This window comes from Rhododendron vialii, chromosome 5a, assembly GCF_030253575.1.
Source record: "Rhododendron vialii isolate Sample 1 chromosome 5a, ASM3025357v1".
Classification (NCBI taxonomy): domain Eukaryota; kingdom Viridiplantae; phylum Streptophyta; class Magnoliopsida; order Ericales; family Ericaceae; genus Rhododendron; species Rhododendron vialii.
In genome coordinates, this window is record NC_080561.1 from 23741288 (window position 1) to 23796176 (window position 54889).

Sequence of the window (54889 nt, forward strand, 5' to 3'; positions counted from 1 at the left end):
CTCCCAGACTCGCCAATAGCCGCCGAGGCTCTTCCCTGCTCCTCGGGAAAGAGACCCCATGAAGGCGTAGCATGCTCCCAAAGGCGTGCCACCCCAGTCAAAACAGGCAATCTCCCCGATATTCCTCAAGGCCGGCAGGAACGACAGGTGCACTCAGTTGCGTCTGTTGGGAAACAGAGACGCACCGACCACGTACAACAAGAAGCACCTCGCCATATGCTCCTCTTGAACTCTACCCTCCGGGGGCTCTGTCCAAAACTCCAACAGTTGAGCATACGACGCATCCCCCTTCTCTGCCCTCAGCCGGTACCCTAGGAGACGCCTCTGAAGCTCGGGGTCTCTTCCCGCCGCAGCGTCGTAAAGGATAGGGTCACCTCCGACCCTCAGACCAGTGATTGTTGCAAAGTCCAATGGCGTCACCGTCATCTCACCGAAAGAGAAGTGAAACGAGTTTGTCGTGTCCCACCACCTTTCGGCGAGTGCCCTCACTACCTGGCGATCATTACTCGCCCTCGTCAGCACACTGACGAACTCTCCAAAACCAGCCACCCTCACCATCTCCCTTGAGGCCTCCGGGAGTCTCTCCCAAACCTTCGGCACATCGGCCGCACCCCCGTAGCACGAGATCGTGATCGCCTGTTACAACAAATGGATAATATTCAATAAACGGGCATGATACTCAGGATAAGCATGATATTCTAAAGCATGGAATTATAGAGTATAGTACATTGTATTGAAATACGAGTATTAAAGCATACCTCGTCTCATCGCAAGGATAGGTGCTGTCGGGGGTCCCTCAGAACCAAAGTCTCGTCATAGGCGGTCCTTTCCGGCCCGTAGGCGTCCAGCAGCGTAGGCACCACCATGTGCCGAAGTGGCACGTAAGACTCCTTGGTAAAAATTATGTCCTCCCCTAAGACTGCAGTCGCCTCGTCCACCACGGTCCTCCGTGGGACCAAAACCTCATCTACCTGTGGTCCCTCGGCCGCTCTAGTCTTGAGCTCGGCCCGGAGCTCCCTCTCACGGGACTCGAGTAAAGCCTCTGCCAACCTAGGAACCCCTCGTAGTGTCTCCACCAAGTCCTCTAAGGACGCCGTCTCGAAGTAGTCACCCACTCCTATATGGCATGACGACCTTGCACTTGTTCCACTACCTACAAACATAGACGGTATCCCCTGTTCCTCCGCCGGTTCTTCCTCGACAACGGGGGCCTTTCCCAAGTCGACCCGAGGCTCTCTCACAGGAGAGGCCTCTGTCTCCTCCTCTGCCCGGTCTAAACCACCACCACCACCACCTTCGGCCTCCGCGCCCCTCTCCTCTGAACCACCAATAGCCCCCGATTGACCTGCAGTATCCTCCTCATTCCCTCGCGCCATTGCACCCGAACTCTCTGTGCTCTGGCCATAGCTGGCTAGCACCCCACTGCCATCACTACCGCCGCCACTGCCGGCCACCACGATGGTTAAGGCTGTGGCCTCCTCGGCCATGGGTGCCAAAACTGAAGCCCCTGGAGTCTCCCGAGCCTCCCTGATCACCGTGTCACTCTTCGGAAGGACTAGGAGCGGAGTAACCTCGACCCTCGATGGTTGATCACCACCAGATATATCGCCACTAGGATCCATGATCGCTATAAGAGAGAGAGAGAGAGAGAGAGAGAGAGAGAGAGAGAGAGAGAGAGAGAGAGAGAGTACCGAGAGAGAAATAATCGAGATAGAAAGGGAGTCGAGAGAGAGTGGGAGCTGAGAAAGAGAGAGAGAGTCAGAGAGAGAGAGAGAGAGTACCAAAAGAGAGAGATGATCGAGAGAGAGGGCACGAGAGAGAGAAATTCGAACGGTGAGGGGTACTGTGTACGCCTCACCCGTATATACCCCCCCGAACCGGTTCGTCTAGAATTAAAATTGGATCGGGTTTTCAGCTTATAGTGCCGCACAGCATTTTGATCAAACCGTGCGGCGTATTGATCCGGCATACAGGGTATTTTGTTTCATCATAACATGCATTTTTCTGCGAGCTACGCGCGGCATTTTATCTTATTTTGATAGTTCGAATTCTGGGCAGTTTCTTGGCGTTTGAGGCTATGATCATTTGAATTTTGATAGCAGAAAGAAAAAAGGCAATCAGAAATTAGAGAAAAGGGGCCTTTCATTGCATAAAACCCGGGATTTTCGTTACAATTATTCAAAAAAAACAAAAAACAAAAAATTCCTACTGCCCCTGCCTCTTCTTCTTCTTCTTATTCTTCCCCCTCCCCGAAAGCATCGTTCGTGCCGTCCGAACGGTCGTCGGAACCGTTCGGATTCCCCTCAGAATCCTCTGCAGTGTCGTCAGACTCGCGCTCCGGTGCGTACTCGGGGTCATGCTTGTCATCCAACTGGTCGAAAGTAAAATCCTACAAGTTCGACAATGCACGTCGAAGGGTGCGAATGGTATCAATGAGCCTTGCGATTTGCCGATTGAGTTCTTCGATTTCCTCGTGATAGAAGGCCATCTCAGCCTCCAGGGAGATGACCCATGCCGTCAAGTCGTTGTCTGTCATCGTACCTGACCTTCAAGGAATTTGGAGAGTAGAATGTCTGTAGTAAAGGAAACTAGAGAGTCTTTTGGTGGAGATGCATGGAATGAAACACCACCACCTTTATAAGGATGTTAAAGAGGATGAATGGGCACGCCTGCATTAATAGGCACCCTTAAACCAACCGACTGTTCTCGGAAATCGAAGGGTTGCATGGGGAATTGAAACACCGCGCGGCACGATGCTAGACCACACGACATTTTAGTGCCACAGGATTAATTCATTTCTCTTGGAAATTGTTCAATTCAGCTGCCAAATCCCCTTGGAAATCAAATATTCCAGTCGAAAAGTTTGCTAGAATGTTGTGCCTTAGTTGAAGGGTTCTTTAATTGTCCTCCGAGACTCGCAAAATTTTTCATCCCTCGAGAACTCGCCGTATTCGCGTTCTTTCGCTATATTCGCCCTCCGAGGGCTCGTCTCAAATTTTTGCCTCCTGAGGGCTCGTTTCATCTTAATTTGCCTCCCGAAGGCTTGTCTTGTATTTTCGCCCCTCGAGGGTTCGTCTCGAATTTTCGCCTCCCGAAGGCTCGTCTCGAATTTCGCCCTCCAAGGGCTTGTCTCGTACACACATAGTTATTTACATTTAATTCACAACACTCAGCACCACAGGCACTCGACCTTCTCAAGTTTATTACATGATTTTGTTATTCGTCCTCTCGGACTCATTTTCGCTTGCATTGTCCTGATTGAACTATGTTGGTCTGATCCCTGCACATAGGATACGTAGGCAGCTCCACGAGCGCGACCACCATTGTCATTTGCTTGCATTTTAGTTTTCATTCGTTTTTGTCTCCGTTTAAAGATCTTAGAGTAACGGATTGGGATGACTATTCTTTAAGCGTCACTCGCACCAATCAATGGTGTCCGAGTTACAGTAAAGATGGACTACTGTAGACACCCCAATCCGGACCTCGAAGGGTCTTTGAACGTCCTAATGATGAAATAAAGGAAACAATACCTTTGAGAGCTTGGATAAAGGGCCCTTTCAGCCCAAAACCCCAAAGCCCAAACCAAAAGACCAAAAGCCCTGGACTGTACCTACAACACCGCACGGAACACTTCTACACCGCACGACATAATAGAATTCATTATGTCACACACGGTCATGAGGTTAACCGCACGACATTTCAGGTAAAGTTCTGACTGGCTCAGCTAGTTGTCGCCATGCCCACTTGAGCCACAACTATAAGTTGGCTAAGCTGAAAAGGCACTTCTGGCCTACCCAGAAAATATCTCCACCATTTGAATTCAAAATCCTTGGCAGAGCCTATAAATACAACCCTCTACTCAAGAGAAAGGGGCCTTGAACCCTCTTTCTCTCTCATCATGCTTTCACACCCACTCCTCACTTCCAAGTCTTGAGAAAGTTACCTCTAAAAACATTCTTTGGGCTTCTCCTTTCTCAAAGTCCCCCATTTTTCTCATCACCATTAAAAGTGAGTCATTTTACTTACTTTAAGATCCCAACTACCTAATATATCTATCTATTACACATATCCACATCTCTCTTTCCTCAACCGACCTCACCAACGCTCATCCATTGTCATCCATCCTCATCCAAATTCAAGACCAGAGGTAAAAACTAAGTTTTCCTTGGGTTAATTTTGACTTAAAAATCATTTTTATAAAATAAAATAGCCATTGTCCTGAATGCACCGCGCCGCGCGGCGTAGTGCGTTCAGACGCACGGCGTTTCATCAGCTACTGTTTTTCTTGTTCAAACTGTTTGAATCAAAGTTATCTTTCATAAGGCCTGTTTCTGTTGTTAAGAAACCAGCTATCAGAGTTCTCAGAATAAGACCATATCTACAAGCCATATTCCGTTTATAAACAAAGTTTTCTTGATCATTTCAAGCGATTAAACGCACTAAAAGTTGCTTTATGTCCATGGCTTGATGAAATGGTACTGTCCTAAAGTGATCCAATGACTAAGCATCTTCCAATGCTTGTCAAAACTGGTGAAGGTCATATTCTGAGAGCTGATGATAGTCTGATAACAGAACAGATACCCTGCACGGCATATTGTAAAGCCGTGCGTGACATTAAAGTATGCTGTGAAAGAGATCACAGTGGTCCAGACAGTTTGTCCAGAGGCTTCTTTTTCTTTTATGCACTGCATCATCTTTATCACCTCTATACAGACAGCACCACGTGCACGTCAACGTGATATATTTTCCCATGTCCCTTCCCTTCTTACTTGCTTATTAAAGAGCTTTATTTTCCAAAAGATTCATGAAGATTTTCCCTTTTGAAACATTTAGTAGAGACCGGTTCCACCGGGCGAGTGGGGTGTTTTTCGACAAAACCTTTCCCATTTGTAACGTTGCTCCCGGACCCAAAGTCTCGACGTTTTTTGCAAGACCAAAAGCCTTTGCCTTTTTCAAAATGAGTCATCTGTTTCTCAGATTATCCATCTCAAAAATCCAGGTGGCGACTCTCTCGGGAGTGCGTCGGTCGGGGAAGCCCATAATTTTTTTTAGAGCTCCGCAACAGTAAAAGTGACTCTTATTTAGGAACGGAGGGAGTAAAAAAAAACTCCATCCGTTTTGTATTGTTGATCCTTTTCGAGAGCTTCAACTTTTTAAGGAGTCATGTAAGGATTGCACTTATATTCAAATTTAATGACATTATTTCCATCACCGCCCTTGTATTCTACCTATTTTGCAACACTTTACATGCACTTATGAGGGAAATTTTTAGAAAATCATCAAATTTTTACCTCCTTTTATAGAAAAGGTCCAGTATTAATTTTGAAGATCACAAAATAGAATTGAACTAGCAATTAGGAACAGAGAGAGTAATTCACATCTCAAATATGCAACAACTACAGATTATGGGCCGGTGGAGTTGAGCTTCTTCTATGGATGCACATAACTTCTATGTATAAAGGGAAGCATATGCAAGTATAGGCATGTGTGTAGCGAGAGCGAGGGAGATGAATTTAGAAATCTATTATTGTAAATCACGACACAGTGACATGTTTTATGTTCTACTTAAAGGTGTAGTATAAAGCATTTCTATATGTTACATATTGCGAATGCAATTTTTCTTGCAAATTTATTGCACACCAATAGTAAAACTTTATTTTCTTTTTTTCTATTTGAGTTTGATGAGGAATAAAATGGTTTGATAAATAATGTTGTTTTGTAGTTGAAATGGAGGAGGAGTGGTATAAAATATGGGCTACCTCAAAACATGTCCATAAATAATACTCCCATAGTCTACAGGGGCATTATTTAGGCGCATTATTTAGTCCCAACAGTGACTTAGTATGATTTTATACCCCTGTGTTTTTGTTTGTCAAACCATGCCAAAAACATCACCACCCCTCATCCTAGAACAAGCTAATTCGAGTGGGAAAAAGACTTAAGTTTGGTCACTCTTTTTTCAACTTTCACCTAAAATCTTGTGTGCCCGGCAAACAAGCTGTTAAACAGGCCATGTATTTCATTTGCATTTTTCCTTTTAAGTGCGTCTCCAATCCATGAGTCTCTCCATTTTAGAGAATCAAAATACTATTTTTAAATCAAAAAGTAAATTTAGAGCTTATTACTATTCATGAATACTCTGACCACAAATTTCCATTTCCATCTCTATATTCAAAAAACTCATAATTTCTTCAATTTCCCTCCAAAACCTACTAATATTCTTTCAAAATTCAAAATCCTATTTTTTGAAATTGTCACCAAATATATCTAATGTTGGTGTCAAATTAATGACATTTTCATTATCTTTTCAATAGTACAAACTTTATAGAATTAAGATATATAATTTAAAAGTTATCCCATGTTAGAAGTGAAAAGTACAAATGGAGATGAGTCTCTATTTTGGTGTTGAGTCTCTATATTTAGAGCTTGGTAAGAGATGCTCTAACTCCTCCAAAGTCCTTACTCATTCTTAACTTCTTCGTTTTTTACTCTCTCTCTCTCTCAAAACCCCCACAATTATTTTCATCTTCTCCTCTCCTTCCACTCATTCCCGAAAAGATTGAAACACAGTAAACATCATATCCTCTTCCCTTTCTCCTCTCCTTCCACCCGTTCCCAAAAAGATCAGATCACAGTAAACATCATATCCTCTTCCCTTCTTCCATGGTTCCGCCTATCACCACCCATCTCCTCTTACGAACCTGAAAACCAAAACACATTTGCACTCTCATTTCAAAGCCAGCAAAAGAAAAGAAAAGAAAAGAAAAAGAAAAAGAAAGAAATACACTAAGATGGAATGTAGAAGCCCATCACCACGCTACTGGTCCCATGATAATCGAACTAACCCTTGTCCTTTTAATCTTTATGCCTTTTCAGAGATTAATAAAATTTCTTTTGCCAAGAAAAAAGAAAAAGAAAAGAAAACCATTTGATAGATGGAGGAGCTCCAAACGGAGCAAGTTCATTATTACTTCATCCCCTTCTATTTCTTGCATCCAATTGGTCCCTTTATTAAACTTAATAAAAATTACACCAAAAATCGTTTATTATCTTAACATAACACTAAGGCCTTAGTCACCTAGCTTTGCCTTGTCTCCTTGAGTGCCTAATAAGATGCCTAGGGGTATATCCTGGCGGTTGCTGCCACCTAGGCCGCCTTTTAGAACACTGCTCTCTTGCAATTTTTAGGGGAACTTTATCTTTATGCTTAGAAATTTAGATTGCTTCAAATGGTCAAGATAGAGTTCCTGCAGAATGGTTGCACCATGTTTAAGTGGCAATGGGTTCATAATTCGTTTGTTGCCTTTGGGAGAGGAGTTGTCTGGAAGGTCACAACTATTGACCCAATTTGCTTCAGGGGGCCGTTTTTGTTGGTTTAAGGAGGCGTTTGGAAGAAGGAGCGTGAATTGATGAGGGGAAATAAGGGAAGGGTAGTTTGGGAATAGGAAATGTCGACAAACAGCTTCACTCTTTCAATAGTAGTATAGATAGGAGGTCGTCCATAGAGTATATGCATCGGTGTTCTACGGTATGTGGTGAAATACCAAGTGTCCAACACACTGTTTAATCAACTCAATCGTCTTCTAATTGAGTTTCTTCCTATCCTCCTCATTTGTCTATGTTGATTTCACCCCTTTTATAGCTCCAAAAGGCTAAACAAATATCTATAGTACAACATATCCTCCAACCTATAGGTATAGAAATAAAAATATCAAGAGTTATGTTAACTCAAATGCGAATCATTATCATCTACTAATTTCTGGTTTAACAATTGGTTAGGTCAAAGTTCGATTTGTAGTATGGTGGAAGACCCATTAACCCCTTAGGATTGTAACTTGACAGTGTGTGACTTATGGGATGGGGGTGTTTAGGCCCTGGGAAACTCTCTTGATACTCCTTCTGTTAAAAATCTAATTTGGAGTAATCCGACCCATTGTTTGAATGACAATCCGGATGGTGTTTGTGGAATTCCCTGTCGGGCTGATTTAATAGTAAGGAGGCCTACTCTTTAGGCACTTGGGGGGATAGTCTTCCCCCGTTCACCAAATGGCATTGGCTTTGGAAAATCAACGCTAACCCTCGTGTCATGCATTTTCTTTGGCTTGTAGCTCATGGTCGTCTTGCCACTAAAAACAACCTTTTAACTTGCAACATCACTTCAAACCCATTTTGCCCACATTGTCCCAGCACCATTGAGGACACTCTTCATGTCATCAAGGATTGCCATAATACTAGAGATATGTGGTCCCATCTCATCATTCTTAGCATTCACTTCTCATTCTTTGATAGTTCCATTCCACTTCAGTCTTGTAAAGCCCCCAAATTCTGGGTACGTTAATAAGACATTTTATTACAAAAACAAAGTGAAACTGGCTCATTATTACATCACAAAGTCTTACAAGAGTACTTTTAACCAACAAGGGAGGGAACTAGGGTTCCTAACTACTGCTCTGCTTGCTCTTCCATTCTAGCAAGCTCCAAAGGCCTCCAATGTATACAGCTCAGCCTGTTCATCTATGAGGTCTGACACATTATACCGACATCGCCACCAATATAATATGTCAAGGTCACCAAAGGCAACACCATGAGCTACAAAAGCTCAATAGAGTAACCCATACCCTCTAACCTTTAACTTACAAACAATGGACCATAAATTCAGCGATTACCACATAGTTCAAACACAATTGACAAACAGTTAACAATGACACATCTACATTCATTATCCAAACTAACGTTGGTGTCCATGATTTTCTGAGTTCTCCTACGTGACTCCTTGTAGACCGTGTCAACAATTTTCACATTTCATAACCATATCAACATTTTCAAAAAATCGTTCTTAACACACCCAACCTCGGTTCCGCCATTCCGGTCTCCCGAGTATCCTCACAATGGTTCTGCCGCACCGGGTTCCCATTGGCACACTTTGTATTGGCTCTTCTCCGCAGATAACCAAGCTACACACCCAACCTCGGTTCCGTCGTTCCAGTCTCCCGAGTATCCTCACAAAACACACACCACACAATGGGCTACCACATCCAGCCACATTGCGGTCTTCAAAACATTTCACTTTTTCAAAACACGTCTTTTCTTTAACCACACCATAGGTGTCATATTTCTACTTTCTCAATTTCCGTTTCTCGTTTTCATGCAACGATTTTGCGGTAGGACTTCACATGTAATTATAAATCATTCATTGTAATATTAAACTAACAAGATCATCCAACTCAATATTATACCACCAGTAATACAAGCAATTCATGTATGCATACTCATAACCATCCTAAAGATCAAAATACGAATACTTCTAAACAAGCGATAAGTATCTTTCAAAAATCCATTCTTTCCTCTTTTGTGGAAAGTTCAAAACAACACATGTTTATTGAAGTAAAAGTTCATTATTCAACACGTTCATACCACCACTAGCAAAACGAGTTTGTTAATCATCATGCATTCCAAACATTATAAGCGATAGATAACGTTATCTACTTAAATATATCTCATGTTATACTTTGAACTAAAGAGTAAAGACATTCTACTTTCTAACATACGGTTCTATACGTAGAGTTAGGGGGCAAGGGGTTCTACCTTACTTTTTGGCGGTTGGTCGGTTTTGAGAATATGTCGTCGGTTTTGCGAATCGGCGGCGTAACGACTCCGGTTTGCTTCGAAAGGAAGAGAGATAGATTTTCTCTTCCTAGAAACAACTTTGCTAACTAAACTAGACTACTTTAAAGATCTAGGGGTGATTTTTGGAGGTGGTTTGGTGGTAGCTCTCAAGACTTCAAGAAAACTTAAGAAACTTGAACTTTGGAACTTAGAAAGCTTAGAAATTCTAAAGAGAAGTTGGAGCAAAGAGTGAAGGTGTGATAAATGACTTGGGTGAGCTTGCTATTTATAGGCCAAGGTTCCTCCCTCCCTCTCTCTCTCTCTCTCTTTCTCTCTCTCTCTCTCTCTCTCTCTCTATATATATATATATATATATATATATATATATATATATATATATATCTCACTTTTTTTTTTTCCTTTTGTCAAGCTTGATAGGTTAGGTCATGGTTGCTTGTACAACTCCTACCTAGTTCTTAGGCATGCAAGGCTAGATTTGGTACTTTGGATTGGATTATGGAAAGATTGGTGGAGAAAGGGAGGATGGTACAAGATTTTATATTGGCAATTGTACATATAAGGACAATGGAGATAGATTTTTGCTTGGAGAGGTATATAATCCTAGATTGCAATCAAGTCAAAGTACAATGGAAAGATCAAGTCAAGGTACACACCAAATCTCCCTCTTTTCTTCTCTCCTTCTCTCTCTCTCTCGGCCTCTCTCTCTTTCTCTCTCTTGTACAATGTACACACACACACACACACACACACACACACACACACACACACATATATATATATATATATATATATATATATATATATATATATACACTTCTATGTACAAATGAACATATAAAAAAATGTACTTAAGGTACTATGTAAGCTTTTAAGATTTCCTAGGCCAAGATTTTCCCAATAAACAAATCTATCAAACACATGTTCTTATTATAAGTAATCACATATATAATAGTACTATGAAATCTAGAAAGATTTTCAAGTACCCAATAAAAAATTATAAGGTCAAAATTCTCTGTTAAAAATAACCTATTAGGCACATGTTCCATTAAAATACTAGATTATGTACTTAGAGTATCTTAGGGTAATATATTATAAGGTACATACACATATATATAAGTATATCATCACATGGAAAGTCTAGGAAATGATTTATTTAAATAACCCTAGTACTTGTTGGCAAGACTAATTCTATTATCCAATAGATAATAATTTTCCTAGTAGTTATTGATCGATAGATAAAAGGGTGAGGTACTATATACACTAGAATAATACCATATGTCATTTAGGCATGTATATATAACTATATATAAGTACTTTAACAAAATCTAGTAAGTATTTTTGGTAGAAAATCTAGGTTTTCTATTGTCCAATGGATAAAGATTTTCCTAACATTTATCGTCCAATGGGTAATGGTTAAAAGGTAACTAAATGGATTGGTAGATAGGTTTCTCCAACTAATTGGTTAGAAGCTAACTATATTTGCCAAGTAGGGCTTTTAATCAAGAAACAAATTTTAAAGGGGTAAAATTCAATTATGACGGATTATTAGAAATTAACGAGAAAATTATAAAGCCATTCAAGAGAAATTAAAGAATTTGAATAAACAATGAGATTTTTTTATTTACTAAAAATCGGAGTTATTACAAGTCTTGGCTTAAATATCATTGCAAATCCCCTCTTTTCCATATGTCGGGTATCCCGTGGTCCATCATCTTCCTGTTTGGGTGTTGGACTGTGTGGCTTAATCGCAACATCATTTCCAATCTAATTCCACTTTGAACAATTTGGATTCTAGATTTTTTACCCATCAAGCCTCAAGATGTGCTAGCCTGTGTCAACATCACTACAATGCCAAGTCTGCTCAAGGGTATTGTGAAAAGTTGATTGGATGGGATCCGCCACTCGTCGAATCAGTTAAGGTTAACATGGATGGAGGAGTTGATCGTCATGTTTCTGTAGCTGTGGGGGGCCTGATTAGATATCACACCAGAAATTTTCTGGCAGGTTTTCAACTCCATATTGGCTCGTGCTCCACTCTGGCAGCAGAGTTATGGGGTGTGAGGGACGGATTAACTCTAGCCAAAGAGCACAATTGGTCCCGGATCCAATTCAGTTTGGATAACACTTCTGTTGTTAAAATTCTTACGGATCAACACAACTGCTATTTCAATTCTTAAGGATCAGTTTCGGAAGGTTTAATTTCTTTCTCTATTGCACCCGTTGTGTTGTTATTTCAATTACAAGAAGACTCTGTAGGAGTTAAATACTCCAGACTTATTTTTAATTCGTAATAGAAATCATACCTTTTGCATCAAAAAAGAAAATAGAGATACGCATTAGAAGACACTTCATCTAAGCAACAAATTTCACAATAAAAAGAGCTCAAATTCTCAATTTGTTCACGGAAAATACATATTTCCAAGAACGGACCCTTACTATTGGGGTTAGCAAGTCACTTTCGTTTCATAACTAATTTGGTTATAAACAAGTTGTCTAGCAAAGTGCTTTTGCTTTTCTAGAATATTTATGTTCTATTAGATTTGGTTATTTTCTAATACGAAAAAACATTAGGTAAATGAATAGGAAGGCGGTGAGCCGTGAGTATAGGTTTTGACTGCCTTTTACCCTTCTAATAAAGTTGTATCATTTATTGAAAATGTTTCAGAACATGTTTTAAATTATTTAGTGCTCTTGAAACATTGTTCTAGAAGCCTTCTCACCGTACGTTATTTAGAAATTGATATAATGGTTTTAATATCAATATTTGGTTTAGAATGTCTCTAAAGTCTAAAGCATTAATCAATCAAATAACACTCACTAATCTCTTACCATATGGTAAATATATTTTTATGACAATATCCCAGTCAGTATTCCTTGCCGACACTTGAAGGATGCTTTTCAGCTTTTGGTCAATGTCTTAATTGGTGGTCCCTTGTGAATTGCCTCCTACTCTTCTTTTTTATTCAGAAAAAATAAAATGACAACTGTATGGAGAGACCCTTGTCCGGTTTTAATATATATATATATATCATTTTCAAATAAGGAGGTCTTTATTTTAGTTAAAATAAAGACTTATCCATTCCTCCCATTTTCCATTCGAATTTCGATGATCCGAGCCGCTCAATGTGTTCAGAACGTGATTTTATGAATAATTTAGAGGAATCAGCAAAAAAATGACTGGAAAGGGCTTCATCCGAGCAGTTTTTATTTGAACCATTCGATAAAAAACAAACAAAAACCGTTCGGATGAAGCCTTTCCGGTCAATGATTTTTGCTGATTTCTCGTGAGTACCCTTAAAATCACGTTCTGAACACATTGAGCGGCTTGGATCATCAAAATTCGATTGGAAAAGAGATATCTTTATTTTATTAAGTTAAGATAGTTCTTAGGAGAAAGAGACTATATATATATATATATATATATGAGAGACCCTTGTCTTGTTGAAAAGAAATTTTTTTTCACTTAAGATTTAAAATATATATGAGAGACCATTGTCTTCCACACAGTCCCACAAAATTCTTTACTTAAGATTTAATAACCGGTAAAATCTCTAGTCTCTAGAAAGCCTAATATAATATTCATTTCCACTCAATATATGTCTAGAATATTCCTAAGGCCATGTTCCAGAACGATAAATAAGTACTTAATTTTTAATAAAGTAATTTTAAGCTCAAAAATCATGTGCTTATGCAGATAATTTTTCTTTCACTATGGATCTTGTTTGATAGATCTCATAGAGATTTTTAATACAGTGCAAAAAATTTTGAAAGTTATATTTTATTTACATTATTTTTGAGTTTGAAAATGTGACATAAGTTGATTATTTTTTTAAGAAGATTTCTGGAACGGGGCCTAACTCCTATGGAATGGAGAAGGGTACTGCTAAGTGACATATGGGTGGGACAAGCCCAAAGGATATCAACTACCAAACTAAGGCCCCGTTCCAGAACACCTTCTTAAAAAATAAGTACTTATTTCACATTTTCAAACTCAAAAATAACGTAAATGAAAAATAATTTTTCAATTTTTTTTGCACCGTATTAAAGATCTCAATGAGATCTATAAAACAAAATCCATAGTGATAGAAAAATTATTTGCGTAAGCACATGATTTTTGAGCTTTAAATTACCTTCTTAAAAAATAAGTACTTATTTATCGTTCCGGAACGGGGCCTAAGCACTCACGCTCTTGGTGAGAATAGGATATGAGAATAGGATCTCACCTTCCACTACACTAAAAACTTTTTGGAATTTATCTTGAATATTTCTAAAAATATTTGGATAAAAGTGGACTTTTTGCCCTTAACTTTTGTGAAAAGTGTATGCCCCGTTCCGGATTACCCCTTAAAAATTAAATACTTATTTGTAATTTTTAAGTTTAAAAATAATAGACTTTCTAAAATCAAAAAATATGCGATATGGATATAGTTTTATAGATTTCGATGAGATCTATCAAACTATGTAAAAAAATTAAAAAATTATTTTCATAAATCTATTATCTTTAAGTTTAAAAATAAATTCTTATTTTTTGAGTTTTTTTTTTTTTAAATGTGGAACGGAGCCTTTGATGCTTTAACTTTGCCCAATGAAATGCCATCTATCCGTTAGGTAGAACCGTAGCAGAGCCTTCCAGCTGCGGTGTAACAAAAGCAAGCTGGATAAAGTTGTCTCACCAGAGAGGGAGAGGGAGAGAGAGAGAGAGAGAGAGAGGAATACGTTTAAGGCAGAGGAAAATGCCAGGTAATCGTCTAGAGAGAGAAAGAGAGAGTGGTAAAGAGTTAGACTGTCTTTGTCTTTGTACTAGTACTATATTGGAATCGAGTCCAAAATCCCAACTACAAAAATAAATAAAATTTCCTCTGTATAATTATTGCTCTCTCCAATACATCAGCTAAAAAATACCCACCTCCATTTTCCCCTCCATCTTCATCCCCACCCGACCACTCTCTCTCCCCCAATCCCAAAACCTGCTTTTACATCAAACCCATTCGTCAAAATTTCTATACATCTCTGCATATTGATTTGGGTTCTGTTTAATTATCCTTTTCTTCTTGGGCAAAAATTCAACTATTTTGTCAAGATCTGTTGACTAGCCACTCAAATTCATCGACTCAACTATACCCATTTGTCAAAAAGAGGTTTTTGATCAAATCCATCTCTCAAAATCCCACCTTTCTCTGCATCTAGATCTCGTTCTAGCTATACATCCGTTTGTTTTCATCAAAATCTGTCACCTACGCACTTGATGAATTCACAAACCCACCAATACCCATCAGTCAAAAAGAGATTTTAGACCAAATCCATTTCCCAAGATCCAATTTTCACTTCAATTTCGTTCTGGGTTTCGGTTAGAATTGAGAGATGAGTATGTACGGGAGAGATCCATGGGGCGGGCCACTGGAGATAAACACTGCGGACTCGGCGACGGACGACGATCGGAGCCGCAACCTGAACGACTTCGACCGGGCGGCGATGTCGCGGCCGCTGGACGAGACGCAGCAGAGCTGGCTGCTGGGCCCAGGCGAGCAGAAGAAGAAGAAGTACGTGGATCTGGGTTGCATCATCGTCAGCCGCAAGATCTTTCTTTGGACGGTGGGGACCGTTCTGGCCGCCGGTTTCCTCATTGGGTTTATCACACTTATTGTCAAGACCGTCCCCCGCCATCACCACCGCCCTCCGCCGCCCGATAATTATACTGTTGCGCTGAATAAGGCTCTCATGTTCTTCAATGCCCAGAAATGTAAGTGGTGATAATGTTTTAATTTGCATGGGCGGTTGTGTATGTTGATAGGGGTTGGTGATTTTATTGTATTGAATTGTTTTTTTTTTTTTTTAAATCAGATCTGATGGTTTATTTATTGGTTTTCAGATAATATCTGCACTGGGTAGCAATTTGTTTTGGTAATTTGGAATTGTGGTGGTCAAGATCCGGTTGACTTGTTTACCTTGGTTCTTTCTCAGTTTGCATCTGCACTGGGCAGCATTTGGTTTTTGGATGTTAGAAATTGTTGAGGTTATGATCTGATTGACTAGTGCACGTGATTGTGTGGTTGGGGATTAATTAAAGACATTTTACCTAATTTCTCTATCTCTCTACTTATTTATGGCTACTTGGATTTAAGAAATGGGTAAATTATTTAAGCCCACAAACAAGATCAGTAATCCATGGACTAATAAAGACCTATGTTTTATAGAATTGTGTGTGTACCATTTCTGACCCTTGTTTGACTATTTCAGTGTGAGATGAACAGAGACCTTTGATCTAGTATATTTCTGGCTGTGTGTCTCTGTGTGTGTGTACACTGCATTCAATATAGTTATTTCTCAGATCTGATTTTTTTTATTGATTGTTAGTTGAGATCCACACTAGTTAGCATTTCATTTTGGTAATTAGAAATTGTGAGGTCATGAACTCATTGACTCTTGTATCAGAATGGGAGATTAAATTAAGGACATTTTTAGGGTCAGTAGTCCTATGATCAATCCTTAATGCTCCATGTTTGATAGGATTTTCTGTTCATTTTGCCTCTTTGTTCGACTAGTTCTTTTTGATAAATTATCATTTACCACTTTAGGTAATTGGTAATGTACAATTTATTATGTGTTAATCAATCTGAATATCTAAGTAGAAGATAAAAGACTAAAAGAGTCAGACGGAAGCCCTTTTCTTTTTAATGAAATTGCTGGTTGGTTTTTGTTCTTATACATTCAGTCTCATTCTTCCACTCGAATACTTGCATTTTGTTGACATCAATAATTACAGCTGGAAAACTTCCGCGGCATAATAATGTTAGCTGGAGGGGAAACTCTTGTCTGAATGATGGCAAGTCCGACTCGTCATCCGTAATTAAAGATCTGGTGGGAGGCTATTATGATGCTGGGGATGCAATCAAGTTTAACTTCCCTGCATCTTTTGCCATGACCATGCTGAGTTGGAGTGTGATTGAATACAGTGCAAAATATGAAGCTGCCGGAGAGCTCAGCCACATTAAAGACGTCATCAAGTGGGGGACTGATTACTTTCTCAAGACCTTCAATAACTCCGCTGATACTATAGACCGGATAGCTGCACAGGTAAATTTTGCATCTTGTTACCCGGAATCATTTGCCAAAGTGGAATGAGACATCCATCTGTTTTGCTATGAAGCATAGATGACACAAAAAAGGCCCCATTCACTTGTAAAATATGTTATCTGACACGGATTAGCACCCAATATGGTTGGACATGTACTGTATACGTCTGAAAAGTATCCATAAAGTATTTATAGTTTCTTCAATTCTGAATACGGCAAGTATACATTTTCGATATGTGGGGTTAAAAGTTAAAACATGATTTTTTATTATTAACTTATACGGATCAAACTGTAAAATTTCATGACTTACAGAAATTATGAAAATGGTTACTCGCAGCCACTCCGTCATGAATGTTTAGTCAAAGTTACACTTCGCCCCTATCAATACAGTAGTTTCATATTCATCATAGCATAAAAAAGGAATTTCCATTACTGTTAGCTTCCTTTTAGTATCGGTTTTGGCATCAATGACATGTATTGGATGCTTGATATTCACAACATAAACAATATATTGTTTGCTTGTGGCTTTATCTTTATGCATACTCCAACGCTGAAAGTTATTAAGAATATTGTCTTCAAACGTATCCTTGCCTTGCGTGTAGCTTTCTTGCTCGATTGTGCCATATTGTTGTATCCATGCTTCCTTGGTGTTTTGAAGTCAGCTCCCTGTTGTTGTTCCATTTTTTTTATGTATATTTTGTTGGGTAAGAAATTGTCTGCATGTTTTCAAATCTTAGTTTATTGGCAAATGGGCATGATTCATTGAACAATTGTCTATTAGATTTTCCAACCTGATCTACATGCTTTTCCCCGATCTTTTTTGGTCAAACAGGTTGGAGTTGGAGATACTTCAAGAGGGCCCGCTCCAAACGATCATTACTGCTGGATGCGCCCAGAAGACGTCGATTACGAACGACCGGTATATGAATGTCATTCTTGTTCTGACCTTGGTGCAGAAATGGCTGCTGCTTTAGCGGCTGCATCAATTGTATTTAAAGACAACAAAGCCTACTCACAGAAACTGGTCCATGGTGCAAGAACCCTATTTAAGTTTGCTAGGGATCAGCGTGGCAGATACAGTGCAGGTGGTGCAGATGCTGCGATTTTCTATAATTCCTCTAGCTACTGGGACGAATTTGTGTGGGGTGCATCTTGGCTTTATTATGCTACTGGAAACACGTCCTATCTTCAACTTGCGACTAATCCTGTTCTTGCCAAACATGCGGGAGCCTTCTGGGGTGGACCTGATTATGGCGTGTTTAGCTGGGATAACAAGCTTGCTGGAGCTCAAGTAAGTGGAGTTTTTTGTAATGTCTTGTCTTCTGACTACATTATCCTCAAGGGAAAGGCTTATGCCGTGAGAACACAAAAACACATTGTTTGCAACGAAGAACAAATAATTTGGAACACGTTAAATTCCCTAAAAGATGAAAAGGGGATGATTTACCTACGTCACAAGTGTTTATGTCGGTTCCTCTTTTTCTTTTTTCGAGTTTCAAATAACATGTTTCCGAATATTTGTTGTCTGTTGTGCATAATATTTGGTTTGTGTGTTTATGGTGCAGTCTTTTCCCTGGTATTCTAAAGGTTCTCGTGTTTCAGATATGCATTAGAAATTAGAACTAAACAAGCATAAAATATCTACAAGAGATGTTTGGTATATATGACCATGGCATGAACCATAATCAATTTAAACTTTTGCCGGAGTCTTTTCTACTCTTTGCTTACCTCTAATTATACATGCTTAAATGTGTACTTACAAAATTTTCCTCTCGATCTTCCCCTTTCTTTTTTGGTGGGCTTCTCAAAATAATTTCATATTCATGCAACACTTCAAATTTGAATGGCTTTTGTTTTGTTATAGTGGTATAGAAGAACCAAGAAACACAAAGTATTCGTGATCTATAACTTTAGTGGATCTTTACCAAAAGTATTTCTGGATGAAGGGATTAGCTTCTTGATTTCTGAACTTGTTTTTGTTGACCCAAGAACAATGGGGTTTATTTATTTCAAAGACCTGATTTTTTCTTAACTTTTGGAGATACCATGCACATTTCATGGTTGATGTTATTTCTTGTTATTATTCATCTAGGTGCTTTTAAGCCGTATGAGATTGTTCTTGAGCCCCGGATATCCATACGAAGAAATTTTGAGGACCTTCCACAATCAAACCAGCATAGTCATGTGCTCCTACCTACCATATTTCACAAGCTTTAATAGAACCAAAGGTATGCCATGTCCATTTCTTATTTGTGTGATCTTCATTGTAGCTTGATGAATGGGGTCTCATTGAATTTTGTGTTGTACTTTTGCAGGAGGCTTAATCGAATTAAACCATGGAAGGCCTCAGCCTCTTCAATATGTGGTTAATGCTGCCTTCTTGGCTACTCTGTACAGTGATTATCTTTCGGCCTCTGATACCCCTGGATGGTACTGTGGGCCCAACTTCTACTCAACCGATGTCCTTCGTAAATTTGCGGAGACACAGGTTTGTAATACTCTGGTCATTTGCATAAGTTGATTGATTGTCGGAAGTTATAATTAGAATTTTTCTTGTGTGCAACGTACATGTATATACATATGTGTGTGAATTATTTTATGCTAATATATAAATTATTAAGGATACATTAATATCTTACTCTATTTAGTATTACCTATGCATTTGATACTAATTCCTAGAGGTGGTAAATGGGCGGGTTAAAATGGGTCGTGGGTCAAATATAGGCGGGTTGAAAAGGGTCGGGTCAAATATGGGCAAGCCAAACCCGACCCGACCCGTTTTTCTCCTCCTCCTCCTCTTTTTTTTTTTTCGATACACAGTTCGTTATCCATGATATCTTTTTTTTACTTCTTTTGTCGTCCCCCGGAAAAATCTACTGAGTTCAAAACATGGGATAAACCAGAAAAATCTACTGTGTTCAAAACCTAATTCCGTACATATTTTGAGCAGATTTCATAAAAAAAAAATAGCAATACATACATGTGAGAGTGGGAGGATTCAGATCTGTTAGAGTAGGGAATAGAAAATCACCCCTTCAACCATCATATCGGAACACCCATTGTCTTCGTAATCGGACCACGGTCATCGTCATCATCGTGTACCCAAAGTTTTGATCTTCGTCGCCGTACGTCATATGTCCAGAGAGCAAGGATTTCGATTGTTGGAGAGAGGGGGTATTTTTTCCGGTCTTTTTTTGCTCTTTTTTCTCATTTCATTTGAACTTTTTTTTTAAACTTTGGTCTATGTTTTTATGCTTTTCCGATGATGGAAAATACAATGTAAAAATTATCCTCTGATCTCGTATGAATTGAGAGAAAACAACAAAGAAAACCTTTTTTTTTGGTCTTCATTTAAATTTTTTCGTATTTGTTAGTTTTGCATCAAACTTTTGGGACTTATTGATTTGTATTGACGAGAGAAATTGAAAAAGTAAAACGAAAAATTGATCGAAACTCATAATTTTTTTTTGAAAAAGACAAAAAAAAAAGTCAAAAGACAGTTTTTGTCTTTTTCAAAAAAATTATGAAGGACAAACGAGACACAGTGATTAAAAACATTTTACTCTTAAGTCAGTTTGGGTACCAGTGATATAGAAAGGAAAGAAGATAGCAAGACACGGTGACGGAAGAAAAACAAGTTAATTTGGGTCTTTTAAGTTCAACCCATATTGAACCCATTTTTAACCCACTTAAACCCATATAAATATGGGTTGAACCCATATCAACCCATTACGGGTTGGGTTATAAGTGGGCAGATTTGGACGGGTTACAAAATATGGATTGAGATTGCCACATTTACTAATTCCTATCCATGTGTTTAACTCCCAAAGAATTCTATACGCTCAAAGTTGAACACCTAAGGATATTTTTATTTCCCACATTTTGCAGATTGATTACATCTTGGGCAAAAACCCTAGAGGGATGAGTTATGTTGTGGGTTTTGGAAATCACTATCCTAAGCACGTCCATCATAGAGGTGCATCGATCCCCAAAAACAAGGTCAAGTATAATTGTAAAGGAGGGTGGAAATGGAGGGACACATCAAAGCCGAATCCAAATACCCTTGTCGGAGCCATGGTTGCGGGCCCTGACAAACACGATGGTTTCCACGATGTACGTACAAACTACAATTACACGGAGCCCACCATTGCAGGAAATGCCGGTTTGGTTGCTGCCCTTGTGGCTCTCTCAGGTGATAAGAGTGCTGGGATTGACAAAAACACCATGTTCTCTGCTGTTCCGCCGATGTCTCCGACTCCACCGCCGCCCCCTGCGCCTTGGAAACCTTGATAGTTTGCTTGGATGATTTTGGCTTTATAGTTTTTGGAATTTCGACATTGTGAGAAGTGAAAGCTAAAAAATAATATGATGGGCATGAAGAACTGAAGATGGCTCGGCTGGGGAATGGAATTACAGACTTGTACTACCTTGACACTGAGAATTCAATATTGAACTTGTTTTTTGTGATTATACATAGCATGTATGTACGAAATCTTTCATGAACTTTTTACAAACTAGAATTTGGACAGTCTGAAGTCGTTGCAATGTTCGCATAATGTCTAATGACAACTATTTTTCCATACATTGTTGTCGACGCATTTTGAGCTGGTTGAAGCCATCCAACCTCCAAAACTATACATAGCATGTATGCACGAAATCTTTCATGAACTTTTTACAAACTAGAATTTGGACAGTCTGAAGTCGTTGCAATGTTCGCATAATGTCTAATGACAACTATTTTTCCATACATTGTTGTCGACGCATTTTGAGCTGGTTGAAGCCATCCAACCTCCAAAACTATTTGTTCTTTCAGAATGCTCGAACTTCATCTCTTATAAGGGACAAAATAACGTCATTGTCGATGCCAACTAGGTTGGCACTCCGCCCGACTACTAATCATGTTCGTATCAAACTCCAAACAATGTGGTAAGACGCAGACCCAACAAACCAAATTACGAGAACTACAATACACCATAATGGATACACAACACCAATAATACAGAGCCTAACCAGTGGACGTAGTACTAGACATCAGTTGCAATCTCCCAAAGGACCCCGGGTTTCTTCTGGATCTTCACTGACCTAAAATTCCACATCTCATCAAGACGACGAATGAAATCTTGGACGACAGACTTGCACTATCACTGAAACTGAAGAATGAGACAAAGGCGCCTCTGTCCCTTATCCTGCGTCAATGCATTTTGAGCATGTCTGGATAGACATGCAGATATAAAATAAAAAAAAATACTCCAGACGTGATCTAGTCAGATTGCATAGGGACATTATCTAATGAGGATTGGACTATAAGGAAACTAGGAAAGAGGAATTTGGGGACAAAACTTTATTGGGGTGAAAATCGTCCCTATAGTATCTCATTCTCATGTCCATAAAACGAAAACTTGAAGTAATGCATTTTTGTAAAAAATTAGAAAAGAAATCCCGCAATTCAATAGATGTTCATGTTTGTTTTCAATTTGTAGAAAAAGCTTTGATTTTTTTTTTTATAAATGAGTTTTTTTTTTTTTAGTTCTTGTTTTACAAGGATTTGAGTGGTTGGGAAAGTTTTTTTTAGGAACCGAAACATAAAAATGTGGGACACTTTATTTTTGTCAATTGGCATCATTAGTATTTATTGCTTCATAATCAAAACATGAAGAGTAGCCTCCATACTGGCCCAAGTCAAAAGATTCCCCTACAAGGTTGTAGGGTGCTCAATAAATAGGACATACTTGGCTATGTCATGATCCACCCTATTATATGCCTGAGAAATAAACTTACAAGAATAAGAATTAAGTAAAGAGAAATGATTTCTATAGTCCGTTTTTTTATTATGGCATTTTCTTTCTTGTCTTTTAGTGAAAAAATACACACAAAAGCTTCCCTAAAAGACAAAAAAAGGAGTGCCATAATAAAAAAAAAAGAGTGTAGAAATTATTTTCCTTACATAAACTAGCTAGATTAAGACAATCGGTAATGATCACATCTAGGCTTGCTTTGGCACTAAATTTTCCTTGAAGCATCTGAACAATATTCTTCGCATCTCCTTCCAGCAAATATGGGACACTTGAGCAATGTGAAAAGCAGAAAGTTGTTACAAGGTGGGCTGTCTGCTGAGCCATCTCAATCAAGTTTGGTGCCAACTTGAAGAAATTTTCCTCTTTCTACAGCTTCTGGAAATTAAATCTGCTGCCACAAGTAAAAGTTGATGGATCCCTCGAAAAATCCGATACCCAAATATTAGTCATTCCTTTTCAAATATATATATATATATGAGTCTCCTTCTTATGAGAGATCCCCTACTTAGCTTAAGTGCCGACCTCATGAATTCCAATCGAATTTCGATGATCCGAACCGCTCAATGTGATCAGAACGTGATTTTAAGGGTTAAAGCGAGAAATCGTCAAAAAAAATGGTCGGGAAGGGCTTCATCCGAACAGTTTTTTATTGAACGGTTCAAACAAAAACTGCTCAAATCAAGCCCTTTCCGGTCATTTTTTTTGCCGATTTCTCGCGGGTACCCTCAAAATCATGTTCTGATCACATTGAGCGGCTCGGATCATCAAAATTCAATCGGTAAATGAGAGAAATGAGGAGGTCCGCACTTAAGGAGCCTATTTAAGGTCCTCACAGGAAGCTCACTGTGTATATATATATATATATATATATATATATATATATATGTGTGTGTGTGTGTGTGTGTGTGTGTGTGTGTGTGTGTGAGATTTTCCAGTGAGGGACACCGCACGGGCTTACTGTGCGGGACTCCCCTTTTCCGATTGAATTGTGACGATCCGAGCTGCTCAATGTATTCAAAATGTGATTTTAAGGGTACTCGCGAGGAATCAACAAAAAAAATGATCGAGAAGGGCTTGATCCGAGCAGTTTTTTACTGAACCGTTCAATAATAAACTGTTCGGATCAAGCCCTTCCCGATCATTTTTTTTGCTAATTTCTCACGAGTACCCTTAAAATCACGTTCTGATCACTTTGAGCGGCTCAGATCGTCGCAATTCGATCAGAAAATGGGAGTCCTGCACGGTAAGCCCGTGCGGGATCCCTCACTGGAAACGGACTTATATATATATAGAGTTCCGGGGACATCTATAAAAACATCTAAAAAATCAGGTTAGGATGCCCTAATTTAGTGTTTGGTCCGGACTTTTGATCTCAGCCATTTGATTATGTTTTCAATGGTTCGGATCTGCGAAAGGTTTATGACCGATCACAATTAATTTTTTTTCCAGAAAAGTTTGATTAAAATTTGGACCATTGAAAACACGATCCAACGGTTGAGTGGTGGTCTAGACCTAAGTTCCGATCAGAACGCCCTGCTAGGAACCGGACTGTGTGTGCCCCTCCCCCTCTCTCTGTTGCCCTCCCCCCACTCCCACGTTTTTCTCTTTCATATTTTTAAAAAAACCTTTAAATTCTTGGAATTTAGGATTGTGGGTTGAGAGCCTTTTAGCTTCAACTACATTTTAGGATTGTGGGTTGAGAGCCTTTTAGCTTTAACTACATTTCTATAATATATTGATAGATAAATAGTATAGTGTGTGTGTGTGTGTGTGTGTGTGTGTGTGTGTGTGTGTCTATATCTCAACCCTCCTAGAATTTAAAGTTTTTTTAAAAAAAATATGAAAGAGAAAAACGTGGGAGTGGGAGAGGGGGAGGGCAACAGAGAAAGGGGGAGGGGAACGTGGGAGTGGGAGAGAGAGACTTAGGAAAAATTATTCTACGCCCTGAAAGGGTACTGTTACGTGGTACTTCAAATTCATTTAACACCACACATAAGTCTTTCAGTGTACAGAATGAGACTAATGCTAGCATGCATCTAACATGGAACCAAAAAAGTATTAGATTATATTTTTTATTATTAGCGTTGTGCCCATTTGATACACGTGGTAAAAAAAATCAATGTTAGTTTACAATATTTGATTTTTTTGTTGCAAATTAATTTGATTTAATTTTTTAAAGTAATTTAATTTGATTTAATATTTGTTGCAATCTGAGTCGTCCATTGCCGAGCTTTGACAGCTTGGAATATTGGCCCAACACTCATGTTGTTCCTAAGGGACAACATGCACCCCGAGTTTCTTTTCTATCAACTAGCATTGTTCCCGTTCAATGCATGAGACAAAATATCTGTTGGGAAACGATTCCCAGAGCCCAGAAATAATGCGTACAGATTTGACAACAAAAAAACACAAAAACCCTACAAGACGGAATTAGAGTTTTACCATAACTCATGCTTCATGAACGCTGGTTGAACTTGTTACAGCACACCTTGCTGTATGCCACGAAAACTACTCGACCATACCTTATAATCTTCTACTATATTCCCCGCACGTCTAGAACATGAATCGAGTGTGGACACTTTCGTGATTTGTTTGCTCTCTCTAAGCCTGCCTCTATTTACTGAATAGTAGAAAAACGTCAATCTGGCCTAGAGAGCATAACGTGTATATATAAGGCTACGATAGGGATCTAAGGAGTAATAAGTCTGGGCTCTCAGTGTAAATAAGAAAACCTAATCCCGCTAGGATTCTATTTCTTATTTTACTAATTATAATTCACCCCACTACAGAATTATAATTGCACTCACGTCCTTATCTCGATTATATTACGAGCTCTATGATATTAAATACTTATTAATGCCCCCACGTTAAGATTACAGATACCCGTTGATTAAAATAAATTACTAACAATGTCCTACATAATCAACATTTTAACTTGAGATTATCCGCTTAACTTATTCGATATGTCGGATACAAATATCCACTTGTAGGGATTAACATAATTGAAATTTATAAGCTTGCTTAAGGGGTATCATCAATCCCTACTGGGACGTGGATTTCATCAATAATTAATAGTTGCCATATACATAATGTTGCTACCCAACTCACCGAGACTATTGACCGTATAAAGATCTCACTCTTTAATGAATCAAAGTCAACAACATTAAATATATACCTCTAATAATTATTTTTGGATTAAGAGCATAAACATTCATAATAACCATGAGGTTCCAATTGTCTTATAAAGTTAGTATAAAGACAATTACCTCAATGCGGTTCTGTTCAATACACACAAAGTGTACTAGCACAATGAGTTAGAACTAGACCGTTCCCTGTAGTCAAGACAGACCTACAAAACATTGTACTACTATCCTATCGATGGTGTGTCCAGTTCCATCTAAGACTATGAACCATAGCTTATATTTCACAAGACCCGATGATCTGATCTTCTGTGTGTAAGCCGAACTCTACACACCGGATCATCTACTTTGTAAAATAAAAGACACATATGCACAACATACAATAATATTATGCAAACATTGCCTATAAAAGATTCTCATCAAAAAGGGATAAAGCTAATTAATACATAACAATATTAATCCATCATATAAAATCATAACTTTTACATAACCTCATAACAAACTCCCACTCAGACTCAAAGTCATGCTGCCACGCATCTCACTCACATTCCCTCTACGTGACTATCAAAAGTCTTAGCCTGTAAGCTATACGTAAAAGGATCTACTAGGTTGTTTACTGATGAGATCTTGGACATAGCTACATCACCTCGCTGAACGATCTCTCGAATCAGGTGATACTTACGCTCGACGTGTTTTTCTTTCTTATGAGTCAATGGCTCTTTAGAGTTAGCAATTCCACCACCATTGTCACAATAGATGTAATAGCTAATTGTACTAAAGGAATCACTTTTAGATCCATCAAGAAGTTTCTAAGCCAAATGGCCTCTTTGGCTGCTTAAGAAGTTACCACATACTCGGCCTCCATGGTGGAATCAATCAATGCACGATTGCTTGATACTCCTCCAACTTTTGGCTCCACCTCCTAAGGTAAACACACATGCGGAGGTAGACTTTCTAGAATCCTTGTCTGACATAAAGTCTGAGTCTATGTACCCATAAGGCACCAGACTCTTTGATTGGAACGCTAACATATGACCTCTATTCTTTTCAGATACTTGAGTATATGTTTCACTGCAGTCCACTGCTCTTGTCCTAAATTAGATTGAAATCTACTAACTATGCTAATGGCAAAGCAAATATCAGGTCTGGTACACATCATAGCATACATGAGGCTTCCTACTGTCAAGGCATAAGGAACTGCCTTCATCTTCTCCATCTCCTCAGGTGTCTTACGACACTGATCCTTGGATAGGTTGATTCCATGTCTAAAAAGAGAAGAACTTGGAATCCTCCATGCTAAAATGAGCAAGGATCTCATCGATATAAGTAGCTTATGATAAGCCCAACATCTTATACTTGCGATCTCACATAAGCTTAATCCCAAGGATGTGACCGGCTTCTCCCAAGTCTTTCATATCGAACTAGCTAGATAGTCACACCTTTACCGAAGATAACATTCTCACATCGTTTTCAATTAGCAGAATATCATCTACATATAGTACCAGGAACACCACCACTTTTTCGTTGCGCTTCTCGTACACATATGACTCATCCGGACATTGATCAAACCAAAAAAAACTTGATTGCTTGATCAAAACAGATACTCCTAGATCTAGATACTTGCTTGAGTCCATGAATAGACTCCTTAAGCTTGCAATACATATGCTCTTGACCCTTTGCTATGAATCCATCCGGTTCCATTATGTGGATGCAGATTTCATAGCCTTTTGCTAAAGTTTCGCATCTTTACCTTCTAGTTCCTCATTGAAGTTGCAGGGTTCAGCATGTTGTTCTTCAGGGATCATATCATAAGATTCTCCCAAGAATGTATACCGATTGGGTGGGACAACAACAACCCTCCCACTACGATGTGGTACTGGTGTGTCAACAACTCTTTCTTGCAATGTAACCTCATGTACTATTGGTGTTGAAGAAGTCTTTATCGGTTCCTCTCCTCTCCTCTCAATTTCTTTAGAACAATCTTGCTTCTGAGCTTGTGTTCTATTACATAGTCCTCTTCTAAGAACCGGGCAGTAGGGTTAACAATGACTTTCTTATCCATAGGACTATAAAACAATCCACCTTTCGTTCCTCTAGGGTGCCCCATAAACAAGCAGACTTCTGTCCTTGATTTCAATTTATTTGCGTTCCCATTCAGCACATGTGCTAGACGGCCAAACCCGAACATGCTGCAGACTAGGTTTGCGCTCAGTCCACAGTTCTGTGGGTGTAGATGGTACTGACTTAGATGGTACCAAGTTAAGAATGTACGTTGTTGTTTCGAGTGCATGTCCGCAAAACGAAATTGCTAAATTTGAATAACTCATCAATGATCTGACCATATCCATAAGAGTCCTATTCATTTTCTCTGCTACACCATTTTATTGTGGCATACCTGTAGCTGACAATTGGGATATAATCCCTTCAGTTGATAAGTAGTCCCTAAACTCTCCCTAGAGGTATTTGCCATCACGATCACATTGTAGTGTCTTGAGACATTTACCCAGACGCTTCTCCGTTTTCGTCCTATACTCCCTGAATTTCTCAAAGCATTCAGACTTACGGTGCATCAAATAAATGTATCCAAACGGTGCATCAAATAAATGTATCCAAACATTGAGTAATTATCAATCAAAGTGATAAAATGCTCAAAACCACCTCTTGCTTGGACATTCATGGGTCCACACAAATCAGAATGAACCAATTTCAATGGCTCTTTGGCTCTGTAACCTTTTACTGATAAAAAAAGTCTCTTGGTCATCTTACCTTCTAAATAGGATTCACAGACTAGAAGTTCCTCAACTTCCAATGAACCTAAAGGTCCATCCCTGACTAGTCTAGAAATCCTATTCAGATTAATATGACTAAGACATAAGTGCCAAAGATACGTTTGGTTCAATTTAGAAGGCTCATTTCTCTTACATGACATATTATTAGTGTTATTCAATTCATGTAGTTGCACTGTAAGAAATATAGGATTAATAAAGTAGAGATTATACACCAATGAAGCAGAATATATAAAACGTTTATTTAACTTAATAAGCACAAAGTTACTAAAATAAACCAAATATCAATCTTTAATCAACTTAGAAATTGAAACCAAGTTTTTTTTAATAGAAGGAACATAAAGATAATCTCTCAAAATTAAACTCCTATTACTACTAAAATTTAAAATGATATTTCCTACTGCAACTGCTACCACTATCGTAGCATTTCTCATATGTAGATAAATCTATCCATCACTGAGTCTTCTAATTTTCTGGAACCCATGCAACAAATTACAAACATGATTAGTGGCTTTCGTATCTACACACCAGGTACTGGTAGATAACACCACTAAATGTGATTCAACATCCAGTGAAAAAGATTCATCCTGATTGTTCACTTTATTGAGATAGAATGGACATTTCTACTTCCAAAGTTCTTTCTGCTTGTAGTGAATTCATCCTGATTATTCACTTTATTGAGATAGAATGGACATTTCTACTTCCAGAGTTCTTTCTGCTTGTAGTGAAAACACTTGCCCGCAAGCTTTTTCACTCTACCTTGAGGCGCATGAACTGCCTCCACAACCTTTTTTCTGAGACTTGTTCTGTTTCTTCTTGCATTTTAGCTTAGAAGTAGAAACCTTCTCTGCCACTAACACTGATGGTGGTTTCTTCACAATCAAAAGACCCTCAGCTGCTTGGAGTTCCTTAAGAAGTTTCGCCAAATATAAATGCATTTTGTGCATATAATAGTTCAGGAAAAATTACTTAAAAACCCTCAAACTGCAGTGGGTTAAGAACGAAATCGATCTGGGTTTCCCCATCAATTTCAGCTCCAAGGGTCTCTAGTTCATTACGAAGAGCTATCATCTTCAGAACATGATCCCTAATCGGGGTCCCCTCAACATGGGTAATACTTACCAATTTTTATAAAGTTTTGCTTCATGTTATGTGACATTCTCATCAGGTTTAGGAGGGCACTCCTCAGACAACACAAATTTGTGCCCTTCAGCAGTTAACACAATATCCAAGTTCCTTTTTTAGTCAATATAATTCGATCCAGTAAGTTTATTTTCTTTGAGAATAATGACAAGTGGATTGAAAGAGCCCATGTTTGAATTTGAGAATCACATAACAACAATTATGAAGGGCAATAAAAACTTGAATTTCATTTTAATATTGGTTCCTTCAACCACATGTTAAAAGAAAAACATTGGCAACCCTATACACTGTGAAGAGCATGCCTCGATGCGAAGGTCGTCTACTCTTCATCATTCGTATAGATAGGTACAACCTTTTAATTTTACTATCTAGATACTAGACTATGCCAAGCAAAATTAAATAGCCAATATTCATTCGGTCCTATAAATGATAACAGTGACTCAGATAGAGTGGATGTAGAGACTCGCAAATTACTATATTTTCTAAAATCATCTAAATATGTGGAAGATCGTATTTTGAGGTTGTAATGATGTTTGGAAGTGTTGGTAGCAATTGGGGTTTGATTTGGTGACCGTTGGAAAATTTTCATTTTTCTGCCTAGCAAGTACAGGTACTACATTTTTCCAGTACAGGTACCTAGTGTCCAGAGCTGGGACAATTTGACTTTTGAAGGTTCTAGTATAGGTACTGAATTTTTCAGTACCGGTACCCACTGTAGTTTTTCAGAAAATTTAGCATGCTTTTTGGATCACTATAAATACATCCCTTTACCATTTTTCACACCCAAACCCACGAAATAACCCTAGAAACAATCCCTCTCACCCACCCACTCCAATCTCACCCAAAACTCTTGATTTCGTTTTCTATTTCAAAATCACTTGAATCTCACATTTGGTGAACAAGAGGTAAGCTTTGTGTCCTTACTCTCACTTTTCGACACTCACTCACGTTTTTCTCTCTCTCCTCTCAATTAATTGTTGATCCTTGCTTGTTTGTCTTGTTTTTGGGATTATATCTACCCTAGATCCTATATCTAAGCATGGGAGGGGCTTATCTTTGAAGATTTGGGCTCAATCCACTTGTTTCTCATAGGGTTTTGCTCAAAACCCATTTTGGTAGGGATTTCTTTCTTCCTTTACATGTTTTGTGGTGGTTATGTGTGATACGAATGTTTATTTTGCAATGTATGGTTGAATGGAATGTTTTATGGCTTGAGGATTGCATATTCCTTGAAAATGATATAGTGGTCTTGTTTGCTATGGTCCTAGAGCTATTTGTGACATAATAGATAATGTTGGTGTGTGTGTGGAATGAGTTTATGGCATCGGTATTGATTGTGATGATCCACGGTTTTCGTTGTAAATCGAATGTGGAGTATATTGTGACACAAGGGGTGGAAACACAAAATCGCAAGGGGTGGAAACTCGTTGGAAGAAGAGTGTGTGTGTGTGTGTGTGTGTGTGTATGTGTGTGTGTGTGTATGTGTATAGAATTGCTATGCTACTTGCAAAGGGTGTTGGCGTGCATTGTTTGAATTTGCCGTTTAATTTGATTCGCCGTATTCATGTTTATCATCTCATTACATATAGATTTTGTAGAGAATTTTCTATTGGGCTAGTGTAGCTCAACAAAATCCTTCTTTTCAGGTCCTAATACAGGGCAGTAGATTGCATGATATGGTGTGCTTGGACACGAAAATTTTTGGAAGCTAACTTGATTTAGTTTACGCACTCATCTTTGTAATGGACTTACTTTTGATTAAAGATGGCTTTATAACTAATTTAACTCTTGAATTACCTTTTGACTAAAATTTGTAATATTCTAAACACGTTGTACTTGTGTCGAAGTTAATTTGGGCCGTGGTGTCAAGGTTGTAATTACTTAAAACTTGGGGCTTGTTTGTAAGTTAAACAGGTGGGAAACCATTTTGGGTATTATTTATCTTATGCGAGAATCTTTTATCATAATGGCTTATTTATTTATGTTGAAAATCTAGGGCATGACAGAGGATATTATTATTTATAGCTAAGTGTATACCATTACCTAGCTTATCTTAGAGTTATCCCTTTAGGAAGTTTGTACCGATGATGCCACAATTAATTTTGTCCGAAAGGGAGGAAGGTTCTGAAACCAACACACAAAATTAATTATATCATTTACAGACTAGGAATGGAGACCATGGGATTTATCCAAAATAAATTTCCTCTCCCACTTAGTTATTTAAAAATTTGTGAGGGTTATCAAATTTTCAAGTTTGCAAAAAACGTGATCTAGGTCAAAGGCCATATATTACCATATTGTCTCAATATGGTAAACTATGACATATGCAAACAATATGGAAATACAAATAATTAGGAAACACAAGATCAAAGAATCCTTCTAAACTTGAAATCCTTAAGCAATAAGGAGTCTTTCCAAACTTGAAATCCTTCAGTTATACTTGTATGGAAGTCTTAGATACTTTGAATCAATCAAGGAAATCAAAATCCAACCGTGCTTAGGCAAGAAAATTCGGATTTAATATATTCCCGCGTAAACTGCACAGCCTTCAGTATTTTGGCCATATCTGCACAGCCTTCAGTATTTTGGCCATATCTTCCTCATCCAACCTCCAATTTAAGTGATTCAAATTGGGATAGATTCGAAATTCAATTATCTACAACTTTTATGAAGACCAGATTTTCTAATTCCAACGTTTACTGGGTTGAAATAGCCCTGCAATCAGACCCTACTAATTTGGAAAAAATTTGTTGCGAGCCAAACAACTTGTATCTTTTGTATCTACCTTCTTCGATCTCCGAATAACTGTCGAATGCCATTCCAATCGAAGAAACATACAAACATCGATCTTATTCCTCCATTGAAGTTCACATGCTACGTTAATTTTTACAACCACGAAAAATAATCGTGGCACCCAATAAATAACACATGCTACGTTAAATATTACAACTATGAAAAATAATGGTGGTACCCAATAAATAACAATAACCACAAAATTTTTTTCGTGGGATCCAATCACACAAAACTAACAAAAAATTATGTGACCATAATAACTGGGTAAGAATGCTGCAAAATAAGGGTTAACACAGTTCTACATTTTACCCTCTATAACCTACGGACAACATGGCCTATTTAATCCATACGCGTGATTATAGCTTGCTCTGATACCACTGTTGGGAAACGATTCCCAGAACCCAGTAATAATGCGTACAGATTAGATAACCAAAAAACCGCAAAAATCCTACAAGGCGAAATTAGGGTTTTACCACAACTCATGCGTCACGAACGCTGGTTGAACTTGTTACAGCACACCTTGCTGTATGCCACAAATACTGCTCGACCATACCTTATGATCTTCTACCGTATTCCCTGCACATCTAAAACATGAACCGAGTGTGGACTCTTTTGTGATCTGTTTGCTCTCTTTAAGCCTGCTTCTATTTACTGAATAATAGAAAAATGTCAATCTGACCTAGAGAGCATAACACGTATATATAGAGCTACGATAGGGACCTAAGGAGTATTAAGTCTGGGCTCCCAGTGTAAATAAGAAAACCTAATCCCACCAGAATTCTATTTCTTATTTCACTAATTATAATTCACACCACTACAGAATTATAATTGCACTCCCGTCCTTATCTCAATTATATTACGAGCTCCATGATATTAAATACTTATTAATCTTCCCACGTTAAGATTATAGATACCCGTTGATTAAAATAAATTACTAACAATCTCTACGTGGCTCCGCTACAAAATATCGACCTCACAAAATTTTTTGTTTGTCCCGTGCATCGAATGGGAACGACACTAGTACTATATGCAAATGTAATTAGACTCAAAATACTCCAAACTCCTAATAATTTTGATTTTTTTAAAAAAAGAAAATTTGAGAGAGAGAGAGAGAGAGAGAGAGAGAGAGAGAGAGAGAAAGAGAGAGAAGTGGGGGATGGGGTGTGAATATGGGAGAGAGAAACTTTAGGGGATTTTCTTAGGGGAGTTTTATTAGATATAGAATTATAAATAAAAGCCATACTTTTTAGGAGGCGTTTGGTAACCATTTTGTTTTTAATTTTTGGTTTTTGGTTTTATTGTTTTGAAAACTAATGAAGAAAACTTGTTTGGTAACATGTTTCTACTTTTTTGTTTTTCATAAACTTTTTTAGAGTTTTTGTAAATTATGGAAACTACAAAAAGGAGTTTTTTCCTTTTTTTTTTTTGAGGAACGCAAGCATAATAAGGAGATTCTTATCATCTTTATTTCATCCCATCTCTCTCTCTCTCTCTCTCTCTCTCTCTCTCTCTGTTTTCATGTGCTTAGGAAGATGGGCGGTGATTGTATATACTCAGCCCATAGATGGGTAGGGTTCTAAAGCTCCACCATCCAAAATAAGCATCTCAGTTCTGTCTTCTGTTCGAATCTGATGGCTCAATATACACATTTACCAAATCAATGAACGGCATAACTCTGTTTTCATATTATCTTTACAGCTTTCCCTTCTCTTTTTTTCCCTTACCCTAATTATTCTCCCTCTTCAACAAAAAAAAAGGCTTTTATTTTTTACTATTTACAAAAAAAATAATACCAAACATGTTGCTTGTTTTTGTTTTTATAAAACATAAACCTGATTCTACTTTTAGTTTCTTAAAAACAAAAAAATTGAAAACTGAAAAGGTTATCAAACGCACCCTTAGTTTTTCTTGATTTGGTTTGTTTATCCTACATTTTATTAAAATGCAAATTAATTTGATTAAATATTTGTCATATATATATATATATATATATATATTTACCGTTCCAAAATAAGTTAATGTTTTTTTTCTTAAACTATATTCTCTATTAACTAATGATGTCTCTGTTCGATATATAAATGAACCAAATAAAGACACCAATATAAATTTTTTTGTCCCATGCATCGAACGGGCACAAATCTATGCTACCTATTATGCCATATTGTGTGTGTATGTTAATCTCACCCGTACATGTTAGTTTTGCCAGTGTATAGAACGGATTGAATGCTAGTATGTATGTATGTATGTATGTATATATCTATATGAGTCATTAATCCGTATTATTAGAGCAATGCGCGTCACGTGTTTCCGGACTAATGATACCGTTTTGGGCTCCTCTGATCGCCTATTTCTTGTTGCTAGATTGGTGACATGCAAAATTTGTTGTGGTGACAGCTAACAACCTCCTACGGAGTTTAGTAAAATTTCTTTTGCCCATAAAAAAAACAACTCAGATGAGGCCAGTAGAGTTTTACAAAAGTAAATAAAGAGGAGCTCTAGGGTTCCTCCAGGGAGAGCATCATACCTCACTACGTGAATGGAGGTGTTACAGGCATTCAAGGTAGAATCCATTAAAATTAGGTCTCTTGAACTTTGGAAGGCAAAATTTTCAAGAAAAACTTGCAGAACCATGCGAGATTTCAAGGCCAAAAGGATCCCAACAGTGAAAATTGAACTGCATTAGGAGAAGTTTCAGTGTAAAGTATGTTGTCTCGATTTACACAAACGGCAGAACAATTCAAGACATAATTACATTCATTGATCATTTGGTCATCCAGTAAACCCGATGGGTTTTCACAAGGGGAAGGTTCAAGGTCGAAGGCTACTATCCTATGTGATAGGCGCGTAAATGTTCACATACACGCTCCCTAATTTATCTTTGTTAAGTCTATTTATATTGTTACTCGGAGCTTAATGCTTAATTTGTGTATTGTAGGTTTTTGGAATCTAAATACGTTAAAGCCAACTAAATCATGGATTGGGCCATATTATTTTTAGATAATTAGAGGCTGGTCCTCCTTTCTAGCCTTGGTATGATCCTAACCTTGAAATATTTTCCCGAAGCTGAAGGGCTCGGGTATGTTGGGTGATGGACGTTTTTGCCCTTTTCCGGGTTTACTATATATAGGCTTGTTTTCAAAAGAATATTGGCGGAGAGAGAAGACAGATAGAGAGAGAGAGAGAGAGAGAGAGAGAGAGAGAGAGAGAGAGAGAGAGAGAGATTTAGGGAGAGATCACGATAGAGAGAACGATTGATGTCTAGCTTGAGCGATTGATGTTCGATTGAGAGGAGGAATTGCGTTGGATTGAGATTCAATCGATCTGTTGAGGTATTTTTGAGTATGTTGTTAGATTTGATTAGTTATTCAGTTGATGTACTTTTCATTTAGTAGTGATATATGTTGCTTTGTGATTCGTTGTAGCTTTGTGGTGCGTGAGGAGATGCAGGTTGATGGAGTCGAGCAGATGAGGTATTTAATGTCGTTTTTGTTGGTAGATTTGTTTATTTTCTGTTTATGTGATTGTTTTGATATATGAGAACTGTTTTTAGATCTATGAGAACTGGTTTCTGAATTACGAGAGCTGGTGTCTGAACTATGAGAACTGGTTTCTGAACTATGAGAACTGTTTTCTGAACTATGAGAACTGGTTTCTGAACTATGAGACCTGGTTTCTTAACTATGAGAACTGGTTTCTGAACTATGAAAACTGGTGTCTGAACTATGAGAACTGGTGTCTAAACTATGAGAACTAGTTTCTGAAGTATAGTTCTCATATGAATTTGATGTGAACTGTCGTTTTGTGTATTTTGCACGAGAACTGTTTAATTGTCGTTTATGTTGTTAGATTTTGATTTTTTATTTACTGTTTATGTGATTATTTTCATATTTTTATTATTTAAATGTCGTTTTTGTTAGATTGAGGCCTAGCTTGAACTATCATTGTGTTTGTTTGTTAGATTTTGATGTGAACTGTCTTTTTGTGTTTTTTGGATGAGAAGTGTTTATGAGAATTGTGTTTTTTAAATGAGAACTGTTTTATTTTATATGAGAACTGTATTTTTTATAGGAGAACTGTGTTGGTTTATGAGAATTGTGTCATTTTCTTTTGTGTGAATTGTTTGTTTTTTTGTTAGGAAAACGGAGAAATCGTTGATTTTGTTTTGTAAATACAATGGATTGTGTGCTGGGATAAAGTTGTCTCGGTCGTCGAGAATTGGAGATTTTATGAAGATATTGTGTGGCAAGTTTAGTGATTTGAGAAGACACTCATTGCAACTCTTTTATGCTATACGTGATCATCCTAGTACCATGTTATATAATGATGAAGATTTGGAGGTGATGTTTGCTGTAGCTGATAGTATTGGATTGAATTGCATTGAAGTTACAGTAGTAGATAGTCGTGGTTTTGATAGTGGTATTAGTGGGTGTGGTGTTGATGTTGGTGCTAATAGTAGTGGGGTTTTCGATAGTGGTGGTACTAGCACTAGTAAGGGCATTTGTTTCAGTGGGCAAGGATTAGTCGGCTGTCGGTTGGAATCAATGGAATATGTAGGTAAAGAGGATGATTTGGGAGCTATGTTTTGCCCGCATCAGCATTGGCCAAGGTTGTCCGATGCGTGGAAAGAGCTTATTAAAAGTGTTGGTCAGTTGTTTGTCGGGGGTTCGGAAGGTTTTCGTGATGCATTGCGGAAACATTCAATTGTTCATTCCTTTGAGTTTGACTTTGTAAAGAATGAAATAGAGAGAGTGACTGCAGTTTGTAAGGTAAAATCTTGCAAGTGGAATATCCATGCTAGACTTGACAAGGTCAGTGGTTGCTTTTACATCAAAAGGTATTATAATGTTCATTGTTGTGGTGTTGCTGGGCGTACGACAAAGAACTGTCATGCTAATTCATCTCTGATTAGTCAATTGATAAAGGATGATGTTCGAGACAAGTCAAAGAAACGTCCTGTTGATGTTGTTAATGATTTGAAGGAGTATTATGGGGTGGATGTGTCATATAATCGTGCTTGGTTAGCTGTCCAGAAAGCCAAGTCAAGTGCATTTGGAGATTATTCAGATTCTTTTAATCAACTTCAATGGTATCGTAATGTTGTTCTGAATTTGGATCCTAGAAGTGTTTTTGATGTTGAGTGAGATCAAACCACAAATCATTTTTTGAGGTTGTTTGTAGCGTTTGAGGCATGTGTACAAGGATTTAAGCACTGCAGGCCTGTTTTATCCGTTGACGCAATGTTCTTGAAGGCAAGGCATATGGGATGCTTGATGTCTGCTTCAGCTAAAGATGGTAATGCAGGTATGAAATAGATCGCATATACAATTCTCATATGACTACTTACACACATTTCACATAGGCTACAATGCAGTATGAGAAATATGAGAACTGTTTTTAAAACTATGAGAACTGGTGTCTGAACTATGAGAACTGGTTTCTTATAGTCATATAGGATGCTTGATGTGTGATTGAGCTAAAGATGGTAATGCAGGTATGAAATAGATTACATATACAATTCTCATATGAATATAACATACAGTTCACATAGTCTATAATGCACTATGAGAAATATGAGAACTGTTTTCAAAATTATGAGAACTGGTTCCTGAAGTGTGAGAACTGATTTTGCCATATGTATGAACTGGTTACTGAATTATTTTTTCCTTCTCAGGTCTATTTCCATTGTGCTTTGGTGTGGTTGATTCTGAGAATAATGATAACTGGCTTTGGTTTATGGAGAAGTTGCATGGTATTTTGGATGAAGAGAGAAGGGTTTTTTGTTTTTATATCTGATCGTCACAGAGGAATAAAAGAGGGTATTGCTAAGGTGTTTCCTTCAAGCTTTCATGCTTACTGTCTCTATCATTTGAAGGGTAACTTGCGTACTGCTTTGGTGTCCACAAATGTCAAGTATAAAAAGAGTTTGATCAGAGTGTTTTCAAAATGTGCTTATGCTCTCACTGTGGCAAAGTTTAATCAGCATATGGGTAATTTGCTGAAACACGGTGGTGCAGCTGTTGTTCATTTTCTGTCGGAGTTGCCTAATGAGCGATGGGCAAATGTTTTTTTCCCGGGGCAACGTTATGGAGCAATGTCCTCTAGTCTAGCTGAGTGCTTTAACTCATGGATATTGAAAGAGCGTGAATTGCCCGTGGTGGATATGGTTGATCGTATAAGGAAGAAGATGATGAAATCAATGTGTTTGAGGAGAGAAAGGGCAAGTAAATGGGATCAGGTGATTTGTCCTTATGGGGAGTCTCGGTTGGAGAAGTTATATGATTTAGTTAAAACATGGAAAGTGATTCCTTCAACTGCTGATATATTTGAAGTTGACACAGATCCGTCTGTATGTGTTGATATTGGGAGGCGTACATGCAGTTGTTGTTGGTGGCAGTTGAATGCATTCCCTTGTTGCCACGCTGTCTGTGCTATCAAATATAGTGGTAAGGATTTGAACTTGTATGTAGAGCGTTATTTTCATGTTGAGAGTTATCGTCGGGTGTATTCAAAACCAATTTACCCAGTTGCGTCATTGTTGAAAGGTGATGTGGTTGATTGTGGTACTAGTATTCTGCCACCATTGTTAAAAAAGCCTCCAGGGCGGCCTAAGAAGAAGAGGATTCGTTCGAATGGAGAGAAGGTTAGAGAAATGAAGTGTGGTAGGTGTGGGAAGATGGGGAATCATAACAAACTTACTTGTAAGGAGGATTTGAGGCCTGGTTTTTAGGTTTTAATAATTGAGTTGTACAAAAAACAATGTTATACTATCTTTTGTACCAAAAAACAATGTTATTGGATTTGATTCATGAAATAATTGTTGAGAATAAGAAAATTTTTGTGTTTTTGTTACTAATTCTGTATTTTGCTCTAGCACTTTGAATTATGTGAAGTATCTAAGCAACCTGTGTGTATAGCTCTATGAGAACTTTGTATTTTCTATGAGAAGTGTGTATTTTCTATGTGAAATGTGTATCAAAACTGTGTTTTTACTATATGAGAACTTTGTATGACAAGTGTTTATTTTTCTATGAAAAGTGTGTTTTTTTCTATGAGAAGTGTGTTTTTTCCTATGAGAAGTGTGTATTTTTCCATGAGAAGTGTTTTTTCCCCCTATGAGAAATGTGTATTTTCGATGATAAGTTAAATTCTAACATAACATGCATCAAATTGACATACACCAAACCATACTAACAAATAGCAAACGATTGTTAACAGAGATGAAATCTAGCTTAACATTCAGAAGACCCTAATTATCATCAGAGTCAGATAGCACTAATTACAGCATCAGTGGTTTAACGCAACTACAAACCCTAATTTTCATCGGAGTTAGATTTCTTAATCATTTGAGGAAGGAGCCAAAAAGTAGCAAAAAATCCCCAAAATGTTGATGAACCCCAACTAGAAACCCTAATTTTCCAAAAAGTAGTTGAGGCACCAAACCCTAACTTCTATTGTGCATCTTTCTCTTCCTCTTCCTCCTCCTCCTTGTTCCTTTCTGCTCTGTGAGCGTCCATCAATGCCTGGATTTCTAACCTGAGGCAGAGAAGATCGATGCTCTGTATCCTGTGCTGGCGATGCAGGCGTTCCACTTCAGCTTTGAGAGGAGCCACATGCTCCTCAATGATCTTCTTCATTGCATCCTCCATGGTTGAGATTTTTGGAGCGTTGTTTGGTGGTGTGTCGTCCGGAGCGTTCTGATTTGGGCCTGCCATAGTAGTTTGAGTCAGAGATTTCTTCTCTCTCTCTCTCTCTGGAAATGAAAAGCCGTGTGCGGTGTTTAACCTTTCAGGTATTTAATGGAGTGAGAAGGTGGTAGTGATACACGTGGTGAACGGTTTAAATTGCAACGATTGGGTATAAAAAACAAAACAAAAACAACAAAAAACAAAATATATAGTAGAGATCTTTGTTTGAAAAATAATAAATAATAATAATAATAATAAATAAAACAAAAAAATAGAATATATTCGAGATTACTAATTAATTGTGACTATTTTTTTTTTTTTGGTTTAAGTATTTTTGGCAATTAGAAATATAATAAACAAGGAAAAACATCCAGATTTATAAGACATACATCGTTGAATACACCTGACGATAGAAGAAAGTACACATTTCAAACATCCTAGATGGAATTGATAGATCCAAATACAAGGAGAAGAAGAAAGTACCAGATTTAAACAAGAGATCTACTAAGAAAGAAAGAAAAAAAAAAAAAAAACATAGAACAGCCAAACTGAAAAATTAGATCGCTAGTTAGTTGGTGGTTGTCTTCTTGGTCGCACGTTTCTGCTAGTAGTTGCTTCTTCCGCTTCTGCTTCCTTTGCCAAATTTTTGGCAAGTTTCCAATCTTTGAAGATCTGCACTTTTTTCTTGAGAAGGTTGATGTTGTCCTGGTTTTCGAAGAATCGGGCTTGGGTTTCATCAAGTTTTTCACTGGTCTCTTTGAGTGATGCATCTATGACATCTTTGATGAGTCTTGCCAAGTCTTCTGCCATTTTTTAAGATTTTTTTGTTGTAATTGTGTTGAGGGTGGGAAATGAAGAAATGGGAAGAGGAAGAGGGGTATTTATAAGCCATATAAAATAGGGTTTCACGTTGAAGATGTAATTTACAAAAATACCCTTTAAATTTTTTATGAGAATTGGTTATTTTCTATGAGAATTGTGAAATTTCTTATGAGAACTGTGTATGAGAACTGTGTTTTTTCTATGCGAACTGCAAATTTTTCTATGAGAACTGTGTTTTTCCTCTATGCGAACTGCAAACTGTGAACAATGAAAAATGGAGTTTAGAGAAAGATGATTGTATATCTTCATTAACCACTAAACTAAACAACTCATTAACCAATATACATGTCATGAACAACACCTCCAGCACGTCATTACCCATGTGCACTACTTTCACATTCAAAACTAGTCCACATCCGAAACTAATATTTTTTGCAGTGGTTAATGAGGTTTCTGCTATGTTAGGTTTCTATGAGAATTGTGAATTTTCGTATGAGAAGTGTGTATGAGAACTGTTTTTTTTTCTATGCGAACTGCAAATTTTTGTATGAGAAGTGTGTATGAGAACTATTTTTTTCCTCCAATGCGAACTGCAAACTTTGAACAATGAAAAATAGAGTTCAGAGAAAGATGATTGTATATTTTCATTAACCACTAAACTGAACAGTACGCATTAACCACTATACAAGTCATGAACATCACCTCCCCCATGTCATTACCCATCTGCACTACTTTCACTTCCAAAACTATTTTTGCAGTCTGAGATTGTATATCTTCATTTACCAGTAAACTAAACAACTCATTAACCACTATACAACTGATGAACAACACCACTACCAACTTTGATGAGTAAGTTGAATCTATGAATTTTTTTTCTTCTCTTCAAGAAGCTCCTGGTCGTCATAATATTTTTGCAGTCTGAGATTTTCCATCCTATTATGATAGATCTCTGGAGTCCATGATCTCTTCGGGTCACTGACAAATGCTTGCACAATATCAACTCTCATTTGAAGGCATTGTTGCTTTGTAAGGTCGCTTTGAATTGGTTTTTTCATTAGCTTTTGGCGAATGACGTAGGCAACAACAACTGCACAATCAACCCTGTGAATACAAGACTAATGTTAGGGGCTTATATAAGATGCAGTGACTAGTTTTGGTAGTTGAAGGATACTTACGAGCCTGGTTCTTGTTGTGGTGCATCGTCCACGAGCTTTGCAGAGGTTTTAATCTTCTTCTTGCATTGTTGGTTGATGTAGTTCGTGACATTCTTTCTCTGTTACAGAATATGATCATGGATACATTAACGATACACATTTCACATAGTTTGTTCACGTAGACTACAATACACAGTTGAAAGAGTTCATATATTTTTCTTAGAATAAGGAGGGATTATGTTACCAGGATTGGCAGTTGCTTCACAGTATTTATCTCTTCTCCCTTGTCTGTGGATGGAGTTGTAGAACCTCCATTCTTGGTCAATGGTGTCTAGCTCAAGCAAAGTATAATGGTTTGAACCAAATATTGAGATAAGGATTGTTCTGGTGTTCAAAATCTTTGAGTGGACGACATCAAGTGCTCTGTTAGCTGAGTTTTGATCACCTCCAAGGAAGGTCTGTTTGGAAAGAAGATAATTAGGCAACCTCTTAACTGTGAGTGTATGCTACATGAATTGTGAGAGAATGCTTGCTTTTCTTACTGATGAAAAGCTGTTGAAGACAAACGGCATATCTTGTTGGGAATCTTCTATTCCCAATGAAAAGGATGGTCCAGATGTTGGTGGTTGTAGTGTTGTAGTCAGCAAATGGACGTAGGCATCTATTGGCTGTATCAGAATGTAAAAAGTATTTGTTTATCACGTACAGTTCTGATAGAAAAAACACAGTTCTGATAGAAAAAACACAGTTCTCATACAAAAGCACAAATCTCATATACACTTCTCTTAAAATACAGAAAGAGAGTTGCTTCTTTTTTTATTGTGTTACCTGGCCTGTTAATTCTCGATCACATAGCAAAAACCTCACATCTTCTTGATATATGCGCAGATCATCTAATTCACAATCCCATATGTGCGTACTGCATGATATACATAACATTAGCTAATTTGAAATGATATACATAACATTAGTAAATTGTTGGGTTTAGCATTTTTACCATCCCTCTTCGAGTTCCCAAAATTTTCTGATCGTTTCTTGGCATTCGTCAGGTAGCAAGGCAAGGACAATGTCTGCCTTTTTTCCTAGGGGAGGAATCTTGTCATCAATTTTCTTGATTTCTGCTTGTGGCTCGTCACTTTCGACAAGGACAATTTGTTCTTTTTTGCGACCATCCTTTGTGATTGAACCATAGTAATAGTTGTCATCCATTTTTTGCCTTCGTGGTCTTTGTTTTGCATTATCATCTTTGTTGTCCCCTTCAGAATTTTTCCCGGCATGAGCATATAGTTGTGTAACTTCATGGACCACTTGCTCAATCTTCTGATCAGTGTTTGTTTGTGTGATGTTATGTATTGCTTCCTCACTTCTTTGTGTGAGCAAAGAGGAATCAGTCTCGAGAACCGGTAACTGCTTTTGAGGTTCTTTGGTATGTTGCGGTTGGACAGAAAGCTTGCTGGTGAGGGAAAGCTTGTTGGTTAGGCTGCGTATTTCTGCATCTTTTTGAACAATTATAGCCTTTTGCCTTTGTTCAGTTGTGCTATGATACTTTTGCAGCTGGCCCTTCTCGGTCATTAGGGATTCAATTTGCATCGTAAGGGCCTTTTTGATTTTGTTCTTCTCAATTTCAAATTGTTGCAGCATCATATGTTTCTGTTTTTCAAATTCATCCCTTTCTTTTCTCATTTCCAGCAGCTGTTTTTCCATTTCATCCCTGTCCTTTTTCAAAATGTTTGACACAGTATCCATCTTCTGTAGCTTTTGTTCCAGTGAATCCCTTTCTTTTTCCATTTCCAACAGCTGATTTTTCATTGTGTCGCTGTCCTTTTCCAAGACTGCAGTCTTCTCTATAAGGAACTTGTGTTGTTCTTGGGCCTGCAACATTGTGTTGGACATAGTTACGATCTTCTGCAGCTTTTATTTCATTGCATCCCGTTCTTTTTGCATTTCCTCCAGCTCATTTTTCATTGTATCCTTGTCCTTTTGAAGTCCGTGGTTTTGTTGTTCAAGTATTTGTTTTTGATTCTGAATATATTGGACTTGTTGCTGGAGATCCTTGATGATAACTTGATCATTGTTCTCCAGTAAGCTGTCACAGAATTTACCCATCTAGTTGTGCTATTTAATTAGGCCATGACTGAAATTAATGGATTCCACAGGTTGGTAGGTACTTGGAACCATAGTCTCGCCTGATTGTGATTGTGAGAACATTGCTTGTTGTTTCTCAGGAGATGATGTTGACACAAGAGGAGATGTTTGCTGTTTTTCAGTTAAGTGTATCTCATCAAGTCGTAGTGCCAGACTTTGAGGAGATTGTGTATGCTGCATCATCTGTGATATAGTTTCCCTGTCATTGTCATCTACAACTTCTGGGTGTCGCATGCTGTAGACTTGAGCCTCTTGACATGTTTCTTGAAGTTCTTCCTCATATACCTGAAAGATGTGAACTCACAATCAGAATTGTGTATTTTTATTGAGAACTGTGTATGAGAAGTGTGTATTTTTCTGTATGAGAATTGTGTTTTTCATATGATAACCGTGTATTTTTCTATGAGCACTGTGTATGAGAAGTGTGTTTTTTTGTATGAGAAGTGTGTTTTTGCTATGAGAAGTGTGTATTTTGCAGTATGAGAACTGTGTTTTTGCTATAAGAAGTGTGTATTTATCTATGAGAAGTGTGTAATTTTCTGTATGAGAATTGTGTTTTTCATATGATAACCGTGTATTTTTTCTATGAGCACTGTGTATGAGAAGTGTGTGTTTTTGTATGAGAACTGTGTTTTTTGCTATGAGAAGTGTGTATTTTGCAGTATGAGAACTGTGTTTTTGCTATAAGAAGTGTGTATTTATCTATGAGAAGTGTGTAATTTTCTATGAGAAGTGTGTATTTTCGTGTCCAAGTTAAGCAATTTGATTAGTGTATATACCGTAATGTTGAGATTGCTCAAATCTTTAAAATCATCAATTCTTTTTTTTTTCAGGTCTGAGGTGTTCCAGTTTAGTAGTCTTGGAATTGCTTCATTTTTTGGTCGTGCAATCAAATCCGTGTGTTCACAAATCCAGTACTGCAAAAACAGGTAAAAGGAAATTATTAGAATAAAAGAAAATTATTAGAATACCCAAAAATACTTCTCATAGCAAAATAGATTTAAGTTACTATCAATGCCACCACACATCCTGTTGCATCTCTTGGTTTGTCATGGAACTTGTGCATTGATGTATTCAATGTTTCTGCAATGGATTGTGCCCAGTCGTAGTCTTTTATTTCTTCTATTTTTTCCATGCAATGCACATATGTCCATGCAATGGTGACTCCTGATGTGGAGAAGAACAACGTCAGGCAAATGAACATGCATACAAGGCGGATTACATCTTGGATGTCTTCTTCAGTTATGGATTCCTCTTTTTTTTGCAGTATTTCATTGATCATATCTTTCATCTTTTTACTACCAATCATTGCCTCCTGGATCCCCCTTTTTTTTGCAAATGCAACATCACTTTTCTTCTTGTTCAAATCTCCTATTTGTTTGTTCCCACAAGCTATTCCAAAGATTAGCTTGATGTCATTCCTTGTTATGGCAACCTTCTTACCACCAATGAGGAACTTGCTGTCATTGGTATCATAGTTCTGAATGATACTCAGGATGGTTTTATCGTGCTTCATGCAAGCTTTTTCCGCTAACTTGCCTTTCCTAATGGCATCAATCAGCATCCAAAACGGTGTTTGTTTCAAGAGCTCTAAGTGGGCATTGTTCAAGTTCAGTTTTGACAATAGCCCCACTGTTCCTATTACATTGGACCTAAATGTGCATTGCTTTTGGGTCTGGGTTGGGGAGTCTGGTTGTGATTCTGATTCTGATTCTGATTCTTGTTTCGTGGCCTTCTTTTTCTGTTTTGGGCTCTGATGTTTTTTTCGTTGGGTTTGCTTTTGGGTCTGGATTGGGGAGTCTGGTTCAGATTCAGATTGTTGGGTAAGCCATTGGCGTTTCTTGGCAACCTTTTCCTATTTTGGTCTTTGTCGTTTCTTTCCCCGAGTTTGCGAAGAGTACTGTGATGATTGGCTAACTATGGAGGTTGCTGGCCTGTCAGTTTGAGTTTTCGATCTTGTAATGACTCATGCCTCCTCCATTGTTAGTGTTCTTGGTCTAATCTCGTAAGAAGTTTTCAAATCTTGTGTGTAAGTCTTCTTGTGCCCTGTTAAATATATGAACAAAATTGAGATAGAGTTTTTACGTTGGCTCATCATAGGTATAGTACACAGTTCTCATAGAAAAATAAACAGTTCTCATAGAAAAATACAATGTTCCAATAGAAAAATACACAGTTCTTATAGACAGATGTCATGTATAATACACAGTTCTCATAGAAAAATACACAGTTCTCATAGAAAAATACACAGTTCTTATAGAAAAATACAATGCTCAGGTAGAAAATACACAATTCTCATAGACAAATCTCATGTATAATACACAGTTCTCATAGAAAAATAAACAGTTCTAATAGAAAAATACAATGTTCCAGAAGAAAAATTCACAGTTCTCATAGACAAATGTCATGTATAATACACAGTTCTCATATAAAAATATACAGTTCTCATAGAAAAATACACAGTTCTCATAGAAAAATACAATGTTCCAGTAGAAAATACACAATTCTCATAGACAAAACTCATGTATAATACACAGTTCTCATGGATAAGTATGATGACGTGTAACTTTTTAAAAACGTATTCTTTCGGAACAGAATACACAGTTCAAATCTTGTAAGTCTTCTTGTGTCCCGTTAAATATATGAACAAAAGTTAGATAGAGTGTTTACGTTGTCTCATCATAGGTATAGTACACAGTTCTCATAGAAAAATAAACAGTTCTCATAGGAAAATACAATGTTCCAGTAGAAAAATACACAGTTCTCATAAACAGATGTCATGTATAATACACAACTCTCATATTAAAAACTCAAAAATGAAAAACCTAAAGCGAAACCATCGAAAGTGCTCATTATCCTAACCTCTTCGCCGTAGGATAACTGGCCAGTCTCGTCCTTGAAGGAGCTGATCGAGAACAGTTCACATAGAACCCTACACACAGTTCGCATAACTCGAAAACACATACTTCACATAGACACAACACGTTTATGAGAGTTAGGGTTCTCATATACATATTTTACAGTTCGCATAGAAATTTCGCATAGACTTTCGATAGTCTTTAATGTACATACCTTTTTTTGCCATATTGAAATGTTGTTGCCTGATCGATTGCACGAGAGAGAGAGAGAGAGAGAGAGAGAGAGAGAGAGAGAGAGAGAGAGAGAGAGAGAGAGAGAGAGAGAGAGAGAGAGAGAAAGCGCTGTTGAGCGGAAGAGTTAGGGTTCTGTAGCGGTAGAGTTAGGGTGGTTCTGTAGTGGTTGGGGAGAGAGAGGGTTTTGTTGAGCCGTATGGAGAGGGTTCGGGAACGTGACCCGCGAGGTGTATTTTTGACCCGCGAGAGGATCCCGGATGCTTGTTTTGACCCGCGAGGAGTATTTTTGTCCACAATGTAGTGCCGGGACTAAAGGGGGTATAGAATATTTTGTGCTGGACTGAATTAGGTTTGAGCCTAATTTTTTGGGCCGGCCTAAAAATTCCCTTTTATTTTAGAAAATTAGAGGCCGGTCCTCCTTTTTAGGTTTGGTTTGATCACAACCCTAAATATTTTTTACCGAAGCTAGATGGCTCGGTTATGTTACTTCAAGACTTTTTTGCCCCTGTTCCACTCCACAGTAAATGTAAAATTGAAACCCCTCCTTTCTCTCTCTCTCTCTCTCTAAACCACTGTCACCAACACCTCTCTCTCGCTCTCCCTCCACCGATGGAGCAGCGCCAACCACGGTTGCCGTCTCCTCTCCGACTAGAATTCGCATTCTTGCCGCCGTCGGATAAGTCAACGATTTCAACAGAGTTGCCACCGTTTCCTCTCCGATGAGAATTCGTGTTCTTGGATGGGCGAATCGAGAAGGTAATCTAAAAACATATCCAGTTGCTGCTGCTCTGCAACGACAGTATCTCTGCGACTTTCCTCATTGTGCTCTTCATCCTCCGGAATACGCACCCAATTGAACCGCTCACTTGCACGCCTCCATTCCTTGAAACGGAATATGAAATCTTTGAACCAAATGAAGAGGTATCAATGACAGGATTAATTGCTACGAAAGGTATCTTTGAATTGGTTCCTGATGATCAATCGGATAGAAAAGGGGGTGGTGATGATGGGCAGCGGAGGCTCAAGATGATGGGCTCTGGCCGATCGACGGCGGTGGTGATCGATTGATGCAGCGGTGGTGATCGATGTCATACGTTTATATTTCTCCGTATGGCCGGAGCTGCGAAATTTGCAGATTTAACAAATATTGGACATGGAGCCTTCAATGGTGAGTTTTTATTCACCAATCAGAAATGAATACAAATTGAGATCCCCTTTGTGCTATGTTCTTAGGCAAGAGTAAAGACGCACAAAGCTTAACAATCTAATTCATACGTTTTTTTTTTCAATTTTTGTTCGTGTGTATTGCTCATCAGAACTGTGTACTTTTTATGAAAACTGTGTATTTTTTTTTATGAGAAATGTGTATTGTCTATGAGAACTGTCTATTTCCTATGAGAACTGTGAATTTTTCTATGAGAATTGTGTATTTTCAATAAGAACTGTCTATGAGAATTGTGTATTTTCAATAAGAAATGTGAATTTTTTTATGAAAACTGTCTATGAGAACTGTGTATTTTCAATGAGAAAGGTGAATTTTTCTATGAGAACTGTGTATTTTCTATGAGAACTGTTGATTTTTCTATGAGAATTGTGTATTTCTATGAGAACTGTCTATGAAAACTGAGTATTTTCAATGAGAATTATGAATTTTTCTATAAGAACTGTGTATTTTCAATGATAAATCAATTTATTTTCTATGTGAACTATTAACTTTTTTACTTTGATTACTTTTTTAGGACATGACGGTGAAAACATTTATAATTATATTTGATTTTGATTACCTTTTTGTTTTTGTTCATGTGTCTATTTTCTATGAGAACTATGTGTTGTTCATGAGAACTGTCTATAAGAGTTATGTATTTCCTATGAGAACTGCGTATTTTTTATGAAAATTGTGTATTATTCATGAGAACTGTCTGTTAGAATCATGTATTTTCTATGAGAACTATATATTTTTTATGAGAACTGTGTATTGTAGTGTGTGGTAAGACTATATGAACTGTGTATTTTTTAGTTCACATTGCCAGTTTTCATAACCAGTTTACAAAACTAGTTTTCTATGAGAACAACCACTTCTCATAGCCAATTCTCATAGAATGAACTACGAAAACTGACAGTTCTCATAGAACTGACTATGAGAATTAGTAGTTCACATAGCCAATTCTCATAACTTAGTTTACATAGCCAGCTCTCTATAAAAACTAAGCAATTCTCATAGAACTGACTATGAGACTTGACAGTTCTCATAGCCAGTTCACATAGCCGATGGTATTTTTATCCGAAATTATATGAACTAGGAATTGATTCTAAAAATATAGCTCTCATAGCCTCAGTTCTCATAATCATAGTTTAGGGGTATTTTTGTCCAAAATAATATGTTAACTCGGATTATGTGAACTGGCGGGGATATTTTTGTCCGAAATATTATGTTAACTAGCTATGAGAATTGGCAGTTCTCATAGCCAGTTCACATAGCCAAGGGTATTTTTGTCCGGAATAATATGGGTTAGGAGTTGATTCTAAAAATATAAATTTTACTAAAAATTGACATGTACACAAAAAGTTAAGAGGAATGGGTATAATAGTAAAAATGCATGAAAAGTAAAAAAAAAAAAGGACTAAAATAAAGAAGGAATATTTTTTGTCAGGACTAAATTAAATCCAAACCTACTTTTTAGGGCCGGCCTAAAAATTCCCCTTTTGACCAAGGGAGTTTGGGACCAAGAAAAGAAGAAGGCCTAAGCCGTTCTCGGCAGTGGGTATGGCCCACCAAGTTTGGAGAAAAGGTTTTTACTAGAGCTTTGGAGCCCACTGAGGAGGGAATTAAAAAAAGGGTCGGCTATAGTACTTATAAAGGGGACGAGAACAGTGAGCGAGGGATACATGCACAGAACAAAAAAGAGGAGAGAGCTGCGCATAAATTCCAACGCGTCAGAACCAACAATTGGCGTTCACAGCTGGGTAAGAGAGGGAGCTATAAAGGGTTAAGGATTGGTTAATACTTACCGAAACCTCTATTCTCTTGCATGGAATTTTATTACTTCGTGATCGTTTATATTTTCTCCATGTCCAGCTAAATTTCTTCTCTAGGGCGTAGATGAAGCTCAAACTCGGAGTAATAATGTTTATATTTTGATTTAGTGTTTTATTTTTTGAATCATGGTTGTATGACATAAGGATTTATTTGCGATATTAATTTTTCCAATCACATCTTGTGTATAAATTCTTGGGTTTTATGCACGTTCATACAACAGTTCTTAAATTTTTTTTTTTTGGGTAAAATAGCTTGAAATAGAAAAAGAGGATAAGCGGATATACAGCCTATAAGGGGCATACCCCAGGAGAAAAAGAAAAAAAAAAGAAAATCAAAGATTGAAAAGATTGACCAAAGCCAAGTGGCTATATTGACCAAAGCATAGGAGATCCACATGTTTCGAGGCCATCTAAAAGATGGGAAAGAAACACATGCCAATGAGGGAATACACAGAAGTTGAATTAAGCCCATTGGACCAGTAGCCCTTCGGAACAGCAGAGCAGCCTTTCGGAAAAGCAGCAGCTCATTCTTAGGCCAGCCCCATTACAATAGAGCAGCAACATAACAAGGCTGCTAGAATAATAGAAACAGCAGCAACAGCAACAACGTATAAAATAGAAGTAGCACTACATGAACCAACTACAGTAGCAGCTAGGTCTTTGGCCACACAACAGAGATAGCAGCACATTCTTGCATCCATCACTAAACAGAACAGCAGGCATACAGAGGACGTCCCCCTCTGTGAAGGGAGATCCCACCGACAACCCCTGATGGTTAGGCATAATCTAAAAACCCAATGACTACATAACAGAAGCCAAAACATCTGGACAGTAGTAGTAAACACAAAATAGCACTCCTTTCACATCAAAATGGAAAAATGAGTCCCACATATTTGCATAATAACAACATCCCATTCTTGGATAGTCACAGTTTTCTGGACAACAGAACTAAGAGCAAAACACTTGAAAAAACTTGAATCACTTGGACCAGAGCAGCAAAACAACAGCAGCAGATGATAGAACAACCATAACTTGGCGTAAAACAACCATATAGTGGGTAATCAGTACAGTACAACAGCTAGCTTAATGGAATCCATTTCAACAACTGCCACAGAAATAGTCACTAGTACTTGAGATGCCAATACAAAAGTAAAATACTGCTAGGGACATGCCCCCTAGGAATGACAATGTAGTACACAATCTCACTATGACAGATTACGACAGTGAATGACAAGTAACCAAATTATAGTAGTGAACGATATTGATATTAATATCAAAATCGAGGCCAAGGCCCTAGGTAAGTATAGTGCTTTCCTCCTATTCCCTCGTAACCTCACTCCTCCAACTCTCTATCCATTAATAAGAGCAGGGATACCTCCACTCCCTCCACTATTCCTCACATTATTCCCCCACTAGTTATTACCTCCTCTCACAAAGAAAGTTGGGGAACTAGCACACAACTCACTTGGGTTGCACACAATATAGTAAGATCACTCAATTGACATAAATTGCTAAAGCAGCCCACAGGGATTAAGATATTTACCTGAATACTTAGAAGTATTAGGAGCCCAATGTATCTATTTTGAATGAAAGTTTTGTGTCTCAGAATTTGAGTGATGCAAATAGCAACAGCAATGTGCAAGTGAAAGCTCTCCCCTTGAACTATGACCTGCAAATGAAAGCATATGAGTAAAAGTGCCCTTTAATCTCACAAGTATATTTAGATCAAACATGAATGTTCCACATAGAAAGTAAATGAGACGGCCCCTTGAAGGAGAGGGACAACAACCTACATCTAACTTCTTTTGAAATCTTGTTAGCAACCACTCCCGAAGGGCAACTAAGATTCTGAAACTTTCTATGATTCCTTTCAAGCCACAACTGGTGCACATAGACTGTGAATACAAGCTTAGCAATTGTGGTAGCCAAAGATTTACCCTTTAAGGTGGATAATGTACTTACCCATTGTTGCCAAGTAATCATGCCTACCATATGAGGGGTCTTAAGGAACAAAATTCCCCTAATCTGAGTAGCCACAGGGCAGTCAAAAAATAGATGGGTATGCGATTCTACGCGCGTACACAGACTACAAATAGAGGAAGATTTCATGCCAAACATGACTAATCTATCCTCACTAGATAACTTATTAAGAATGGCCATTCAAGGGGTAACAACATGGAGTTATTGTAGTTCTGCCCAAAGCTGTTGTCTCTCTAGGTAACAATTAGCCCCATAAATAAATGTGGTAACAAAAGAGTATTGGCCATCAAAGGTGGTCACCTTACAATGGATATATTGACTGGACTGGCACAGGACCTGGACTTGGAAAACCAAAGGGTTCCAACAAATCAAGAGTCTCCCCATTGTAGAACTGGGGTGATTGCTAACTCCAATGAGGGAGCATAGTATTGACAATTCTAGAAACTTTGGTGACGAAACAACTTTGATGATAGCTTTGACCTAGCCCTGCAAAACAAAGCTGATAACTTGAGTCACCGGTGTGGTGGCGTGCCTACCACCCTCCGATGCCTAAGTCAGTAGAATCCTTGTTATTTGGTGGAGGAATTGAGATTCTCTGTTGTAGAGTTCGTACTTGGTATTGGAGTTCAACTGCTATATTTATAGGCATTGTAGTTGGAGTTTGAGTCCTCGTAGGACCATACCTCGTAGGTACCGGATCTCCTCTCTGAAGAGTGTGGAATCCCGCCTTAGCTAGGAGTCTATGGGATTCCTGCCTTAGCTAGGAATTCCATACCCATCTATGATCATGCATATCTTTGGCATTTTGGGCTTATATTACCCTTACTTTATCCCTTAGGATTTATCTTTTTTGCCGTGGCATCTTTATCGAAATAATTATATTTCTCGTGTGATACCGTAAACGTCATGCTTCCCGTTGAAGCTAGGGGCCGGAGCTGGTCCTTGGACTTCCTTCAAGCTTCGTCTGGGGGACGGAGCTAGAAGGTTATAGCTCTGCTCCCCGTAAGCCCCCATAGGGGTTTGGTGGAGCTAGCTCGCACTCCCCAAATCCGCAAGTCTGGTAGTGCTGAGCTCCTTAAGTGTGTCCTACTTATCAAGTACTCCCCTGTTCCTAAGCTCCAGGTTTGCTTTGGAGGTTGGGAACATTGAAAAAGCTTAAATGGCGGTTACCACTCTTTTCTGTTTTACAAAAGGTTTTAAACACGCGGGTCCTGTCATGGGACAAGTGTCGAGATTTCTTGCTATTCCGATTTTCAGGACAACGAAGATCTAGGAAACGTTCTTGAGATTGATGCTGACCTTTTAAACTTCTCATTGCTTTTGATCAATCATTATCAGAGAGGCGCTCGAATCTTTTCAAGCAATTTTTCGCGTGAGATCCTTCTTCGTCGTTCTTCTTCGTCATCCTGTTAAAGCCCGTCCCCCATAGGTACGCTCCTCTTTCTTTGCTATTCTTTCCTCTCTTTTACGCTGGATTCTCCCTCTAGTGTAGAAATCACAGGCCCATCGTAGGTCGCGCCGGGGGAGTTTATCTGTGCTAGGTTGGTAGGTTTTTCCTGTATTAATCTGTATTCCCCTTTCATAGAGGATTTCGCACCTTACTCCCTTGTTATTCAGAATAGGGTTTTTCGTGACCTCTTTTATCTATCTACATCTTTGTACCCACGATTCTCTGTCAGAACCCTAATGTCAGAGGGTTTTATTAACTTTTCGTCGATTCTTAACGCTGAAGAGTCGACTGTAAAAGAGAAGGTCTCGATGCGTCGTCGTAGTGGTTTTAGGGCTTCAGTTGATTTGGGCCAGTCGAGTAACCTTAGGGTTTCTTCCCTGACTGTTAGTCCTCTGAGGGGTCCCGGGGGCGCCCCTCTTTTTCTACTTCAACCATTGTGTCGATAGTTACAAATGAGGAACTGGCCATTCTTCGAGTCCGCTATTCGATTCCTTCTTCTGTTATTCTTAGGAAACCTTCTGAATCCGAGCGGGCTTGTTCCTATATTAAGAACGAAACATGTCTATATGTTGGGGCCTTAGAAGGAGGTCTATGATTGCCCTTCCTTGCCGTGGCTAGGGAAATGTTAAGTTTTTTAGGTTTAGCTCCAGGCCAAATTGTTCCTAATTCTTGGCGTCTGTTGATTGGCTATGCCGCCCTTTGGGGAGCTATGTCGGATGGTCTCACTCCCCTATCCAAAGGTTCATTCCTCAATCAATTCTCTATAAAGGAAGCCCTTGGGGGCACCGGGTGGTATTATTTTTCCAAGAGGCCTGGCGGAGGAGAGTTAATTACTGATCTTCCTAGCATTCATAAGAACTGGAAGGATAAATTCTTTTTTGTTGGGGGTGATGGATGGGAGCTCCCGAGCTGGGAGGTTGGATTTTATACGCAGCGCATTCCATGTAAATGGGGGGTTCCCATTACCAGTTGTAAGCCATAGCTCCTTTCTTATTTTTGAGTTTCATGGAATGTTCTTTACCCTTAATGGTTTCCTTTTTTATCCCTTCACAGCTCGTGCCTCATTCCCTTTGACCTCGGCTATTGAGGCAGAGCTTAGATTAGCCCAAGACTATGAAATTCATAGCTGGGGGTTGCTTGTAACACCAGAGTCTTTAGCTACTTACTT

General features: G+C 38.1%; 3 protein-coding genes across 3 annotated transcripts; all 3 read left to right on the top strand.

The window, feature by feature from the left end:
• Positions 1-14301: 14301 nt before the first annotated feature.
• LOC131327283 (endoglucanase 25-like) lies at positions 14302-21282 on the top strand. The gene is made up of 6 exons (XM_058360364.1): positions 14302-15367; positions 16391-16701; positions 17533-17991; positions 18793-18928; positions 19016-19188; positions 20589-21282. The coding sequence occupies exons 1-6, from the start codon at positions 14989-14991 to the stop codon at positions 20988-20990; spliced, it is 1860 nt and encodes a 619-aa protein (XP_058216347.1). The 5' UTR covers positions 14302-14988; the 3' UTR covers positions 20991-21282.
• Positions 21283-35142: 13860 nt separating this feature from the next.
• On the top strand, positions 35143-37498 carry LOC131327679 (uncharacterized). The gene is made up of 3 exons (XM_058360824.1): positions 35143-35201; positions 35780-35827; positions 36493-37498. Exons 1-3 carry the CDS (start codon positions 35143-35145, stop codon positions 37496-37498), a joined length of 1113 nt encoding a protein of 370 aa, XP_058216807.1.
• Positions 37499-37594: 96 nt separating this feature from the next.
• Positions 37595-39084, top strand: LOC131327680 (uncharacterized). The gene is made up of 3 exons (XM_058360825.1): positions 37595-37658; positions 38029-38129; positions 38230-39084. The coding sequence occupies exons 1-3, from the start codon at positions 37595-37597 to the stop codon at positions 39082-39084; spliced, it is 1020 nt and encodes a 339-aa protein (XP_058216808.1).
• The last annotated feature ends 15805 nt before the right edge of the window (positions 39085-54889 follow it).

What these genes read in the sequence shown, in the direction of transcription:
- LOC131327283 (XM_058360364.1), top strand. Translation starts at nt 14,989, where the DNA reads ATGAGTATGTACGGGAGAGATCCATGGGGCGGGCCACTGGAGATAAAC. An exon ending in GTTCTTCAATGCCCAGAAAT is followed by an intron (nt 15,368 to 16,390) that starts GTAAGTGGTGAT and finishes CAATAATTACAG; the next exon opens with CTGGAAAACTTCCGCGGCAT. An exon ending in AAGCTTTAATAGAACCAAAG is followed by an intron (nt 18,929 to 19,015) that starts GTATGCCATGTC and finishes GTACTTTTGCAG; the next exon opens with GAGGCTTAATCGAATTAAAC.
- LOC131327679 (XM_058360824.1), top strand. Translation starts at nt 35,143, where the DNA reads ATGGGTTTTCACAAGGGGAAGGTTCAAGGTCGAAGGCTACTATCCTAT. An exon ending in CTATCCTATGTGATAGGCGC is followed by an intron (nt 35,202 to 35,779) that starts GTAAATGTTCAC and finishes GATTCGTTGTAG; the next exon opens with CTTTGTGGTGCGTGAGGAGA. An exon ending in GATGGAGTCGAGCAGATGAG is followed by an intron (nt 35,828 to 36,492) that starts GTATTTAATGTC and finishes TTTTTTTGTTAG; the next exon opens with GAAAACGGAGAAATCGTTGA.
- LOC131327680 (XM_058360825.1), top strand. Translation starts at nt 37,595, where the DNA reads ATGTTCTTGAAGGCAAGGCATATGGGATGCTTGATGTCTGCTTCAGCT. An exon ending in AGCTAAAGATGGTAATGCAG is followed by an intron (nt 37,659 to 38,028) that starts GTATGAAATAGA and finishes TTTCCTTCTCAG; the next exon opens with GTCTATTTCCATTGTGCTTT. An exon ending in TTTTGGATGAAGAGAGAAGG is followed by an intron (nt 38,130 to 38,229) that starts GTTTTTTGTTTT and finishes TATCATTTGAAG; the next exon opens with GGTAACTTGCGTACTGCTTT.